At 41.4% G+C, this 61,107-nt stretch overlaps 6 protein-coding genes across 6 annotated transcripts; 5 read left to right on the top strand and 1 right to left on the bottom strand.

Annotated features, from left to right (window-relative positions):
* Positions 1–301: 301 nt before the first annotated feature.
* On the top strand, positions 302–3,657 carry LOC134221484 (uncharacterized). The gene is made up of 4 exons (XM_062700677.1): positions 302–581; positions 657–1,672; positions 1,720–3,133; positions 3,245–3,657. The coding sequence occupies exons 1-4, from the start codon at positions 302–304 to the stop codon at positions 3,655–3,657; spliced, it is 3,123 nt and encodes a 1,040-aa protein (XP_062556661.1).
* Positions 3,658–5,826: 2,169 nt separating this feature from the next.
* LOC134220166 (uncharacterized) lies at positions 5,827–6,376 on the top strand. The gene has a single exon (XM_062699156.1). It carries the CDS (start codon positions 5,917–5,919, stop codon positions 6,286–6,288), a length of 372 nt encoding a protein of 123 aa, XP_062555140.1. The 5' UTR covers positions 5,827–5,916; the 3' UTR covers positions 6,289–6,376.
* Positions 6,377–9,053: 2,677 nt separating this feature from the next.
* On the bottom strand, positions 9,054–9,727 carry LOC134223306 (uncharacterized). Its single transcript, XM_062702455.1, has one exon. The coding sequence runs from the start codon at positions 9,656–9,658 to the stop codon at positions 9,287–9,289; it is 372 nt and encodes a 123-aa protein (XP_062558439.1). The 5' UTR covers positions 9,659–9,727; the 3' UTR covers positions 9,054–9,286.
* Positions 9,728–12,496: 2,769 nt separating this feature from the next.
* LOC134221485 (glycine, alanine and asparagine-rich protein-like) lies at positions 12,497–15,454 on the top strand. Its single transcript, XM_062700678.1, has 3 exons — positions 12,497–12,815; positions 15,042–15,094; positions 15,237–15,454. Exons 1-3 carry the CDS (start codon positions 12,574–12,576, stop codon positions 15,413–15,415), a joined length of 474 nt encoding a protein of 157 aa, XP_062556662.1. The 5' UTR covers positions 12,497–12,573; the 3' UTR covers positions 15,416–15,454.
* A 4,623-nt stretch (positions 15,455–20,077) lies between these two features.
* LOC134220132 (keratin, type I cytoskeletal 10-like) lies at positions 20,078–20,613 on the top strand. The gene has a single exon (XM_062699126.1). It carries the CDS (start codon positions 20,171–20,173, stop codon positions 20,504–20,506), a length of 336 nt encoding a protein of 111 aa, XP_062555110.1. The 5' UTR covers positions 20,078–20,170; the 3' UTR covers positions 20,507–20,613.
* Positions 20,614–36,226: 15,613 nt separating this feature from the next.
* LOC134219411 (procollagen-lysine,2-oxoglutarate 5-dioxygenase) lies at positions 36,227–49,098 on the top strand. The gene is made up of 5 exons (XM_062698135.1): positions 36,227–36,706; positions 46,376–46,464; positions 46,637–48,355; positions 48,476–48,627; positions 48,692–49,098. The coding sequence occupies exons 1-5, from the start codon at positions 36,631–36,633 to the stop codon at positions 48,822–48,824; spliced, it is 2,169 nt and encodes a 722-aa protein (XP_062554119.1). The 5' UTR covers positions 36,227–36,630; the 3' UTR covers positions 48,825–49,098.
* Positions 49,099–61,107: the final 12,009 nt, after the last annotated feature.

Below are 61,107 nucleotides of genomic sequence, written 5' to 3' on the forward strand. Positions count from 1 at the left end.
CTGTCAGGGAGTTGCTGCTGCCGCGGCAAACCTTAGATTTCACTTAACTGAAGAAAAAGTACCGTTACTTGGAAGGATTGCCTATCTCCTCGTACCACGATGCACGTCCTCGCATCCTGATAGGAACGAAGCATGCGCAACTCGGTTTAACTCTCAAGAGTCGAGAGGGAAAATTCGGAGAACCAATTGCCACCAAAACACGCCTTGGCTGGACCGTTTGTGGCAATCTGAGATCCGGAAACGCGCCGAGCATGTTCCACTACAGTTTCCATGTCTGTCCGACGATGAACTGCATCAAGCGATGAAAGACTTCTTTTCGATTGACAGCTTGGGAGTCATAAGTCCGACAAAGCCACTTTTATCAGCTGAAGATGGGCGAGCAGAGACACTGCTGAAATCTCTCACACACTTCTCAGGTGACCGCTACGAGACCGGTTTACTGTGGCGCTATGACAACGTCCATCTGCCCGATAGCCGAACAATGGCCCTGCGCCGTCACCGATGCCTGGAGAAACGCATGGAGAATGATCCTCAGCTCGCGGAAGTATTGCATCAGAAGATAGTCGATTACACCGAAAAAAGTTACATTCGAAAACTGTCCAAAGAAGAAATTCAGCATCAATCTACCAACCATTGATTCCTGCCTGTCTTCCCAGTAACCAACCCGAATAAGTCCGGGAAAGTCCGAATAGTATGGGATGCAGCTGCAAAGGCCCATGGGATTTCCCTGAATTCAGTTCTCTTGAAAGGGCCCGATTTGCTACGTTCGCTGCTGAATATTCTGCTACGATTCCGACTACATCCGGTGGCGGTGACTGGAGATATTCGCGAGATGTTCCACCAGGTGAAAATCCCCCAAGAGGACCAGCAATACCAGTGCTTCTACTGGACGGGCAAGAATAGAGAGCTTGAGGTTTATGCCATGACCGTGATGACGTTCGGGGCGTGCTGCTCTCCTAGCAGTGCACAATTCGCAAAAAATATCAACGCGGAGCGGTTCAAGAGTAAATATCCAGCGGCGTGTGAAGCGATCACTGACTCGCATTATGTCGATGACATGCTGCTTAGCGTAGCCACGGAGGAAGAAGCTATTCAGGTAGCCAAAGACGTTCGCCACGTACATGCACAAGGGTGCTTCGAAATCCGCAACTGGATCAGCAATTCAAGGAATGTCGTAGAGGCGCTGCAAGAAGAGAACGTGGATGAGGAGAAGAGTCTGGACCTGACAACGGAATTGGCCACCGAGAAGGTCTTAGGCATGTGGTGGAATACGGCAGCTGATGCTTTCACCTACAAAATCGGATGGAATCGCTACGAGGCCGAACTACTCAAGGGCAACCGTCATCCCACGAAGCGGGAAGTACTGCGTGTTCTCATGACCATATTCGACCCGCTCGGGCTCATCGCTCACTTCCTTGCCGATTTGAAGTTCTTGCTACAGAACATCTGGCGATCTAGTGTCACCTGGGACGAAGAAATCGGGGACGAGGAGTACGATAAGTGGAAGATTTGGCTGAGCGCCTTGCCGCAGGTTGAAAAACTCCAAATACCTAGATGCTTCTGGCCTGACTACTCCATCAACCAAGTCGACGAAGTGCAGCTCCATTCGTTCGTAGATGCTGGCAAGAATGGAATGGCCGCCGTGTGCTATCTACGGTTCAGGAAGAACGAAGTGATCCATTGTTCAATAGTCGCAGCAAAAGAGTATCTCCGCTAAAGTTGACATCGATCCCTCGACTGGAATTACAAGCGGCGATAATTGAAACACGACTTTCTAAAACCGTGTGTGATACGCTGTCGATCCGCAATGTGAAGAAGTTCTACTGGTCAGACTCCCGAGATGTCCTATGCTGGATAAACTCCGATCACCGACGCCACAGCCAGTTCGTTGGATTCCACGTCACCGAGATTCTCGAATCCACCGAAGCTCACGAATGGCGATATGTACCTAGCAAGCTGAACGTAGCCGACGACGGTACCAAATGGAAAGAAAGTTCCGATCTGTCCGCAGGAAACAGATGGTTCCGAGGTCCTAGCTTTCTCAAAGAAAATGAGGAAGCTTGGCCGCAATCTTCTACCCGCGGCAAACCAACAGACACCGAACTGCTGCAAAATCTGCAAGTTAACTACACTCCTCCAGAACCAGTCATTCGTGTACAAAACTTTTCAAGCTGGAAGAGACTGCAACGCGTTTTGGCGCTGGTGCAACGGTTCATAAAGAATTGTCGCCTGAAGACGGAACAGAAGCCTATCGAAGTAGGACCTCTGAACGCAGCCGAACTCCGTACAGTCGAAGCGCATCTAATCCGTATAGCGCAGCAGGAAGGCTTCCCGGAAGAACTATGTACTCTACGAAACGCAGCTCAACATCCGGAGGAAACTACGAAGCCTCTTCCCAAATCCAGTTCGCTGTACAAGCTACTTCCATGGATCGACGCCCGTGGCATAATGCGTATGAAGACCCGTATCGCAGCGTGCCAGTATGCCACCGACGACGCGAAGAATCCCATCATCCTTCCAAGATATCACCACATTACCACACTAATAATTCACCACTACCACAACCGATACCATCACCAAAATCACGAGACAGTGATAAACGAAATACGCCAAAAGTATCAAATCTCGCGCTTACGTTCATGCTACAGTCAAGTTCGCCGTGATTGTCAACGGTGCAAGAATGATCATTCAGTACCAAACACTCCGATTATGGCTAACCTACCACCCGGTCGCCTAGCAGCGTTTTGTCTACCGTTTACTCACGTGGGCATCGACTACTTTGGGCCCATTGAAGTTGCTGTAGGAAGAAGGCGTGAGAAGCGCTGGGGAATGTTTGCAACGTGCTTGACCGTTCGTGCAGTACATATCGAGCTTGTCAATTCCCTTAGCACCGATTCTTGTATAATGGCTATCCGTAACTTCATCGCTCGTCGTGGTCAACCCCGGAAGATCTACAGCGACCGTGGCACCAACTTCGTCGGCGCCAATGTAGAGTTGAAGAAGCTATTGACAATTATCAATCATGATGCCATGATGAGGGAGTTCACGACCACAGAGACCGAGTGGGTATTTAACCCACCGTTGGCACCACACATGGGCGGTAGTTGGGAGCGGCTCATACGAACCATCAAAGGTAATCTGATGGCTGTTTGCACCACCAAAACCCTCTCGGATGAAGTGTTATGAAATCTACTGATTGAGATCGAGAGCGTCGTCAACTCTCGGCCCTTAACACACGTTCCAGTAGATGACGATTCTGGTCCAGCGCTAACTCCAAATCATTTTCTGGTTGGCTCATCCAATGGCTCGAAACCTTTAATCAGCATCGACGACACCGGCATCGCCCTCAGGCAGAACATGTGTACTTCGCAAATTCTGGCGAACTGCTACTGGAAACGCTGGCGAACAGACTATCTTCCGGAGATTACCCGCCGGTCTAAGTGGTTCCAGTCTGTCAAACCCATCGAGACCGGAGATATTGTAGTGATTGTTGACTCGAAGTTACCGCGCAACTGTTGGCCAAAAGGTAGAGTCATCGCTACGACTACTAGCCGAGACGGGCAAACGCGATCAGCCACAGTGCAGACATCCGTCGGAGTATACGAGCGCCCCGTTGTGAAGCTGGCGGTCCTAGACGTTCAACGCGTGGAGCAGTAAGCCAACCGGAAGTCGTCGTACCCTGGGGGACTGTTGGCCTACCCCATTAGGCCAGCGCGCACACCTATGACTGTGGTTCCTATATTGCTCCTGCAAGCAAGACGCGGCCATGACGGAACGGATGACAAGCCTTCGGCCTGTCACCGGGTGAGTGGACAAAACAGGGAAACAAAACAGGGAAAATCTTTGATATAGCTGACGAACGAAAACGCAGTATTAATTATATCCTAAAAAGCCTTAAAAATTGTGTAAAATTATCTAAAATTGAACTTAAGTCTAGTGAACTAGAATATTAAATTAGTGCCTACTATTTACATGCTGGATTGGTGAGAATATTTACATAAAACTATAATATTTGGTGTAAAAAACTATCCTTATATACTAAGTAACCTCAATCTCGCCACGTCTCTCTTGAACTATTAGCAAAATACGGACTACCACTATGTAGTGCTCTACTGATACGAACACAACACAAACGGGAACTAAACGTGAGTAGATTAAATGTTCGATTTCACTATTAAAAACTAATAGAAGCAATATGCGTACATGGCTTCAGGGGTTCACCAAACCCATCTCGCGGAGCATTGCAAATTATGTACATATAGTTACAAAATTGTTTAAGAATTATGAAACTAAGAAGTTTAAGAATTATGAATTTATAATGTTATTATTATATATTCCCGATAGGAAAATTATATTCTCCCTCAAACAACGGATCAATTGTTTGTCATTTCCGCGTCGGAGAATCATAATTACGTCCTTTAGCTAGAACTCCACTATAACAAAACGTATCTCCTGAGCTTACGATTTGATACGGATGAGTTTGTCAAAAAAGTTTCTCTTCTATTGGTTTTCGAGACTATGACGAAAAGACGAAAATGCCTGCATTAACCCTATCAAATTGCGAAAGACTTTTTTTCGCAAGCTGTCATGATAAATCACTGATTCGTGGGGCTATATCCCATGATACATTTATTTTTAAAAGCTCCGATCGGGGGGCGCAGGTTCTGTTTATGCATTTCAATTTGCTGTACTTGCTTAATGACTGTAGGTTCTTAATCTTTATGACTTTCTTTCAGCCTTGTCAGTATGTAAAAGCAGCAAGAACGAGTTTGGCTTTACATCCAACGGTTTAGGTTAATATTAAACCTTTTTCAAAAAATAGATGCTCGTTTTTTAGTAACCTCAATCTCGCCACGTCTCTCTTGAACTATTAGCAAAATACGGACTACCACTATTTAGCGCTCTACTGATACGAACACAACACAAACGGGAACTAAACGTGAGTAGATTAAATGTTCGATTTCACTATTAAAAACTAATAGAAGCAATATGCGTACATGGCTTCAGGGGTTCACCAAACCCATCTCGCGGAGCATTGCAAATTATGTACATATAGTTACAAAATTGTTTAAGAATTATGAAACTAAGAAGTTTAAGAATTATGAATTTATAATGTTATTATTATATATTCCCGATAGGAAAATTATATTCTCCCTCAAACAACGGATCAAGTGTTTGTCATTTCCGCGTCGGAGAATCATAATTACGGAAATATTCCCCCCGTTGGATATAATCCAACAGGAACCAGTTCTTTTTTTGCCCCAGATTCAAACTCGAATACCTAATGTTAGAATGTTAGAACATTTGCCTTGAAACTGAATCACTACTCTTAGTGTCCAAACTAACTGGCACACTATGAATGATTGACCAATTCCAGTCATTCATTCAGTTGATATATTGTGTTATTCCACTAATTCTTGTCAATCACGGAGTAGCAACAATACATATTAAAAAAAACTAAACGAAACTAATATTTATAGATTAACCCCAAGTCTTAGTCTGGAGCTACGGGCACCACCTTCGAATTTTGTGAATTACTCAACTGTGTGTGTTTATTATTTACTGATGTGATTTCTTACAGATTAGTATGAGGATAGCGCGAATTATCAGTATATGTTGTTATATTGCAAGTTGTTTATGATTCGTTTCCCCATCAATCTGGAATTTCAATATTCGTTTACTATATGTGTCGTCGACATAACTGATAACAGATTCGCACGAAAATATAAACATCAAGGCTGGAAATCCTCACCTGAATAAAAACTCAATGGAGGTAAACCCCTAGTGAAGCTGCAATATTCGAGTATAAAATCGTTTTTCATTTCTACGAGAGCATCAGACTCAATCGAAGTTTTATACAGTCTACACCTACAATTACCATCAGAAATTATTTCATAATTGTAATCGTTCAAAAAAATGAAGCTGTACGTTAGTTTTGCCTTTCTCGCCGCCATCATTGCCGCCGTGAGCTGCGCACCACAATTTGGATTTGGATCGTCCGGAGCTGGAGCCAACGCGGCATCCCAAGGAATGGGCATGGGTGGTGGATTTCCCGGCATGGGTGGTGGAATGAGCTCCTCGAACGCGAACGCTGGTGCCCAAGGCTTCGGAATGGGCGGTGGATTTCCCGGAATGGGTGGAGGCATGGGTTCCTCTTCGGCAAATGCAGGCGCTGGTTCTCAAGGAGTCGGAATGGGCGGAGGCTTTCCCGGAATGGGAGGCGGCATGAGTGCATCGAATGCAAACGCTGGAGCACAAGGAATGGGATTCGGCGGATTTGGTGGATAAACTATCGGGATTACGGTGAAAGCGATACGCATTGATGTTCATATTTATGTGTCAAATAATTTACATGAATCGTACGGAAAAGTATTAATATATATTTAAAAAAAAATCTTAAGTAATTATTTGTTCCAATGAAAGATGACAATATCCTTTATGCAAAATATTATGCATTATGAGCAAACCATGAAAAAAGAGGGTTTAGAAACGAAGAATTATGCATACCGTTCTGATTCATTTCTTGAGCCCCTAAGGCCTGCTTAGCACATGAATTTAAATAAATTTATAGATAAAATGGTTTAAAAAAACTGTTTGATTGAATCCAAAAGATAATAACGATATGTAGGGACACGGCAGGTATTTCCGTCCATCGTCATAGGGGCTAAAACCATCGAAAGGAACGTCCTTTAGCTAGAACTCCACTATAACAAAACGTATCTCCTGAGCTTACGATTTGATACGGATGAGTTTGTCAAAAAAGTTTCTCTTCTATTGGTTTTCGAGACTATGACGAAAAGACGAAAATACCTGCATTAACCCTATCAAATTGCGAAAGAGTTTTTTTTCGCAAGCTGTCATGATGAATCACTGATTCGTGGGGCTATATCCCATGATACATTTATTTTTAAAAGCTCCGATCGCGGGGGCGCAGGTTCTGTTTATGCATTTCAATTTGCTGTACTTGCTTAATGACTGTAGGTTCTTAATCTTTAGGACTTTCTTTCAGCCTTGTCAGTATGTAAAAGCAGCAAAACCGAGTTTGCCTTTACATCCGACGGTTTCGGATTTATAATGAACCTTTTTCAAGAAATAGAGGCTCGTTTTTTTTACAGCCTCTATTCCTTGAAAAAGGTTTAATATAAAACCGAAACCGTCGGATGTAGAGGCAAACTCGTTTTTGCTGCTTTTACAGACTGCCAAGGCTGAATAAAATTTCCTAAAGCCATTTCAATTTGTTTTACAAAGCTGGACGAAAAGGCGGTGGGGCCCGCCTTTCCTATTTTGTTTTCTTGCACTTGTATACAAGTTTGATAAACTTTTTTCATGGCTTGTAATAATCCGAAACAGTTTTTGCCTCTCTTTTATCGTTGTTCGTTATCTAATGAAAGCGATTTCTGCAAACCCTGATTAGGGCACTAAACTTTATTTCAAATATTGAACTTTGTCTCAAATATTCAAATTCCAAAACAAACCAAATTGCATAATTTCAACGAGTTTTCAGTGTGAGACTACAGAGAACAGATGTTGAAATTGTACTCGCTATGTTGTGATGATTAATAAAAGTTTTGAAATAACTTTGGAATGTCGCGGTCTTCCCGCGTCATTAAAAAATGCAACTGTGCGCTAGTGTCGTTTTGCATGCAGGGTTGTCAAAATGATATTGTGAGTTGCAATGTCGTCGTCGATGGCGTTGATTGTTTTCACATGATTTGTAAGAAATTTTGTTCGAGTCCCCATGTCTGGTCTCTGTGATTAGACTGATTAAATGACATCGAATTAAAGACCTATTGATAAATTTCACGTTTTACCAATATCAATTCATCATTGTGCAGAAACTTTTTGAAGCATTTCAATGAAATATTTTTCACAAATCTCTACATAAAATAAATGTTTGAAATAAGAGTATTTTCGGAATAACAACCAAATCAAATTTGATTTATTTAAATCTGTACTTGATTTTCGTTTCCGAGTTACAACCAATTTAGTGTTAAATGTTCAGATTTGCCGATTTATACAGCACTACTGGATTGTTTTGCTTTAACGATAAACCGTTCCTGGGTTGTAATTTTAGAATTGTCTGACTTTTGGACAGTTTTGCCTTTCTCGTACACCAAGGTGTAACGAAAGGGCTATATATTCACTTCCAAGACGATTTTGTTATAGAAGGTCCGGAGACCCATAGTGTTATATACCAATCGATTCAGCTTGACGAATTGAGATGATCCCTGTCTGTGTGTATGTGTGTGCGTGTGTGTATGTATGTGCGCAAAATAAAACTCACTTATCTTTAAGGCACTTATCTTGATCCGATTTGTTTGCAATAAGTTGCATTCGACGGGGAATCCTGTCCCATTGTTTCCTATTGAAAATTGACCAGATCGGATACTTGTAAAAGAATCTGACAATTTCGCATATGCTTAATTCTTATAGGTTTTGGTAGCTTCTTATACATAATTGTTAGAAAATCTAACATCCGCCGGTTGGGTGTAGGCAACCCAGATTTTTTGTTTTGGTTCATATATCAACATATCCTGCATTTGTATGAAAATCTAAGAATCTTGGGTCAATATCCAAAATCACAGGGCATATAGTCGCAGCAACTGGCCCTGCATCAAAAGCGCCCCATAGAAAATTGACCCGACTAAATCGGGTGCGAATCGGCCGATTGTTGCATCGTCGCTTATGGGAATTTAACACAGGCATTGGCCGATTAATCACTATATTTAGTCGGTTGTCCCGATTTTTATCGATCAAATCGGTTGATTCGTCATTCGTTTAAATTGATGTGCATGAAATTCCACTATTAAACAAGCTATTTCGTCGGAATCATATTAAATAGGGTGATTAATTGACCCACGCCTGTGTTAAAATCTCATAAGCGTAGGTTGCAACAATCGGCCGATTTCTCCCGACGAAATCGGTCGATTCCAGCTGTCAAATTTTCTACGGGGCGGCAGTGATTCGAACGTCCACGACAGAAGAAAAAGAAGAAGAAGAAGAAGGGTCAATACCCGTACATGGTAATAAATAATCCCCATTAGACATTCGACTTCTTTAATCGTATCTGGAAAGTTGAGTTTCATTTATTACAAATTTGAAATCAGTATACTACATGGGATCAATGTGTCATCGGCTATTAATACATCTTATTCAGCATCGTTAATTATTATATGTTATATATATTCCAAACATAAAATGTTTCTCAACGGTAATGATGACTAGAGTGGAAGTTTTAAAATAATAAACTAATATGAGTGTCGCGTTTACTATACACATCTATCGTTTATCCACCAAATCCGCCAAATCCCATTCCTTGTGCTCCAGCGTTTGCATTCGATGCACTCATGCCACCTCCCATTCCGGGGAAGCCTCCACCCATTCCGATTCCTTGAGAACCAGCGCCAGCATTTGCCGAAGAGGAACCCATGCCTCCACCCATTCCGGGAAATCCACCGCCCATTCCGAAGCCTTGGGCACCAGCGTTCGCGTTCGAGGAGCTCATTCCACCACCCATGCCGGGAAATCCACCTCCCATGCCCATGCCTTGGGATGCCGCGTTGGCTCCAGCTCCGGACGATCCAAATCCAAACTGTGGGGCACTGCTTACCGTGGCAATGATGACTACAAAAACGGCGCACGCAATGAAGGATTTCATTTTTGAATTTTGACAACAAACTGAGCGTATCGAATTCAAAATGCAATTGACTGATGATGTCAGGATTAAACTCTGATTGACTCTGGTGATTGAGTGAGATTGAAATGCTATTTTATACTCTTGAATGAATACATATGATGTATTGCAATTAGTTGCAATAAGAGATTCCCATGTTTAAATATTTGGATTGATTGTGCTGATAAGCGATGGGCGCAGAAGTACAAGGCTCATATGCGTGCACACCTAGAGAAGCAAAATACCTTATTATAGGGAAAGCACATTTAATTCCTATGTTAAGGAGCATGAACAAGAACATTAAATGACCACACAAATCGATCGTATGCGGATGCTGCTTCACGATTCTGGACTTCACGAACTAAAATTTGCCGAATTGGACAAAGATGCAAGTTGATGGGACTTGAAATTGAAGTATTTGTTTTAGAAACAACATAAGTGCCATTCAATTTGAAAACAAAATTACGCCATATTTTTTCATAACATTTATAGGCACAGGTCAATATTCAATAACACAATCAAAAAATGCAATCGATGCTTCATAATTGAAAATGCGTGTACTATAGTGGCAACTTTTTTGGAAACTCAATCATGTTCAGTAAAAAACCTGACGGCATATAGGAAGAGAAAATTCTTAGCTCGTCTTTAGTTGCTACTAAAAACCGATAATTTTTCTTCTTATTTTTCGTATTGGCATTACATGCCCCACTGCGACATTGCCGCCTTGCAGCTTAGTGTTCATCAGGCACTTCCACAGTTGTTAACTGCGAGGTTTATATGCCGAGTTACCATTTTTGCATTCGTATATCGTGAGGCTAACACGATGATACATTTATGCCCAGGGAAGGCGAAAAAAATTCCCATCCGAAAGTTTCCTACACTGAACCGGGAATCAAACCCAGCCACCTTCAGCATGGTCTTGCTTTGTAGCCGCGCATCTTACCGCACGGCTATGGAACCCCCCCTCCTTTTAAAAAAGATCCAATCCAAATTCATAATTTTTTTTTTTAAATATCCAGAGTGCACCAGGATTTATAGTGCATTTGTTTTACTTATTTTACATACACTCCCTGCCAAAGTTTAGGTTCACCCTCGAAAAATATAGGCAAAAGTTTTTGTCCGTATTTTTGCTGTCTTACATCCGATTTCAGGTATTGTTAGCTCAGTGAATGGATTATGAGTAGATCTTGAGTCGTAGGTGTACAATTTTGAATTTTTTATCTACTAAAATATTATCTACCTTAAAATACACATTTTTCTTAAATTTATGTTGTTCCGTTGTTTCGAAATTCAAGCCATGTGGTGAGTTTCAAATTCATTACACGGGTTTTTACTCCTATTATCAAAAGCTCAAATCTAGTGTAATTATTTGCATACAATGCTGAAATAGTCGATTGTTTAGCATAAGTAAGCAAACGATCTACGGATGTTTCATCCCCATGGGCATTGTGGTTCTCTCAATTCGTGCTCTTGAAAAATCACTAGAAAAAGCACGTGGTTTCCAAGATGGCCGATTTGTGGCTTTGTTGTATAACCACTTTAAACCCAATTTTAATCATCATTGAGAGGCAGTGATTGAATTTCTGCGGAAAATTTTTGTTTTATTTAAAAAAATCAAAATGATTACTCCAGTGCATGTTACTATATGGTGAACCGGTCATAAGTTTGGGACCACTCTCCTGATATATGTTTTAATTCAATTTAAGCCTCACTTTCTTGTATTATTTTGCATGAATTTAAAATGTTTTTAAGATGTTATATCAAGATTAACCTTCCCATAGTACCCAAAAACTCACTCTTAGGAAGTTCGGGTCATATTAACTCGAATTCGACATAGCAATATTTTGTTTATATATTGCGTTTATTTGACAGACTCAGGCGTGTATAAGACTTAACGGAGCCGAGACTCTTTATAATATTTACAATCGAGATCATCTTATTATCAACAATTAGTAAGGGGAAAGGGGCACAGACCAATATACTCATGGCGACTCAAGGTTAGATTGCGTAATTTCAGGACGGACGAGGTTGGGATTTAGTAAAGAAAAAAATCTGGCAGATGCAAAAAAATAGTTCCATTGTTTTCGAGCCACATTGCACAGCTCGATAAAACATAAATCGTTGGCTGAACCTGTCCATGGAAGTTTTTTAAGTCATGTACAGAGAACTATTCCATTTATAGCGCGAATCAGAGAAAACAGCATTCGAACACTCAGCTAGACTAATTGTGAAAAATGTAGTCATCTAATTGTTGCAATTCCTGATCATAATACCTGGTTTTACAGTTCATGTTTGAGTTGAAAAACCGGCTACTTTTCCATACCAACGAAATGGATGCTTTAATGACCTGCATAATTGTTATGCAACTCAAATGGGTTGCATAATAGTAGTTCGTGCAACACCTCGATTTTTTCAGCACTCGTAGTACTTATCCAACTCGACAACCCTCGTTGGATAAACGTACCACTCGTGCTGAAAAAAATCATTTTTTTGCAACGAGTTGCACACGCTATTTTTTGATAACGAAAAATGGGCTTAATTTCAATTTTTCACCCAGAATTGACTTGGTTCGTGGCAAGGGCCACATATCGAAAAGAAATGAAAGGTAACAACGCGTAGAAATAAAACTTTCCCTGTCATCAGGGATTTCACTACTCTAGGTATGTAATGTGCAGGCGGCATGAGATATTTTATTTTACGCGCATCCCTTATCAGGACAATCAATCCAAACAATCACGGGAATTCCTGACCACATACAGTACCTACATCATGTACACTCATTAATATAAAATAGCAGTTCAATCTCACAAGAGCACCAAAGTCAATCGAAGCCTCATCCAGGTACCATCTGTCTACAACATTTTCAAATTGAAGCCAGAACTTCGTTGTCACAAACCAAAATGAAATCATTCATTGGTTGCGCCATTTTTGCTGTCATCATCGCCGCGGTAGCCTGTGCCCCGCAGTTTGGATTTGGATCGTCTGGAGCTGGAGCCAACGCAGCATCCCAAGGGATGGGCATGGGTGGTGGATTTCCCGGCATGGGCGGCGGAATGAGCTCCTCAAACGCGAACGCTGGTGCCTGTAGGGTACAGTGTTATAGTATAGAAACTGAGGTGATTGGCGTTAATGCATCTAGAAAGTTATAGGAAACACATCGTAGCTTGGGCGATATCAATAGTATTATTTATTATATATTCAAAATGTTTGACAATACTCTAGCGTGTTGGGCTCAGAGAGGCATCTTGTGAGAAAAATAAAAAGAGAAGAAAGAAGAGCCGAGGCTGGTTGAAAGAGAAAACATAGCAGGCAGTTTTGTGACGATTGTTCTAGATATCGGTCGTGAAGGAAAGTGTGAAGGGAGAACGAAAAGAGGAATAATTTGAAAAAAATACAAACATAATTATTTAAAAGTAAAATTAGTGTTTTCCATTTGAAATTGAAGAAAACCCGACAATGGCCAAGTCGGTTAAGTGAATTTACGCTCCCAATTTGTGATGTATTTTTGTATGAAATAGTGATTGTGTGTTGTTTTTTCGACTGACGCTCCGGCAAAAGTGGTTTTGCTGTTGGATCATTCCGCATCATTCTTGTAAGTTTTTTCTTCTTATTTTCTAACGGGAATATGTTTGTGATGAGACAATTGATTGCCTTGAACTGGTGCCGGGGCTGCAGACGTTGTGCCTGCAGGTTTGTTGAAGAATTATGACAACAGCACAGGGCTGTTGAAGAATGTTATTACCATAAACAAAAATAAATAATTAGCATAAAAACAAAATAAATAAAAATTTTAACATTATTTATGAAATAAATTTGTGAATACATTCACTGGACGGCGCTAGTGTATACAAAAACATCATTTTCATAAGATATCTCGGAATTGGTGAGATTTTGAAAGTTGGCATGTATAGAAAAGTTGTTCGATTGGTCGAAAACGTTATATTGGAGATTAGTTTGGTTTGGAATTCAGCCACTTGGCGGCGCTAGTGTATTCGGAAACATCATTTGTATAAGATATCTCGGAATTTGTGAGATTTTGAAAGTTGACATGTACAGAAAAGTTGTTCGGTTGGTCATAAACGTTATATGGGAGATTAGTTTGGTTTGGAATTCTGCTACTTGGCGGCGCTAGTGTATTCGGAAACATCATTTGTATAAGAAATCTAGGAATTTGTGAGATTTTGAAAGGTGGCATGTATAGACAATTTGTTCGATTGGTCGAAAACGTTATATTGGAGATAAGCTTGGTTTGGAATTCAGCCACTTGGCGGCGCTAGTGTATTCGGAAACATCATTTGTATAAGATATCTCGGAATTTGTGAGATTTTGAAAGGTGGCATGTATAGAAAAGTTGTTGGGTTGGTCGAAAATGTTATATTGGAGGTTAGTTTGGTTTGGAATTAAGCCACTTGACGGCGCTAGTGTATACAGAAACATTATTTGTATAAGATATCTTGGAATTTATGAGGTTTTGAATCGGGTGGATCTATTGAAAGTAAATTCAATCCAATACGTCTGCAATGTCTTCTAAACGCGATCCGGGTGGATCAGTTGAAAATAAATCCAATCTACGAGCAGGTTGGTACGTCTCCGATGTCTTCTACATGCGAGCAGACGTTCGATCCGGGTGGATCAGTTGAAAATAAATCCAATCTTCGAGCAGGTTGGTACGTCTCCGATGTCTTCTACAAGCAAGCAGACGTTCGATCCGGGTGGATCTATTGAAAGCAAATCCAATCGACGAGAAGGTTGGTACGTCTCTGATGACTCCTACAAGCGAGTATGTGTTTGACCCAAGTGGATTAGTTGAAAGTAAATCCAATCTTTGTGTTGGTTGGTACGTCTCCGATGTCTACATGCGAGTAGATGTTCGATCCGGGTGGATCAGTTGAAAATAAATCCAATCTTCGAGCAGGTTGGTACGTCTTCGATGTCTTATACATGCGAGTAGATGTTCGATCCGGGTGGATCAGTTGAAAATAAATCCAATCTACGAGCAGGTTGGTACGTCTCCGATGTCTTCTACATGCGAGTAGATGTTCGATCCGGGTGGATCAGTTGAAAATAAATCCAATCTTCGAGCAGGTTGGTACGTCTCCAATGTCTTCCACATGCGAGTAGATGTTCGATCCGGGTGGATCAGTTAAAAATAAATCCAATCTTCGAGCAGGTTGGTAATGTCTTCCACGTGCGAGTAGATGTTCGATCCGGGTGGATCAGTTGAAAATAAATCCAATCTTCGAGCAGGTTGGTACGTCTCCGATGTCTTCTACATGCGAGTAGATGTTCGATCCGGGTGGATCAGTTGAAAATAAATCCAATCTTCGAGCAGGCTGGTATGTCTCCGACGTCTTCTACATACGAGTAGATGTTCGATCCGGGTGGATCAGTTGAACGTAAATCCAATCTTCGAGCAGGTTGGTACGTCTCCAATGTCTTCCACATGCGAGTAGATGTTCGATCCGGGTGGATCAGTTAAAAATAAATCCAATCTTCGAGCAGGTTGGTAATGTCTTCCACGTGCGAGTAGATGTTCGATCCGGGTGGATCAGTTGAAAATAAGGCTTTGGAATGGGCGGTGGATTTCCCGGAATGGGTGGCGGCATGGGTTCCTCTTCAGCAAATGCTGGCGCTGGTTCTCAAGGAATGGGTGGCGGATTTCCCGGTATGGGAGGTGGAATGAGTGCATCGAACGCAAACGCTGGAGCACAAGGCATGGGATTCGGCGGATTCGGTGGATAAACGATATTTATCGAACGAGATTTTCGTACTGTTTTTCACTCAAATATTTTGCATTCTAGTCATTTGTATGAAAAAAAAATGTTAAATACGAAAATAAATGTAATAATGTAAATCAACTATACCAAATACGAAGTACGAGTTTTAATTGAGATTGTAGTTTCACTATGCTAATTCTTATAGCTACATTCATCATTTGTAAAGGGTTAAATGTTTACGTTTATTCGTTCACTGTAGATGATATTATTTCAAACGATAATTTCATGGTTAGTTACATAGCCAAAGTATTATAAATGGTACTGTTTTGTGACCCTGGCCTGTTTTGGGACCCTCCGTAGACTGCGTGGTTGGCGACGTGTAACCATGGACCGAGCTAGTTTGAATAAATAACAATAATAACCACCATTGGGTGTTATCCCAAGCCGTCGTTTTCTTTATTCCTCGTTGGGTATTGCCGTCGTTGCGTACATTTTTGACCCTTCCTTCGGAAGTGTCTATAATTTCACTTTGTATGCGTTATGCAGGTGTGTTACGTATTAAGATAGCAAATGTGAGCATTAGGGTGGTTGAAAATTGGTTTTGCTCCACAGCGCTCATCTGATGCTTTACCATGTTCTGAGTATCCTCTGAAAATTTGAGCTCATTTGGATTAAAACTGATTTAGCACAAGCCGTTTCAAGTTTGCATGCAAATTAGTATGGGGAAGTTTATTTTTCCATTATACTGTTAATGACGCTTCCCCATCAAGCGCAGGTCAAAAGAAAACCTTTATAGCCAAAAGGAATACTCAACAGCTTTCAGTCAGTGAAAACCGCATGTAAATTAATCGTTCCAATAAGTGCTAAATCATTTTTAATCCAAATGAGCTCAAATTTTCACAGGACACTCAGAACGTGGTAAAGAATCAGATGAGCACTGTGGAGCAAAATCGATTTTTTGAACCACCCTAGTGAGCATGTTTTGAGAGAATTCTGAAATTTACTACCATAAAAATCTCGCACACAAAAAGATCCGTAAAACTCGAAATAATCACAAAAATATAGAAGTTTCCTTTTCTTGAGTCAAAAATTTAAAACGTCGTTTCTGAAAACTTGCAGATTTTAATTTGCGCCTGTATTGCACGAAACTGTTGATATGTACAGTCGACTCTCTACATCTCGATGTTTTATATCTGTCGATTGTTTTCTCGGTCCCTTCAATCTACATACATTTTGGCTTTCTACATCTCGATATCCTCCTTATCTCGATATGTCTTTATCTCGATGTGTTCTGATCAGTGTTGTAAAATGTCATTTGCATTCTTTTTCATAATTTTCCCTGAACTTTTTTCAGTAGTTAGCTATCAACTATCAAGTATGGCAAACTTATAGCGCTTAAGTGTGGCTACAACTTTGTCTAACAAGACATTGCTGTAAATATGTAATCTGGGGCGTGGGAGGCAAAATGTCATTCAAATGACATTATGTCAAATGACACGTGACATTTTGGAGAGACTTCACTCTCTAGCCTCAGATGTTATATTTAGAGCAATGTACCTTTGGACAAAAATATAGTACTACTCAAGCGTTATGCGTGCATCTAAAATTTTGAAGTAAATTTGGCTTCCGAAGAAAGTTATGAACAAATTAGTCAAATGACATGCAGATGACATTTTACAAGCCTGGTTCTGATCATATTTTATTCAGGATTCACTCTCCTTATGCCGATTTGTTCAAATTTTAAGGCTACTAAACCAAATACATCAACAGTAAGAAATGACATTTGTTTTGTTGTCGCTTTTCATCAACGAGCTTTTCTGAATTTATTACTTATTTCAATTTTCCTTCGATTCCTCGATCTCTCCCTATTTCGATGGTCCCTTCAATACTGAGATGCGGAGAGGCAAATATTGCAACAAGATATTCTTTGTTTTTTTTCCTTTCTCGTACACTAAGTGTACTGAAAGGGCGTATGATGGACCCATAGTCATAGTGTCATATACCAATTAACTCAGTTCAACGAATTGAGGTGATGTCTGTGTGTGCGTGTGGGTGTATGTGTGTATATGTCTGTGCGGAAAACCCGTGCAAAAAACTCACTCACTTTTTGGTCACTTACCCTTAACCGATTTGAAACCTGTTTGAACGAACGAGAAATGCATCATCGCCGCTAGGTGGATTGGATATATTTGGGTTTTGCCTTTCGCGTATACTATGTATACGTAAAGGCTATACGATCACTCCAAAACCTAACTTTTGATAGAAGGCTCAGAGACCCATAGTGTTATATACAAATCGACTCAGCTCGATGTCTGTTTGTGTGTATCTTTATCTTCTTTAACTTTATTGTTGTTGCATCAACAGGCTACATTTGGCCCCAATGATGTAGAGTATTTGAAAAAAAGTGAACCCCAAAATTTGGTGTCAAGGGATAATACAAAATAGGTATAAAACATTTAAACAAGCATAGTCATTGTCTTCGTCTGTTTATGTCTGCGAAGAACGACGAAAATCTTCGGCGTAACATGCTCCGTGTGGCGTGAAAAAGGAAGAGTGATGCGACTCTGTTGAAGACACGCTGTAGGCCACATATAGCTCCATGCATGCCATAATTTGTACGACGAAAGGGCAGCCTTAACATGTGGCTGCTACAGAGCATGCGTGGCTGGACGTTTAGGTCTATTTGTTCCAACATAGCTCCACAGTCGATTCGTCCGTGCAGGGGATCGGCGATCATAATGGCTTTGTCGACATCACTCCTTGAGCGAAGTAGCTCCAAATTGATGAACTGACATCGGCTTTCGTAACTGGGTAGGCGAAACGGATCCAGCCAAGGTAGCCTATGAAGCGCGAATCGAAGGAAACGGCGTTGAACAGATTCGATTCTCTCAGCACCATTGTTGTAAGACGGACTCCAGACAACAGAACAGTACTTTAGAGTCGAGCGCACCAGGGAGCAATAGAGAGCTTTTAAATAGTATATGTCGGTGAAATTCTTCGCAACTCTGAAGATGAATCCCATAGTTGATGAATGAGATGTGTTGCTTGAATACTAGTTGCGAGTCTAAGATCACGCCGAGGTCCTTCACATGGCTCACTCGCTCTATTTCTGTACCAAGAAGGCTGTAGTTGCAAACGATGGGCTGTTTTTTCCGTGAAAACGTTATGACAGAACACTTGGCCGGGTTTATCACCATTCGGTTTAGAGAGCACCAATCCACGAAGCGATCTAGTTGACGTTGTAAGAGCTGACAATCGGCGATACTACCCGAGTAGACGAAAATAGCTCAATAATATCAAATGTTTATAAGATAGCAAAATGAGATGTGGACATGATTGATATAAGAGATAAAAGATCAGACGACAATATCAATATTTTGCACTAAAATATCATGAGGAAATCAAGATATGTTATTTGTAATAAGTGATCGATATCAAGTGCCATTAGTTTGTTCTTATCCATAGCATATCTTAATATTCAAATGATATTTCGGTGCAAATTACTGATATTGTTGCCTGTTCTTTTATCTCTTATATCAATCAAGTCCATATCATGTTTTGTTATTCTGTTCATGGCTTCTGCCCGGGTGTGTATTTCCAAAAAGATTTTAAGGTCATCTGTGTAAGCCAACCGAGAACATTTGATAACGGGGTGTTCATCGTTGAAAAATATCAGAAAGATCAGTGGTCCTAGATGACTCCCTTGTGGTATACCGGATGGTGCATGAAAACTTTTAGAGGTGCATTCCCCAATAGCTACGGTCAGATAGCGGTCAGAAAGATATGAATGAAACCAGTTCAGCAGACTGCCGCTGACTCCGTATGTATGTATGTGTGTGTGTATGTGTGTATGTGTACAAAATTTTGTAGACACACTTTTTGGAACTTAGTATTGGCCAAATTTCTCGCAAAAAGTTCCATTCGACGGAAAAACCTGTCTCATTGCTATTGAAAATTGGCCAGATTGGACTATGGGATCATAAGTTAAAGCCAAAATACTACTCACTCATATTTTTTTAGTATTTTTGTACGACAAAGGCCCCAACACCGCTAGGTGAATTAATCAGGGGTTTTTTAATATAAAATTTCAGCAATAGATACCGTGGATTACGTAGAGGCCAATTAGTTTATAACATCTTTTATTTATGTTATCTTCATCACTGTTGGACTGCAATCGCCTTTTTATTCATATGCGTGACATTTTAGTCACCATGATTGTTTATTTCCTCCGTTTTACAAAATCTACCCCTGGAATGCAGCCCGAAGTCCGTAACAAAATGACCTACCCCACCACATTTCTATGCGACCCATTCTCCTGTCAGTGCTATTTTTTACATTTGGGCATTTTTTAAGCTTTTATAATGTTTGCTCTAACGCTACTTATTTGAATAATCATATATCGTTTATTTCACTTCTATCTACACATTGTCTTAACAAAATTCAATATATTTCAAATGGGTCTGAGTGATGTTACGACCTCACGGTTCTTCCATGTTGTTCATCACAGTAAGTCAAAAAAAACATTGCTTTCAGTTGGCTAACCCACAGGGACCAAATTGCGATCCTACGACAGCCGGTAACATAGACTGATTACAGCCGTTTAAACCGTTAGAAATCACCGGCTGGCGATAATAAATTGAAGTAAGAGCATGCACGAGTATAAAAGATTGCTCCTACTATAACTGAAGCATCAGATTCAGTTCGGCTTTTAACAGAATAAAACCGCCAAGTGTTCAAGTTACCTCTAATCAGTCAACCAAAAAAAAAAAAAAGAAAAAAAATGAAGGTCCTCGCCGTTACCGTTTTGATCGCCTGCTTCATTGCCGCCATTAGCTGTGCTCCCCAGTTTGGATTCGGAATGTCCGGTTCGGCTGCCAATGCTGGCTCCCAGAGTTTTAACCAGGGTGGACCATTTGGAGGAATGAGCGGATCGGCTTCTAACGCCGGGGCTCAGAGTTTCACTCAGGGTGGACCATACGGCGGAATGAGTGGATCGTCTGCCAATGCCGCCTCCCAGAGCTTCAGCCAGGGCGGTGGATTCCCTCACCAATTCGGAGGTGGTATGTCTGGATCGGGAGCCAACGCCGGTGCCCAAGGGTTTGGATTTGGTGGATAAGTGAATTTGCATTAAATACAATATGTTCAAAGCTGGTCGACAGAAATCTCGAAATGTTAAAATTTAAAGGCTAGGACCAATAAAAGTATTTTCAAGACAAGGGTAAACACCATTTTTTGTTTTACTTTTCAACTACCCTGCGAACGATAAGAGTTCAAATACACAATTGTTATCCCCAATATATGACGCACGATGTACGAGAGAGTTGATGGAAGTCTCTCAAAACAGTCAAAACTCATCAGCATTGGACTGATAGGTTCACCAAAAAGTTACGCAATAATTGATAAGGTCATTGCAAATACTAAAAATAAATGTCCTAGTGCTCTTCGAGCATTCGAAAGGTGGGAAATAACAAAGTAAAGAAACTCATCGGCTTGTGAAAGTAAATACAAGAAAGGTAAACATGATCCGGTAACTAACTTTTTTTTTCATCAAGCTTTAAAGAAGGCTAAATGTATTTGCCATCTGTATTTGCCGAATGATAATGTAATTGCATGTGACTATGTTAACTGTGTGGTTGTTATCTTTACCAATTGACGAATTCGAGCTTCACAAATAATAAGAATGGTGTTTAGTTTTCGAAATGCTGCTAGGTGAGATAAAGCTCCTGTTTTGTTCAGCCCAGTCCTGTTCTAAGTAGCTCTGACTTGATCAAATTTTCTGTCAACAATGCCAGTTCCCATTTATCGCCATTGTTAATTTTACAGTTTAAGGTTGTGTCTCCATATTGAAGAAATGTGTGCTGTATTTGCCATTGCAACATAATAGTTATTCATGCACGTAGTTGATTAGCACGAGTAGCATGTCATTAGATGAGTGCTGGAAAATCGAGTTACATGCACTATTTTTTTATACGTTTTTTTGTCGTACGGCCGAGTTGCCGAATAATACACGCAAAAAAAGGCGTTCCCGAATTCGTGAACCAGAAAAAACACACCGTGATTTAATTCATGGACTCGGGAACACCAGTCACGTTTTCCAGAACGTTCCAGAAAACATGACTGTATTCCCGAATCCGTGACTGTTGTTCACGAAAAAATACACCGTGAACTCGTTGGTTCACGAATTCATGAACGCTTTTTTTTGCGTGTATGCAATTAATCACTTTTTTTTTCAATGCAGAAACATTGCCTTCAATTTGATTAATTTGGATCAAAACGTTCATCTATGATTTGCTGTACATGATCGTTCCTGCAAATAATCTTCTTCTTCTTCTTCAAAGGCTCTACATTGGCCTGCTTTTCAAACTAGTATTCTATTAGCATTTCCTCAGTTATTAATTGAAAGCTTTTCTATGGCCCCATTGCATGAATATGTATCTTGTGTGGCAAGTACAATGGATGTCAAGAATGTTTCCAACCAAAAAAGGTGAAGCTTTCTTTGAATGACCGCATTCGGTCGATATAACACAAAATGAGGAAATAATGCCTTCTTGAAATGGTCACGTTTTATCGATATAAAGAAAAGAAAAGAAGGTAGTCCTTTCTATGAATTAACGCATCTGCCCGGTATAAAGCAAAAGGGAAAGATAATGCCTTCTATGAAGTTATTCCCTTCATTTTATATGGCCCGTCTGCCAAACATAATAAAGGATTCGTTAAGAAAATTATTTTGAGCTTTTTAGTGGAATGTTTTCACCTGTCATAAGACGAGTTTGAACAATCCCATTGAATTCCACCACTTAATTGTATCCTGACAGATACGTATTTCGACCTCAACAGTAAGGCCGTCTTCAGTGTCTTGTACTTGACTCGACTTCAAGTACAAGACACTGAAGACGGCCTTACTGTTGAGGTCGAAATACGTATCTGTCAGGATACAATTAAGTGGTGGAATTCAATGGGATTGTTCAAACTCGTCTTATGACAGGGGAAAGGATTCGTATTAAGTGGCAATTGAAATTTCTAAAAAAAATTCTATTTTTTACGAAAACTTTTTCGAAAACATATTCTGGGAGACCTTTTTAGCCATGTGGGATTCCTCCTTCCGGCGAAGGAAGAAGAAAAAATTAAAAAGGAAAAGGGAAGAAGCAAGTAAGAAGGAAGAAGGAAGAAGGCAGACGTACGAAGAAAGAAAGAAGAAGAAGGAAGACAGAATAAGGAATAAGAAAGATGGAAGATGTATGAAGGAAGAAGGACGAAGAATGAAAGAAGAAAGAATATGTAGGAAGGAATAAAAAAGAAAGAAGAACGAAGGAAGAAGAAAAAAATAAGAAGGAAGAAAGAAGGAAGAAAGAAAAAAAAAGAAGGAAGAAATAAGAAAGAAGAGGGAAGAAAGAAGAAAGAAGGAGGATGAAGGAAGAAGTTCTCTGTTCTCAGTTCTCAGTTCTCCGCTCTCAATTCACTTTTTTTCACTTCTCACACGCTTAAAATCAATAACACAGAGATGTGTTTGCTTCACTCAAAACGGACCTAATGCAGAACATCACCTAGATGAGCGACAGTTACACAGGCGCAAAAATGCCTCGTTCGGTCGTGATAACGGTTCTTTCTAAGATGTAAACGTTTGTACAGATTCCTTGTTTCATGACGAACCAAATACTGTTGAAAATATTGAAATCCAAGCTTCAATAAAACCACACGAGCTATTTTTGTGACTGTGTAACTGTCGCTCATCTAGGTGTTGTTCTGCATTAGGTCCGTTTTGTGTGAAGCAAACATATCTCTGTGTTATTGATTTTAAGCGTGCACTTACTTTTTCTCATTTCTCTCTGTTTACTACTCATAATCTGAGGTCATAATCCTTTTTAACTATTAGACCAAACGGCATTCGGCCAAACGCCATTCGGCAAAATGGCTTTTCATCGTTTTATTGACTATTGAGTAATAAAATAGTGTGAACTAGGGATCCTATAATGAGAGATATGCGAAAGCGGCCATTGTAAGCCAATCGAGCATTGAGAAATGTCAAAACGTGAGCCAAATTGCAGATTGAGACGAGGCTGAGAGGTATTGAGATAGATTTTAAGAAAAGTTTTATCGAATAAACAATTTGTTTTACTTTCGCGAGTTGAAGTAATCTAGTTTATGTATCGTGTTTCAACTATTTGTATTCCATTTTTTAGTGAAAATGCTTATTTAAAAGCTGTTAGTGGACAGACAAACATATTCCAAATTGTTATCAAATGCAAAATCATACACAAGCTTCAACATTTTGCGCTGCGGCAAGTGCTGGAAGCGTTTGCTAACAAAAATAACAGCGTTGCTAAATCATCTGGAAAAGTATTTGCATATCTCTTATTATAGGATCCCTAGTGTGAACTTTGTGAATTAGTTTAGGTCGAACTAGCGGACGTCTTTTCTACTACAAGTGAAGTCAATCGAGACATTTTCGGTGAAAGAGTTGTGCTAATTTTCCGATCTTTGGCGGTCAATATTCGGTCAGTGCGGTCAGGACCCGTTTCAAACCGCGAATCGATCCGACCACAGGATCCGGAAATAAGGCCGGTTTTCTTTTTTCTCTTCGGCCATTCAGGCCGGTTCTTCCTCTCGCAGAGAAGTGGAATTAAACTTACCTCGAAGCTATGTACAATTTTTTTTTTTTAATTTTTAATATGTTTTGATCAAAGAAGAGAAACAAATTAGCAGCGTTAAATACTAATATAAGGATTTTTTTTTGTTGAATAGTTATTTCATTTTATTTATTTTGTTATATTTTTCAGTTACTTATTTATTTGATATAATAATTATGGTCTATTCCCAGGAGTTCCTTAAAAAAATCATCCCTGGATTCCACTAGAGATTCAATCAGGAGTTCCATCTAAGATTCCTCTAAGACGTCTTACTGGAATTCCAGAAGAAGTTTATTCTGGAACATCAGTTTCTCCCAAGGGATATTCAATCAAGACCTGTGTGCTGATTAAAATTATATCGGCGGTCGCGTGCCAGATCATTTTCATCCAGCAGCGGTGACGTGGCGGCGTCATGCGGCTCGTGATTTACACGGCGTGAATCAATTTCGTGCATTAGAAAATTTTTCGGAACTTATCCGGATTTCCTCCAGGAATTCCTCCGTAAGTTTCTTCAGGAATTTCTCCGCAAATTCCTCCAGGAGTTCCTCCGGAATTTCACCTAGGAGTTCTTCCGCAAGTTCATCCAGGAATTCCTCAGCAAGTTTCTCCAGGAATCTTTCCACGCCTCATTTCCCAGAACTTCCACCAGAAAATCATTCAGAAATTTTCATGTAAACTCCTCCTGGCATTCTCTCTGAAGTTACTGCAGAAATTCCACCAAGATCTCTCCGTTTATTACTTCGAGGTCTTCCAGAAATTCCCTTTGAATTTATTCAGAAACTCATGTAGAAGCCCTCGATAGGCATCTCCCACTCACGCCCCGGGAATTTTTCCAAAAATTGCTCCAAGAACTGTCTTGAAAAATTGTTCATGATTTTTTTTTCTTCGGGAATTCTCACGGAAATTCCTTGAGAAATATGTCTGCAAATTCATCTGGCTATTTTTCCAGATATTCTTCCAAAAATTTCGTTTAAACTCGTTTGGAGCTACCTATTTATACGACCTCCTTTTGACCCCGCAACCATAGAACACGATTTCATAATGAAACCCGCAACAACCCCCGTCGTTACCAGTTTGGGTTTCAAAACTCAACTACCCTTCTACTCTTCAACGGCAAGCCCCTTCTCGCCTTTAATCCCAACGCCAAACTCTATTTTCCCATTCCGTTTTCGATTTGCCGATCTCTTGCCCATTCAGCCACCCTATTTTGCTGCTCAATCTCCTGCGTTTGTTTTTTAATTGACCGTTGGCGCAGTACTTAATTTAATAACAATCCCCATGATTCCAAATTTAAAAGTACTCGTTGCAAAGCGTCGCAGCATGCGTGAAATAATAAAAATGACAATTGTGCATTGCTTCCGTATTGAGTGGTGTGCCCTTGAAAACGCGAGTAAATTCGGATTCCGTGGGGATTGTCTTTAATATTTATTTCTTTGAATTCCCGAAATCATGATTTTAAATACACACAATGTTACCCGCTGGTAACAACCTTCACAAATTCCCCTTGAAATTCCTCTGGAAATCTCGCTTGACTTTTCAAAAAGACCTAAGTAACATTTTTTTCATGAAATAATTTGACTACTGCAATCAACAGCCCAATATGAAAGCTTTTGATTGCAGTACTCAAATTAATTCATGAAAAAAAAATCTTACTTATGTCCTTTTGAAAAGTTAGGCGAGAAATCATTTAAGGAATTCTCCCGGAAGAACCAGCCGGAATTCTTAAAAATTCTGCGGGTACTTTCTCTAAAATGTCTACAAAAATACATCCAAAAATCCCTTCATGGTTTTCCGAGTTTTTTTTCAGGAATTAACAGCAATATCTTAAAACAATAACACCGGAAATTCTTCTAAAAAATCACCCAAATTTTCTTCCAGTAATTACTCTACGAGTTATCTAAAAAATTCCCCGGAAATTACTTCAAGAATTTTTCCATAAATCCTTTTATAAGTTCCCCAGAAATTTTCTTCATTAACTCCCAGGAAATCGTTTCGAAATCCCCACAGAAATTTCTCAAGCTATTGTGCAGAGAATTCCTTCAAGAGCTACTCCGGGAAGTTTCTTTTTTAGGAAGAGTTTTAGAAGGAATTCTTATGGGAGTGATCCTGGAGAATTTTCTATAGTATGTCCTGAAGGAGGAGATCCCAGATGGATATATTTTTAATGGATTTGCCGATGAATGTCCTGGAGAACTTTTCGGAGGATTTCCTAGAAGAGTATCGGAAACAAATTAAGGAAGAATTCTAAAATAAGAAGTTTAATTCAAATAAAGTTCATAAGGAATTTTGAGAGGAAAATCTTTTTAAATTTCCAAGCAAATTGCAAATAAGATAATGAAATGATTTCAGACTGACATACGAAAAAAATTCTGGTGGGAATTTAAGGGGACGTTTTAGGAGCAATTCTTTAGTTTCCTGAAGAACAATTCCCACATTTTTAGAAAAAGTTTCTTTATGTTTGGCCGAGAATATGTTGAATAAAAAGAGATCTAGTGGCTATGAAATTTTCCCACGTTGCACTTTTTGGTCACAGATCAGCTAGATCAGCTCCACGCTAGTTGCAGTTGTGAGTAGATCGCCATCCAATGATTTAGATTTCAAGACTTTATTGACAGACATCACCTCAATTCGTCGAGCTGAGTTGATCGTGATACGGAAGTCGGCCCTCCGGGCCTCTTATAAAAACTTCGCCTTTTCGTTACACCTTGGTGTACGAGAAACGTAAACACGATTCTAAAGATTTAAAAAAAAACTTCGAATTTTATCCCGTTTTTATCTTAGAAATTTTTATACTCATCTCTGTGTTAAGTACCTATATAATTACGAATCATAATGATGGTTCCTCCAAACCAACGCGATGCGGCTGTTGCTATAGCTGGCAGTTTGTCGCTTTGGTAAGGAACCGTCAATGGAGTCAATAGAGTCGCAACGACAGTGATAGTTCAGGGCAACCTTAAAGCCATTGATTCCCATAAAATCTATAGGGGAAATCCATATAATACGTCACGTAACAATGTAGCGATCTATCAACCACCGCCAATCGTCGCTTTTTGAAGAAGCATGCATAGTTATGTACCATGTGTAACATATCTTAAAAATATTACTCCTGCAAATGTCACGTAATTTATGGATGTTCTGAAGCATTAAAATACAGTATTTCGTAAAAAAGCTCACCTGTACAAATACGATGATTTTGCTCCATGCTACATGTAGGCACCATTTCAAGAAAAATCTGGGTCCTGTTGGTCCCTTGTGTACTATATCAAATACAAATATGCTTAGAGTACAGAGCCTTCTATCGAAACTTTGACTTCCGGGTGGTTTTATGATCATTCTGCTATTCCTAAATAAACAAAAAGGCAAAAAAAATCCATAGGATTTTTTTTTTCTTCGATAGTACGTACACTAAAATTACGCAGGTGTACGTACTATCGAGGTATGCCTGTACCTCGTTTCCCATACATTTTATCGATTTCCAACTACCGTTTTGGCTCAAATCCCGAACATGACTCATATTCCGAACAATAGCGTTTTAGCACCCTGAAACTAAGAATTTCATCGTTTTTTCCATACGGAGGACCAAGAATGCAAAAGAATTCAAGATCCTATGGAGAACTACGCGAATAAAGTTCAAACGACCGTTTAAACGCGACTGTTCGGAATATGAGTCATGCTCGGAATTTGAGTCAAAACGGTATAATTCTTCCATGAGCTCATGGTGAAAATTTCAAAACAGAGAAGCAGGTTTTTACAAAACAGATAGAAACGCCGGTATCGCCACTCAGTGACGACTAGCGTAAATATGGTGCACGGAAGGTTGTTGTCAACACTTTTTACTGCTGCTGACAACTGGGAGTAAATTTCAGCGAAGTAAACAGTCGGTCCCTCATTGAGTTGGCTTCCAAAGTGCACTCCCTGCAGGAAGGCAAACGCTCGACCTCCAGCCAGTGAAGCGGTGTTGTTTTTTGCCACTGAAGAGGCCCAGTGACGTTGTTTTTTCAGCCATTCGGCCTGGAAAAAAAGTGGTGGAGACGCATAGTGTTTTTTCCCGTTCGGTCTGGTGGAGACGCATGTTGGTAGGAGACCTTGGTGGAGACGCATAGTGGCGGTTTCGTGAGTAAGGGCGAAGGGTGAAAACCACCCCATCGGCGTGGTGGGGACGCATAGTCAGTAGTGCGACCAACTAGTGACTTGCGCGAAGGGAATGAAACGAACCATCTCGTAAGAATGGTCGTCATTGTGACTTGCGCGGAGGGAGTGAGACGAACAAGGAGTATGGTGGAACCTCGTACGCTCTCAAGGTTCGCAACCCTAAACCATTTGACAAGCTGCTGCAGATAGATAAGAACACCCTTAACTGAACTCCGTCAGATGCGTGGTCTCGGACGTAGACGCCAACTGAGGAGCAAGGTTTGGAGGAGCTACACCGGATCAAAAAGCGACTCCCCGACGGTAAGTTGGCCAACACATCGACGATTATTCTGGCACAGTCATCCCGAGCCACCTTACCTTCGGCTGTTTCAGATGCCCAGCCAGAAATTACTCCCCCAATCCCATGAGGTGTTTCCGGTGTTGGAACTTCAGACACACCGGCAAGAGATGTGCAGACAGAAGTGTAGAACAATTGTGCGGCAACTGCTCGAAGCACCACCCCGCAGACGCCTCAATGGCAACCGACGAGCCCACGAACCGCCCACAATGCCTTGACTGATCCCTGTGCAAATTCTGCAAGAGCCACGAGCACCAAACCTCCAACAGAAGATGCCCGAAATATCTCAAGGATCCGCGTGGACCAAGGCATCCCATACGACCCAGCAAGGAAAATCTCCAAATCCCGCTACGACTCCGGACAACCCGGTTCCTTCATCGAAGCAATCAGTCAAAGCAAGGACCAGGAGATTTGCGGAAAATGGTCAAGGATCTGCAAGCGTCCAAGACCAAACATCGGGAATTGACAACCGTATGGAGGCCATCAAGCAAAACGGCACGAAAAGTGTCGGTGCTGACGGAATAAACCATCGGCAAGCTCCAAGGGAATCTCGAAGTTAAGGACAAAGTTATCGAGAAGCTGCGCGCCATTAACAAGTACACCAAGAAGACCAAGCAAGCCAGCAAAGCAAACACGAGCAAGGTGGACGCAACAAGCATCCAAAATCCGTACGACAATTTCAGCGACAGCGAAGAAATGGTCGTTACACCAACGCAAATCCCCAAGCGTGATCGCGCCCCAAGAGACTCCAGCGAGAGTAATTCCTCAACTGGAGCCCCACGAACGAAGCCAAGTTAGTAGTTTTATACGCACTGTTGCCTCTAATCGATCCTACAAGTCATTTACCTACCCAAACCCTCTCCCATCCTTTTCAATTCTCACTTTAAAACACAAACCTCTGACAATGTTGTGCAAGCCAAGCCTCCCAGACGAGTACTAGTTACTCAAACTACACCAATTACAAACCTACCACCACACGACAACAACACAAACAACAGTCAAGCCACGCGGAACACCCACACAGCAGACGGTCACACGGGTAGTCGGGGCCCTGCCAGTACGGACGTTACACCCCAACCGGAACTGGTGGACAACCCCCGGCGCTCGGGCACTATCCCTGCTAGCAAAGCTCAAACCTCTTCACCAAAGGACAACGTGGGAAGCTAGCTCTCAACATTACACACTAATGTCGTTTTCGTTTTTGAGGTGTAGCGACACCGTTTGGTGCAGCATTTTGCTCGGCAAAAACCTAGGATAGGATGTGACAATAGAATTGCAACTGCCTTTTTGTTTCCTCAGTCGATTGCTTCGACGAGGTGGTGGCCAGTGCTTCCAAATATTTTTTATGCAAAATCCGCCGTATAGTATATGTGAAAATATCATGTTTTCTCGTTCTCTTCTTCCATAATTCGTAATAAAGGATGCTACGTACCATCAGAAAAAAAAAATTTCGGGGAGATGTAAGAGTTTTACAGTGAAATGGGTAAAAAGTTGGTCAATAATGCTTCAAATCGAGTGTTTTAAATTAGCATAGCTCTTAAGAATCATGCATACATCATTTGCAGCCTAGCATAAATTAATTTTACCCAAAAAATGAAAAAAACAAACTTTTGAATTTTATCATTACATTCAATTTGATTATCCAGCAACACGGCCAAGGTAACAACAAGCTGCCCTTTTGAAAATGTGAAACCGCCGATCGAAGTAATCGATTGTCATTTTCACCCAATCAGCAACCGGTACGATTTTGACAGAAAATCGGTACGATTTTTAATGACTAATTGGCACATCCTATCCTAGGCAAAAACGAACGTTTTGAGTGCAGTTAGGCTTGTTTGTTATGGATACCTGTTGGATACCATAAAAAGAAAATAATAACAACGTGAGAAACTTGACAACAAACTACACTACACGGCACACTCTGATTTTTTCTGGTGCTACACTGCTTGTTTCAGTGCAAGAAAAATGCTACTCTGGTGTAGCACATTTTCGGTGCAAAAGTGTAGCACGAGTGTAGCTACACCGCAAAAACGAAAACGAAATAAGTGTTTCTTTCTCGAGCTCGGCAAAATTGGGCACCGCTGTAGCTCAACTGAACTTTGGCAGAAACTTTGGTTTATTACAGATTTTCAGCAAAATATTTACCGTATCTCAGCAACTGAAGCGTCACTTTAACTGAAATCTCGGCAAAAATCATGCTTGCTGAAACTCGGTGGTGCCCATCTCGGGAAAATAAACAAAAAAATGCCGAGATCTCGAAAATTGTGTAGATGTACTCGGGCCGCAAAGCCCACCCCCAACGGACGACGAGGGAAGTTAAGCGCAAACGGTTTTCCCTCCACGAGCGGAGTGGAGCGGATACTCTAACAGCCGACTAGTATGACGAGCTGCATTTACTAGATATAAAGTCTGACAAAGACACTAACAGGTCATTAATCGAACTAGCATTTGCGGGATCCAATGGAACATGATGCTTCAAATGGGCTTGAACCAGTGGAGAGTATTGAGATAGTTCTGATAAATATATTGGAAAATTATTCCAAAATTATAAAAAGCTTAAGTCCAAATAAAAAGGTAAAGGAATTTGTTCTGGAATTTACCACAGCTCTCGTGCATACAACCGTGCATGGACCCCCGGCGTGGTCAGGAAGCTGGCACTCTGCGGTATCTCCGGTAACCTCCTCATGTTCATTAAGAACTTCGTACTCGACCGCTCCTTCCGAGTACTACTCGGAAATCAAACATCGAAAACCGTGAAAGACGAAATTGGAGTTCCCCAGGCCTCAGTAGTTGCGGTCACATTATTTCTGGTCGCGATGGAGGAGGTATTCAGGGACCTTCCCAAAGACATACACATCATTGTATACGCCGACGAAATCCTCGTCATCGCCGTCGGCAATCATCCCAAGATATCCAGAGCAAAGCCCGAGCCGCCGTCAATAAAATCACTAAATGGTTTCAATCAGTGGGTTTCATCATGCCCGCTGATAAGTGCGTGAGGACCCACATCCGCCAACTTCCTAAAATCGCCGCCCTCCACCGCCTCGGCCCCAGGAGCTGGTCGTAAAACCACCAAAACTCGACCTAACGCAGAAGACACAGCTGCGTTAACTCCCAACAAAAAACAAGCTCAAAGTCTTTTCAGTAAACGAACCGGGGAGTGTTACCAAATAACATCGATCAGGTACACGGACGGCTCCAAGGCCAAAGGCAAAGTGGGTATCGGAATTGTTTCCAGCGAAGGCACATCCACCTCCCACCAACTACCAGACGTCTGCTCCGTCTTCTCGGCAGAAGCGGCAGCAATTTTCCAGGTAACTTTGTTTCATAGATCAACACATAGTAATATGTACAGTCGACTCTCTACATCTCGATGTTCTATATCTCGATATCTTTCCCTATGTCGATGGTTCCCTAAGTCCCTTCAATCTACATACATTTGGGCTTTCTACATCTCGATAACCTCTATTTTTATTAATGCTTACTACATAATCCTATTCTGAGTCGACTAATACGTATTTAGTTTTCTTCTATAAAACATTTTCAGTGTTTTGTTAGAAATGTCAGAAAACGAAATATATCTTCAACTGTTCTATCCTATTTTGTAAGTGATCCGGCTCAATATTTAAGACGTCAGGCTCAGAGTGTAAATGTAATCAGATATGAATCAGATCAGTATAACTTTGTCAAGATGCTGGGTCATTAGGCCGAAGGCCATTAGGCCGAATGGTCATTAGGCCGAATGGTCATTAGGCCGAACGGTCATTAGGCCGAAGGCCGTTAGGCAGAAGGTCATTAGGCCGAATGGTCATTAGGCCGAACGGTAATTAGGCCGAATGGTCATTAGGCCGAATGAGAACTGGGGAGTGAGAAGTGAGTAGTGCGCAATGAGGAAGAAGTAGAAAGGAAGAAAAACATAGGAAGAAGGAAGAAGGATGGAGTAAAAATGAAGAAGGAAGAAAGAAGAATGAAGAAGGAAGAAGGAAGAAAGAAGAAGGAAGAAGGGAGAAAGAAGAAAGAAGAATGGAGAAAGAAGAAAGAAGAAGGAAGAAGAAAGAAGGAATGAGGAAGGAAGAAGGAAGAAGAAAGGAGAAAGAAGGAAGAAAGAAGAAGGAAGAAGGAAGAAGGAAAAAAGAAAAAGGAAGAAAGAAGAAAGAAAAAAAGGAAGAAGGTAGAAGGAAGAAGGAATAAGAAAGAAGGAACAATGAAGAAGGAAGAAAGAAAAAAGAATAAGGAAGAAGGAAGAAAGAAGAAGGAAGAAGGAAGAAAGAAGAAGAGAGAAAAAAGAAATATGAAAGAAGAAGGAAGAAGGAAGAAAGAAAAAGTAAGAAGGAAGAAGGAAGAAAGAAAAAGTAAGAAGGAAGAAGGAAGAAAGAAGAAGGAAGAAAGAATAAGAAAGAAGGAAAAAGGAAGAAGGAACAAGGAAGAAGGATGAAGGAAGAAGGAAGAAGGAAGAAGGAAGAAGGAAGAAGGATGAAAGATGAAGGAAGAAGGAAGAAGGAAGAACGAGGAAGGAAGAAGGAAGAAGAAAGAAGGAATAAGAATGAAAGATGAAGGAAGAAGGAAGAAGGAAGAAGTAAACAGGAAGAAGGAAGAAGGAAAAAGGAAAAAGGAAGAAAAAAGAAAGAAGAAAGAAGAAAGAAGAAGGAAGGAAGAAGAAAGAAAAAGGAGGAAGAAGGAAGAATGAAGAAGGGAGAAGGAAGAAGGAAGGAGAAAGAAGGAAGAAGGTAGAAGGATGAAAGATGAAGGAAGAAAGAAGAAAAAAGAAAGAAGAAGGAAGAAGGAAGAAGGAAGAAAGAAGAAGGAAGAAGGAATAAGAAAGAAAGAAGAAGAAATAAGAAAGAAGGAAGAAAGAAGAAGGAAAAAGGAAGAAGGAAGAAGGAAGAAGAAAGAAGAAAGAAGGAAGAAGGAAGAAAGAAGAAGGAAGAGGGAAGAAAGAAGAAGGAAGAAGGATGTGGGAAGGAGGAGAAGGAAGAAGAAAGAAGGAAGAAGGCAGAAGAAAGAAAAAAGAAGGCAGAAGGAAGAAGAAAGAAAACGGAAGAAAGAAGGTAGAAGGAACAGGGAAAAAAAAGAAGGAAGAAGAAAGAAGGAAGAAGGAAAAAAGAAAAAGGAATAAGAAAGAACGAAGAAGGAAGAAAGAACTAGGAAGAAAGAAAAAGGAAGATTGAAGAAGGAAGAAGGAAGAAGGAAGAAGGAAGAAAGAAGAAGAAAGAAAGAAGAAGGAAGAAAGAAGAAGAAAGAAAGAAGAAGGAAGAACTTCTCATTTTTCACTTCTTGCTTCTTTTTGCTAATTCGGCCTAATGGCCGTTCGGCCTAATGACCTTCGGCCAAATGACCTAACGGCCTAACGGCCTTCGGCCTAATGGCCTGACACCCTTTGTCAAAGAGGCAAAGCTGTGACGTGGATTCCTAGCGCCCTTGTGAATTCTTCCAGAGCGCTTCTTTCTTATTACAGGCCGATTTCTTCACCTCCGCGTAGGCCTCAAACCAGCTTTAAGCGCATGGGAAAGCACCGCTTAAGATTTTAGAAGGCCCTACGGCAAACAAAACGCAACATTTTACGTTCAAACAACAATTTGAATCTTACCTAAAAGTAAGAATAAAAAGTTCAGAAGATTGAAGATACTCCACACAACAGTCAATACTCGGCGAATCATCGAAATACACATACTATTTGCACAATATGAGTGCGGAATCGATCGTGTTGCTGCTGGTCACGGGACGGCAGTTAGTACGGGAGAACGCGAAGTGGAAAAAAAATGGATTTTTCGTTTGATTGATTTGAAACACGGTTTTTGTCTTTTTCAAAATCACTTCGTTTACAATAATGAATATGTAGTCGCTTACTAAGGTGGGTTCCCCTGGATTGCCTTTTCAACTAACCAACGATTCCTTTCTTATTCTTATTCCTTAATTTTTCTCTACTAAGCCTAAATTGATTGTAAGGACGTGACCGGCTCATACAATCCATGGCAGCTGTTTCTTGCACTCAATTGAAGTCGGTTGAGGATGAAAATTTGGCAACAATTTTTGCATGCCTTATATACAAAAATACATATACAAGGACAAACATACAACATCTCGGTTCGTCGAGATTACCGACCCATTACCAACTACCACATCAACATACTTCAGTGTTACAGTTGCAAAGCTTCCACACTAATTACGTATGCATTTTTTCTGGGTTTTTCAACCCCCTCCCCCCATGTAAGATTTTACCCATACAAATCATTTTTTATTTTTATGGAACGTAAGAAAATGGTAGACTCCCCCTCCCCCCATAAGTGCTTACGTAATTAGTGTACGACCCCTTAACAATTCTTTATCTGCGTACAAGCCTGGCAGATGTGAATATAGATATGAGTATCCCACTAGATAAAAATAAACTCTATTCATTCTTTTTCTGGTTTTGAGTTAGCTCAATTCCATAAAACCACGCTGATAGAACAATATGAAGTATGCTTCAGCATAATCACATAATTCTTAAGTGAAACAAGGTTTTTAACAGAATTTGAATACGAATACAAAAAAATCCCACAATTTCTATATTTTCATATACTTGCTGAACTGATATAAAATTGATCAGATTCGGGAGCACACACTCCACACAGATAGAAAAAGTTGTTGAAATTTACACGAAAGTAATGCACATAAAGGGAATGCTAAAAAGAGCGTAAATTTAAACGATTTTATCATCTGAATGTATGCAATTTGTATTGCATTATGTCACTTTTTATACGAATAAGTGTCATAATGCTATGTAAATTGCATACATTTAGGAAAAAATTGTTGGAAAAGATTCGTGAACGCCCATAATAGTGTAATTTTCCACGTCTTAATTTTTCACACGCTGATTACTTTTCATTATTTTTTTCTGTGCATGATGAATTTCTTTGAAAGTGGCACAAATGTATATAAACGGGAACGCGGCGATTTATCAAGACTGCTTCTTCTGTTATCGGAAGTGGGGCTGGGTCGGCCACACTCTACGTAGGGGCGGAAACGAAATCTGTAAGCAAGCATTAGACTGGAACCCAGCGGGACATCGCAGCAGAGGCAGACCCAGAGGCTCATGGCGGCGAAGCCTCAATAAAGAAATAAAAGAAGTCGACCGAAATCTAACCTGGCAACAGGGTAAAGCGATAGCCGGGCATCGCTCAGGATGGGGATCTTTCAAGTCGGCCCTTTGCACCACCGGAGGTGCACAGGATCCATAAGTAAAAAAAAAGCTTCTTCTGTTACTATAACACTATTGATCGCAAAGCAGTTATTTGGCTTTGAAAAAATGAAATCATAATAGCGTACAAAAAAAAACTCGTTTCGTTTCGTAAAATTTCGAATTAAATGGACCTTGAGTTCGTATCGTTTCGAAGTTTGAAATTTTGTTTCGTTTAGTTTCGTTAGGAAAAAGTATTTAATCGCATTCGCTAGTAGTATTACTTTCATAATATTTCTCAATAAAAATTGAAAAAGACAAAAGTTTGAATGATTAATTAAAATTATTTGAATATTTTTGTAGCTGCAACTCACTCGTACATTCACCACACAAAATATTGCGCCTCAAGCAGCGAACACTCGTGTTCAACATAGCATACAACGCCACCACTGCTTCATTAGGAACGTGACAGAAACTGAACTTCACGGCGCATGACATGGAGTACAAAAACGTCATTCACTCCATGTTGAATATTTGGATGCAATCATTCTGTTTTTGTCGTCCTTTGCTATAACTCTACCATTCGTAATCTCGCCGTTCCTCATATGTTTCATACAGACTAGCAGAATTTCATTGAGTACTACATTGGTACGACATACGCACTAGCAAACATTCCCTGATTTGATGTCGGCACATTTAGTTTGTATAAGTCATGTCGATGTGCAGTGCCATAGCTGAGGCGTGCAGTTTTAATTAGTATTACAGAAAACGAGCCGCGTCTGGCGATTCAATTGAGTGAGCACATTCTGGAACGCAGTCTTCTTCGCAGCGGAAGGATTCAAATTCTTTCCCGTCGCAGAGATAAAGCAGAACAGTCGCGTTGTGCGTCAGAGGAAATCTGGGAGTCGTTTAGTTGGAAAATTTGCGAATAAATGTCGTGGCATTGCTAACATACCTAGTAAGATAGAATGTGTTCCAGGATAGTTTTAGTGCAGTTGTTGGCGGTGATCGTAATCGCGTTAAGTCATCGATGCGTGGGCGAAGGTAAGTCGGAAATGATCAAATGTACAGTGATGTTTCGATTTTAGATAGACACTGCTACATACATGTTCAATTATGAGAAGAACAATTTTCAATTAGATAATTAAAGATAACAAAAAACCTTTTTTTTTAAATGAGATAATATTGAACAATGATCGACTGTAAAATAGTACACCTAGGTGTTTTTTACGCGATATTATTTTGGCCGATTATGGCCTTATGCTGCAAAATTAATTGACACCACTCCAAAAGCAAATTTGATTCAATGTGAGGAGTTGTCCAATTGGCTACTATTAAAAATTACTCGGATAAATGCCTATAGGCTAAAACTATGTGTCAGCATTGTCGCGACCATCCGTATTCTCGACAGTCCATTGTAGATTGTCCAGTGCATATCAATTATATTCAGTGCGTTTTATTATTATTTGCATTATCTTTTATTATTTCTTCTGAATAGGCAACGATTTATACAAAATAGCAACAATGTTTCTGGAACTCATAGCAAGAAAATACTAATAAATAGTCCACTGATTAGAGTGTCCCAAATATCAACTAATGGTCATTCTATGGTTAGCACAATCTAAAAACCAGATAAGCGATACTTCATTTACACGTTTGATCAAATATATGACTTTTTTTAGTTCTGAAGGCATAGAAACATTGGTGAAAAGGCGAAACGTTTCCTCTTTCCCCCTACACACGGGTGCTGAAAGCAGTAAAATAAACATCTACATTCTCTTCTACTGATGTATGAACTCACTAGCGTGAGCCATTCTAAATAAGAACACATAAAGAATGACCTATGCCAAGACGTTATTTTTTTATATATAACACTTAACCAGCTGATGGCATATTTTAATACAATTCTGCATAAGAACCTTACAGAAACTGTATAATAATTGGGCATATACAATTTCGGAAGATTTTAATACAATTGTTGTATTGAAAACTTACAAATTTGTATTATTTTAATACAATATCTGTATAAAAAGCATACAGATTTTACAGATATCTGTTTAAAAAGCCAAGATTTTATACAATAATTGTCAGAATTGTTTCTTGGGTGTATGTATTGAAAATTTTCTTATACATGACTATGAAAGAATCTTTTTTGCAATCGATCCGATTATAGGATGAGCAATGAAAAAGTAGCATATAAAAAAATCGTCACACATCATAAAAAGTAGACCAAATCTTTAATTCTGAGATTCCCTTAAATGCTAATTTGGACTACAAAAACACGCATAGGAATGAGCACAAGATGCGGAAGTTCAATAATAAAGCTCTATAATAAATCGTTGATTGGCAATTTGTTTTCAAAACTTTTGATTATCTGATTTGATTTGATAAATATAATTTTATTTTATTGGCTGAAATATATTGCAAATAAAAATGAATAGCAAGTCTGCACTGTTTTCTGGTCATATACTAAAACAAATCAAATACAGAAAAAATCCCCTAAATAGACAAAACATTTTTTATCATGTAAAATGTAAAAAGGAATATGGGATTAGAACCCATAAACATTAACGCCCATGATTTCATAATTGACATAACAACCATTCAAAACTCCCGCGCATTCAACTTACTTATCGTTCATTAGAGTAATTCAACCAATGTGTTTTCGATAAATTGCAAGATTTAAATCACATTTAAGTGTATGCGGGTTGAAATGTTTTAAATCTGCGAAGTTTGTCCTTAAATCGTTCCAAATACATACGAAAGTGCAATGGTTGTTACGTCAATTATGAAATCAAGGGCAGATTAACATCACTGGCTATCAATCGTATGTGCACAAATTTCGAGCTTAACATGTTCTAGGAATAAACCGTCATGCTGGAGGAAGTAAGCCAAATCACGAAGCACGTAGGCCACACGCTCTTTAACTACATACACACATGTTGCCGCCATATGTTACCGCTCTTGTTGCTACGGATTCTGTGATCTGGTGTAATGTAATCACAAGCTACTTTCGGGAACTATGCGTGGTATATGTGCGCATTGGGCTTGATTAAAATTTACCCTCTCTTCGTTGCAAAGCATGAAGAAAAATCATTCCTTTTCTACAGTTGGTGAAAAAGTGTATTCACTCCCAAGCAAGAATTCAGTATTTGATATTTGATGTTACAAAATACATTATTAGTTATACTTGGTAAATAATACGAGAAAAGCAAAAAGGTTCAAACTATGTAACAATAATTACGGGTTCTTATTCTCTTTTTCCCTTTATATATTACCTGACAGTTAGTTAAGATGACTTATATTCAAAAATAGCATCAATGGTCGCTCCGAAAGACCATTGAAAAAAATTAAAACGCTCTCTTTATAAATAGCTACAGCGCAGCCCAAACCCCGAACTTTTAAAGAACAAGTCAACCCGAAATGGAAGAAAGCTATTTATCGTAGTCAGGATTTGCATCGGAATTCAGAGCAATGAATCACCTGCTTTGAGCGTGCTTACAGCGGCACACGAGGAGTTAACTTTCTGAAATTAGTAAAGGCGAAAGGCATCTAAGGCTCGATTTCTCAAAATCAAGCACCTTCATCGAAAAAATATTTGGTAGGCGTAGTAGCGGACACCTTCCATCATAACCGGTACCAAATAGTTTTTCATGAAAAGTTTCTAAATTTGAGAAAACCCGCGTTAGATGTCTTTCGCCATACAAATTTCTGGCGGTTAACATTCATTGTTAACCATTGGTAATTCATTGTTATACCTACATAATATTGAGTAGGTGGCATCGTAAATCATGGTTATGGATGTTCAGAAATTTGTTTCAGCACGCTCACTCTGTTCTGGCAATAGAGGTAATAAACCATAAAGGAAGATTGTCGCTGCGGTTCCCTTTGTTATCAACCCCAAACATGCGGGGTACATAATTGTCAAAACATGTTGTTTTTTTTTGTTCACAATCAGTCCTATCAATCCTATCCTCGCCAACAAAATATGTTTCGCCAGTATCGTCGGCGCCATTCACCATGGCGCTGCCAAGTATTGAACGCAGTATTCTTCGCTCAACCGCTCCAAGAATTCGATAGTCTGCATCTTCAATCGTCCCTGCCCCAAGGACGAATCTATGATGTGTCCGAGCAGGTTATGTCCGTGGCCCTAAGCTGCGAGACTTCAGCTGGCAACGCAAACCTTAGAAAGTCCATCTTTCAGCAACGGCACGTTTTTTCACCTCGCGGCTAACGTCATTATCACATGTAATGAGTGTTCCAAGCTATATGAATTCGTCGACAACTTCAAATCACATCCCACTCACTTGCACCTTGGAATCAACAAGGTTTGGACTGTCCGCTTCTCTGTCACTCGTCAGGTTTTGTCATAGTTTTGACAGAGTGTATGATCAGCCCTATTCTTTCAGTCTTCCGTTTGAAGGCACGAAAGCTTCTTCCAATGCTCCGCTATCTACACCAATGATGTCGATGTCATCCGCAAAACCAAGGAGCATGTAAGACTTTCTAATGTTGCTTCCGTTCCCTTGCACTTCAAATTTTCGAGTTGCACCTTGAATAACAGATTAGAGCACGCTAAAAATGAACTACTCAAAATTGAGTCGAATCCGACTCATTTTCATTAAAAACGGGACAACTCAAAATTTGAGTAAAAGATACTACTTCAATAAAATGATGATTGCACTTAAACTAGGAGTCTGTTTGTCGTAAAATGCACTTAGATAGATAGATAAACTTGATTCGCATCTGTCGTATTAAAAATTGATGGAAGGCCAAGCTTAACTTTCGCGAAATCATCATTTTATTGAAGTAGTATCTTTTACTCAAATTTTGAGTTGTCCCGTTTTTAATGAAAATGAGTCGGATTCGACTCAATTTTGAGTAGTTCATTTTTAGCGTGAGAGCGCATCGCTTGACATCAATTCATCCAACTACACGAACGAATCGGATGTCTCACAAGATATTCTGACGCTCGATTCGGATCCATCTAGCATCACACGAATCAGCAAAACAGTTTTGCCGGAAAGCCATGTACTAACATGATATGCCACAGTTCGTTCCGTTTCACTAAGTCGTACGCTGCCCTAAAATCCACCATTAGAAGATGAGTCCGCACGTTGTATTCCTGTTGTATGTATCAAAGATTTGTCACAGAGCAAACATCTGATCCGCTGTTGATCGTCCTTCTCGAAAACCGCTTTGATATTCGCCGGTAAAAGTCTCCGAAAACGGGGGCAGGCTGTTAATATAATTCGGTATTAAGGAGGGGTTAGTGATAAAAGGTCGAAAGACAAAAGGTCGAAAGGACAAAAAGTTGAAAGACAAAAGGTCGAAGGGACAAATGGTCGAAAAGGACAAAAGGTCGAAAGGGACAAAAGGACAAAACGTCGAACGTGACAAAAGGTCGAAAGAGACAAAAGGTCGAAAAAAACAAAAGGTCGAAAGAAACAAAAGGTCGAAATAAACAAGAAACTGAAACAGAGAGAATCAATCTCGCACAATACAAGTTTAATTTATTTCTTAAATTAATAATCTTTTCATCTCTAACAGTACTATCTAGATATTCAAAAAAATTGTTTCATAGTAATTACTTTTTCTTTGAAAAATGCTCATTCTACAATTTCGATTGATGAAATAAGTGTATTAACTCCGCTTGAAGTTAAATGCATTTCACAAATTCCCTTGAAATACACTTTACTTGTTATCAACTTGTTCTTGATCGATCTTTTGTCCCTTTCGACCTTTTGTACTTTTCGACCTTTAATCCTTTTCGACCTTTGGCCCCATTCGACCTTTCGTCTCTTTCAACCTTTTGTCCCTTTCTACCTTTTGTGCTTTCGACCTTCTGTCCATTTCGACCCTTTCGACCTTTTGTAATTTCGACCTTTTGTCCCTTCGACCTTTTGTCATACATTCATTGAGAAGTGTTATATGTACCTCGATAGTTAGCACAATCGAGTGTATGCCGTTATATGAAGCCATCAAGCCAGCTCGAAAGCATTTCTTCTCTCTCCCAAATCATTTCAAACACTTGAGGATTTTTTGGTTCCGCCGATCACTCCCACATTTTACAAGCTCGGCCGGACTTCCGTCCTTTCCAGCGGCCTAATCGTTCATTAGCTCTATCCACAATCTTAATTTCGGTCCGATTGACAATTTAAAAATAATTCAAAGTGCTCCTTCCACCTAGCAGCTATCCCTGCTCGGTCGGTAGATTTCCGGATCTGTCATTGATCATGAGTGGCGCCGGAGCGCTTTTCTTGCGCATGTTGTTTATCGTTTTATAGAACTTCCGCGCGTCGCTTCTGATCTTTGTACGTGTTTGTGGCCGCCACGAGCATGCAGGTCTTGCCCTGGTTTTCTCACCTGTCACTCGCACTCCACATCAAACCACCCTTGTGTAGTTCCAAGTACCTCTGTGGCTGTTGTATTTACCGTCTCGGGGACTTGCTACCACAATACGTTTCTTCCTCTTGTCCTTCGATTCTTTGGTCGGGCTTATGAGCGATTTGCAACGGAACGCCCCCGCCCGACAGTCACATGGTACTCTCACGTCAAGAACCGGTGACGCTGGACAGCCTTGCGCGAATCTTACATACCACCAGATAGTTGCCATAGTCAATATTGGAAGTTTCTCACATCTATGACATCTGAGAAATGCCGACCGTCCACCAAAACATGATTGATTTGAGAACACATATCGCCATTTGGATGTCTACAATATACAATATATTCTTGGGTACAAAATAAGTGCTACAAATAGCCATTTCTCTGCCTGTGGCAAATTGACAAGTTTCAGGCCGTTGTCATTGGTAATAATGCGTGAAGGCTCTCCTTTCCAGTGACTGAGCGAAAGAACACTTCCCTTCTGACCTGTGCATTTGCATCACCAATTATGAACTTCAAGTCGTGTGTTGGTTATTCTCCGTAGGTCTTGTCTAGATGCACTAGATGCGTCACATCATCGGTTTGGCGTTGGTGACTGCATGCATATGCATAGATCAAGTTGTAGTTGAAGAACTTGCCCTTAACTCTCAACACGATCACATTCCGGCCTCCGGCCTCTAAAGATTCGACGCGACTGCTTACCAAGCACTATGAAAGCAACTCGCCGCCACAGTAGTGATACATGAATGAGGTACCTTCAATTGGGTCAACTGTGCGGAATTCCCGTACTCCTGTTCCTCACCATCCTGAAGTGCTTCAAGTGCTTCCCCCACCTCCAGGACTATGCGTCTGGTTCTTACGGAATAGTGTATCAATTGTTGTAAAACCATCCCCCTGGACCAGTCTAGCTTATCCCGACGAGTGGTGGCGATCTCTAAAAACAGTATCTCCTCCGGCGACACTGCTGCCTACCGGCCTATGTCGCTGACCCTCTGTGTATCAAAGGTCATCGAGAAGTTGGTGAACCGTAGGCAGCGTGAAAAGCTTAGGGCTGACGGATGATTTGGTTTCCGTCTACACGCCATTCCCCCGGGGTATGGGGCAAGTTCGTACTTCCCCGGATCAGGGGACGTACACTAGAGCGCTTTTGACCAAGAGAAAAACGTAGATCTAATTTCTCCAAAGATTACGAAGGCGTTTCACCGCAATTCGACCCCACTAGGGCTGAAGCAGCTGTTGGACTGTGGTTGCATCGGTGGATCTTGTTGGTTGACTGCACCATGTAGGTCGGGAAATTGCGTCACCGTTCCCTCGGGTCTAGTCTGATGGGCAGCCGATCCCAAACCGGAAACTTGTCATGGTCCTCGGAGTTTCCATCGGCCGAGGACTGACCATCGTCTCTTATTTCCAAGCGGTTAAAGTCGGCTGCAGATCGAGGATTAACCTTGCTGAAACCTCATCAAGACCGCATAGGACAAATAACAGGACCACTCGGTATCGTATCGTTTAGGTGTTGACCGTTCGGAGAATGACAAATTTTAAAAATCCTATGAAATTTTCTCGCAAGATTCTGAATTTGGTTTTGAGTTTTTGGTTATCTAAGATGCCTATTGTTGCGAAGAATAACAAAAGAAATTTGAGTCAAGACGAAGTTTCTTCATATTACAAAACATTATCTCTTGGTATCTGTATATCCGAGCGACGTTCGCCGATGGGTGGTAGCTGTAGATAGTTTCCACTGAGGTAGCGTCCTCATCGATTTTATACAGCAATCATTTTATACAAAAGAAGGTTGATCCGACTATGTATTCGAAATGAACTTTCTTCAAAGTGCAAAACTCAATCGTAACTAGCGAATTTGATGGCGCGTTGGAGGGAGATGATGCAATCAATTTCAATGGGTGGAATCACTAACAGCAACTAAGCTACCACGCCAAACCCGATGCCACCAGAACAGTATATTTTCGCAATTAACTCTTTCTTTCTTTCTTTCTGGTCCTGAGAAGAACCAATTTTCTTTTCCCAATGCACCTTTTTAATAACTAACTGCATTCAAACGCTTGCCGCCAACTTGTGTTGAAATTGTCCGACCGGCACTCGAAGATTTTTTGCTAAGCCTCCACCGTTTGATTTTCAGCATTGCCACTGCTACCCACGCCTTCGTGCTGCTGTGTCCACTCCGCTGCATCAAATTTTGTCGAACCACTCTTTGCAAAATGGATCACGCGCCACGGAAAGCAGCTTTCTTATATTCAATAAATTAAGCTCGTTAGCCCCGCCCGTTTGTGATTTGATATGGGTGCAAATATAATGTGCATTCATAACGATTAATAAAGGGTCGGGACTAATGGAATTACTTCATTAGATATACGAAAGCCGCTTTCCGGCGCGCGCGAGTAATTTTGATCGGGTTTCCACAGACAACGGGCCGTTCGGAGAATTTTATGAATGCAAGGCAACGGGAGCGGGAGAAAAGGCAACAACAAAAATAAATAAAAGACTTTAAAAAATTAGATTTTACGTAAAACAAATCAAAACAAGGCACGTTGCATTTTTTAGCGAAGAGTCCTAGTTGGATACGCATTATAAGTAAATTTTTTTTCGCACTTTTTTCCAAAGCAATTTCTTCAAAAATCTAAAACACAAATATACAAGAAAGGCTAAGCATGTTTCACGTCAATCACGCCATAATCTAACACATGAGATTCAAAATAATTATTACCAATGGTATAAATGGTATAAAAAAGTATATCTTTGACGTTTTTTTTTCAACGATTTATAACTGAAAATCCTTCTTCCACTCGAAACTTACGATCTGTAAATTTGAATGGATGATATCACTAACAGAAACCAAGCTTCCACGCCAAACGCCGATGTCACCGAAACAGTTCACTTTCGCAATTAAACTTTACTTTTCAGAAAATGTTGGTCCTGAGAAGAACCAATTTTTTCCCCCAACGCTCCTTTCCAATTACTAACTGACACCATTATTTGTAATAAATTTTCAGCCATTGGCGGCACAGGATTACAACAGTGCTATTTTTGTAGTCAACCCTTCCATTATATAAAATGCTGATTCGTTGAGGTTGATTTGGATTCCCGTTGAAAATGTTAGCAGCGCCTCCGTGATGCAGTGCCCACTTCGCTGCGATCGCTTTGAAGCGGCCGCTCTGCGTGAAATCTTGTTTAAACTGAGGATTAGATCCAAACCCGCATGTTGCTTGATTTTGATGTCTGTGCTAGTGATGCATGTACGTGATTGGTTGGTTTATCTATTTCTAAACTTTTTATCAATTATCGATAATAAATAGTTAAAAATCAATATTTTCATATAAATTCAAAGACTCGTTGACCCATCCTTGATCGAATGGTCCAAAAAAAAATGGAAATCCATCGAGAAACGGCTGAGATATTAAAGTTTAAAGTCTATCATATTTTCGTGACGGTCCCCGATTTTTTTGTAGACATCGTAAAGTGTACCCCAATATAGATAAGATAGACGTAGTCCTAGGTCAAAAGATCATCAGCATGGATTGGTAGAACCAATGAGCAACTTTTAGGACCAGGCAGCTACAGAAGATCGAAGAATCCACAGCTAGAAGGACATGCCCAGTCTCAAGGACTCAACTCCCGTGCAGCGGGAATACGAAAACGGTCGCCTTCACGTTCTGCGATATTGTTTTTCTTTTGTTTAACTGCGATCTGAATATTGTCGTCGCTTAACTGACGAACGTTCCCTATCAATTATTTGCAGTGTGGTAAATAAAAGTCTTCTCCATTCAAATCAATCTATAGCTGCACATTGCAAATCGTCTTCCACCTTGCTCGCTGGGCACCTCGCCTTCTTGTGCCCGTAGGATCACTTTCGAGAACCATTTTCATCGGGATATTGTCCGCGATTCTGGCTACGTGCTCCGCTCACTACAGTCTTCCGATTTTTGCGGTGTGTACAATGGATGGTTCTCCTAATAGATGTTGCAACTCGTGGTTCATTCGGAAGAAGCGGAGAACCAATGAAAATATTACTCAATGTGTTTTACTTTTGTGAGTCCCGGACGGTTATGAAGAATATTGTGAAGATTTCATAACAGAAAGAATTTCAAATAGAAAGAATGTTGAAAATTTGTTTGTATATTAGTATTTCAAATGCATATTCTGCATATCGCGTATAAAAACATATAAAATATGTAAGTCACAGTAATGTAAAAATATGTAAATATACAGTCCGAAATGCCCTCGATGCTGTCAGAACAGAAACACTAGAAAAGATCCATCGATATATAAAACAGCATTGATTAAACGTCACTCGTTTGTTTCTTTTTCCAGATAAATCTCCCCTCGTTTTTACAGTAGCGAGTAATGAAACTGAAGGATATGTACGATATATCCGTTCCGCCAAGCATTATGGAATTGAGGTAAGGTGTTGTAATGTCGTATAATGTTCATTATAGCACTTCGTCAACCACGTAACTCATTGTAGAATTCGATTTTTATGACACTTAATACCATCCAAAAATTCGTCTTCTTTTCTTGCAACTCGTTGCACAAATAACTTTATTCTCTCTTTCTATTAATCATTCCTTCCAGGTAACGACGCTTGGTCTGGGAAAGCCATGGCTCGGAGGTGATATGACTCGACTAGGTGGTGGCTACAAAATAAACCTTTTACGAGATGCTCTAAAACCCTACAAAGCGGATGACGGTCGGATCGTATTATTTACCGACAGCTACGATGTTCTGTTCCTGGCATCCATGGACAAAATCATCGAAAAATTTAGAACGTTTGACGCATCTGTTTTATTCGGATCCGAAAGCTACTGCTGGCCAGATGAAGAACTGAAGTCTAAGTATCCAGTGCTGGAGGGCCGAGGCAATCGGTTTTTAAATTCGGGATTGTTCATGGGTTACGCATCGAAGTTGTACCGATTGCTGAAGACTCCGTTGAAAGATACGGATGACGATCAGTTATACTATACTAAAGCATATTTGGACGAAAAACTGCGTAACGAACTCAACATTAAACTTGATCACACGGCTTCATTGTTCCAAAATTTGAACGGTGTTGAAGAACAAGTTGTGCTAGCTCTGGATGAGACTAGTAAGGAGGCATATCTGAAGAATACGGAATACTCGACTACACCTTACGTAGTACATGGCAACGGCCCGAGTAAGCTTGTGCTAAACGGTTACGGAAATTATCTGGCGGGAGCTTTCGTTGATGGCGAGTGTAAATCAATCAACGAAAACCTCATTGAGTTAGAGGAAGGAAATTTACCAACAGTGATGATGGCATTATTCATTGAAAGAGCAACTCCTTTCATCGAGGAATGGTTCGAAGCAATCGCAAATATAAATTATCCACTCAAGAATATAGATCTTTTCATCCATAACAATGTCGATTATCATAAGCCAACGATCGACGATTTTTTGGAGAAGTACGGGAAAATGTATCGATCATTCCGTAAGGCAGACTACACTGACGATTATGAAGAGCTTGCAGGTCGATCGCTAGCTGTCCAGCAGTGCCTCACAAAGAAATGCGATTATTTGTTTGTTGTCGATTCGGATGGTCATATTGACAATCCGGATATTCTTCGTAAATTAGTTAGGCAGAATAAGAACATAATTGGTCCTATGCTAAACCGCCCGGAAAAAGTTTGGAGCAATTTCTGGGGGGCGTTGAGCAGTCAGGGCTTCTATGCTCGATCCAATGACTACATGGATATTGTGTGGAGAAAAATTGTAGGTCAGTGGAACGTGCCTTTCATTTCTACCATCTATTTGGTGAAAGCATCGATATTGCCCCTCGTGGATTACAAACTACAAGGCACGGATCCTGATATGGCATTCTGTTGGCATATGCGATCGAAGGGAATATTTATGTACGTAATCAACGTGGAACAGTACGGTCATTTGATTGATACAGACTATTATGATACGACAAAAACACATCCTGATTTCTACCAGCTTTTTAATAACAAGTACGATTGGGAAAAGAAGTATATTTCGCCAGAATATTACAAACAGCTGGAAAAAGACTACGTTCAGACGCAGCCCTGCCCCGATGTGTATTGGCTTGCTATTGCAACTGAAAAGTTTTGCGATCACCTAAGAGAAATTGTTGAAGCTTTTGGAAAATGGTCAGATGGAACGCACTCTGATAAACGCTTACAAGGAGGTTATGAAGCGGTCCCAACCAGAGATATTCACATGAATCAGGTTGGCTTGGAGCAGGTGTGGTTGAAGTTTTTACAACTCTTCGTCAAACCACTACAAGAGAAAATCTTCATCGGATATTTCCATGATGTAAGTATTATGTGTGCCCATGTCAATTCGCTCACCCTGTCATAAAAAATGGCCCTTTTGATACCATTGCTTATAGTTTGAAAAGTCACATTAACAAATAACTGCAATCCTATTTCGCAGCCTCCACGATCGCTGATGAATTTCGTCGTGCGATATCGGCCTGATGAACAGCCTTCCTTGAGACCACATCATGATTCCTCTACCTACACAATCAATATTGCCTTGAACAGAGCAGGAACCGATTACGAGGGAGGTGGCTGCCATTTCTTAAGGTAAAATTCTACAAAGATCTGTTTTCTCGCAATAGGTGGAAAAACTAAATAATCTCTAACGCAGGTACAACTGTTCGGTAACCGATACTCGCAAAGGATGGATGTTGATGCATCCGGGTCGCCTGACTCATTTCCACGAAGGACTGAAGACGATCAGCGGAACACGCTATATTATGGTTTCGTTCATTGATCCGTGAATTTCAGTGGGTTATCTGATAACGATAACGTTTTATGAGCGCACAATTTAGATGAAATCATGATTTTTTTCCATTTCATCAATGACATCCTGCTATAGAAGACTTAAAGGAATGCTCCATGTGAATGAGATCTGCGTTTTAGTTTGAATATATTAAATGTGCCATTATGTTTTATAAGTATTTTCCAGTGAATGAAATTTAAATGTAAAGGTTGTCTTTATTTATAAAAGAAAGACGATATTTGTCTTGACCATGCAATACATCCTAAAAATTATTATTATTTCAGTGATGAAAAAGAAATCCCCTGTCTTCAATAGAAATAGATTGTGAAATAAGATATATTCAGAATTAAATTAGAAATACGATGTCATATTTAAATTGTTTGAACACAACAAATTGAAATTGTTGCTTTGAAGAGAACCGATTAATTTTCAATAATGTAACTAACAGCAACAAAACCAAAATTTCAATCTCGAGCAAAAATTCTCTTGACTGTTACTTACGCTAACGTCAGCCAATCGATGATTTGCCACTGAGACGCAAGGCTCAGTAAAATATCGTCAAGGGCGACAAGCAACCGAAGCAGAGACCACGGAGGAAGGAAAGCTATGCCATCTACATTTATAAGGTGTTGAAGCATGTGCAGCATCATGAACAGCTTCGTAAATGGCTTCTTCGAGTGTATCGCGGCTAAGGCCTCTCGTCTGGCGCTCAACAATGAACGATTCAGACCACCATCCGCCTCCTGCTGCCAAGCACGCCGTCTCGGATGGAACCAAAGCCGTCACCAAGTTATAAAAATCGGCGGAAAATAGTTTTATTTTCTGAAGACATTTTTAGCGTATATAATTAAATTTCGGTGAAATATTCGATTTGCTGGGTCACTTGCCCAGCTTAACTCCGCCAGTAACCAAGTACACCAGCTCCAAGTAAACGAGGACGTAGCTCCACCCAGCTCCAGCCGCGCTTACAGAATAAAAGAGTTTTCGTATCGCGCACACAGAAAATCAGAATTTTGAAAGAAAATTCCACTTCACTGCTACTGACGACAACGTCAATCATTCGATAATTTACCGCTGAAACACGATAGAAGCCATTCATGCGAATACATTTTTTGCAGCGTCTCTCTCCGACGAGTTCTTGCTCTGCTAACGATGGAGAATTTCTGCCATCGTCAAGCGATCATGATTTGCACTTCGTAGAAAATTTGTCTCGGCCAACACTCAATCCACATTGCATTCTAATCAATCAATCAATTTCACTTGACTGCTGCTGTCCGACTGCACTCGAGAAATTTTCCGCTAAGACGCCACCATTTAGAATATACCCATTTTCAGTACCGCAACAGATACCCCGAGACCGCAACCGACGCCATTTTTGTAACCCTTTTCCTCTCATAAATTGTTGCTCCTGAAAAGTACCGATTTTATTTTCATAATCGCTAGCAGCAACCAAACAATGGCCCGTACATTGCGTGGAAATTTTACTTGTACTGATGCTGTCGGCGATAGCCACTCGATGATTTACTTTCTGCTGAGTGCTGTCAATCGATGAATCTTGTCACAGCTGCTGTGCGGCCAATGTGTCCAATCTTCTTGAAGCCTTGATTGAGTTGAGGGTTAGATTAGAGCCCAGCACGTAAGTTGCACGATTTTGATGTCTGCGCTTGCGATGCACGTACGGGATTGATTGGTTTATCGATTTTTAGCAGTGCTTGACGAAATTCAATTTTTCAATAGTTTAGCACCTCTAATTTATTGTTGTTAATAGTTGGGTAAATTCTCTGATATCAAAATCTCCAAAAACGGTTGGACGGTCCATACTTCCTGACCACTTTCCGTGACGGTCTTAAGTTTGAATCTGCAGAAGGGTATTGTTATAATATGTGTTACCTTGAATGTAATATTCTTGATTTACCTTGGTCGGTCCACCGCGCTCTCATGTCATTGACTGTGTATTTTAAGTGCTAAGCAATAAACTGTCATTCCAATGTAATTGATTCAAGTAACCACACGTGTACTCTGTTACTGGCCATCCGAAAATACAACAGTTGGCGACGATTATAGAACCAGTGAAGAAAAAAACATCGGCTGATGCCAACCGGAACAATTAGCGTTACGTCTTGGGGCCGACTCATCAGATTTTGCGATGAAAGTGACTTTACCTTCCGACGTGCTCTGTTGTTGTAAAGTGAGGTTATGACTACTACTGTGTAGACAACGCGTGTGCTCTGGCTTTGTTTACGACGTACCTGCTGCTGTTGACGTTCATTCGGGAATTCTGTGTTATCTTGCTGTTGCTGGTTTGGAGTTTTTGGTGCGTTGCTGCTGCTGCTCTTGGATGTGGTGTGAGAAATGGTGGATGTTGATGATCTTGCTGCTGCTGTTGCAGCTATTGCAGCCGGCAACGTCGGTGCGGGAGTACCACCAACATTCACGTTCGAGCCGTTCGATAAAACAAAAACCAAATGGTGCCGTTGGGTAAAACGACTAGAAGGTGCAATGCGGCTGTTCGGCGTGAAAGAAGATGATAAGCAAAGTGTACTACTGCATTATATGGGATCCGAAACGTACAACATCCTTGCTGATAATTTGTCCCCCGTTGAACCTGAAGACCAAACCTATCAGCAAATCGTTACCGTCCTGGGAAGCTATTATGACCCGGAACCCTTAGAAATGGTAGAGCTGTGGAAGTTTAGATCTCGTACGCAGATCGAAGGAGAATCGATTGCTGAATTCGTCACGGCGTTACAACGCGAAGCAAAGTACTGTAAGTTCGGAGACTACCTACAAAAGGCACTGCGGAATCAGCTGGTGTTCGGCCTTCGCAACCAGCGTATTCGATCGCGTCTCATCGAAGAGAGAGCCCTGACGTTCGAGAAGGCGAAAGAAATTTCACTCGCGATGGAGGCTTCTGGAGAGGGTGCAGAGGTACTCAACAGGAAGCTACACGAACTGAACATGGTGGACAGTCCTACTCAACATAATGAATCGTCGGTGAATAAGGTAACTAACATTACTAACAAAGCCTGCTACCGGTGTGGAAGTGAGTCGCATCTCGCAAATGTATGTCGGCACCGTGATACTGTGTGTGGATATTGTAAAAAGAAAGGACATTTACAACGTGTTTGCCTCAGTTTGCCACAACTGAATAAATCAAGGAAAGGTGATACTCAGAAGAAGTTCAAAACACATTTGGTAGAAGAAGAAGGGGGTTCAGATGTTGATTCTGGGGATGAGGTTGACGAAATTTGCGTCATTGATGTATGTAACTGTAATGTTAGTCACGAGAATAAAGCTTTGTCTAAAATTTACATACGGCTTAAAGTTAATGAATCGCTAATTAAATTTGAGGTGGACAGCGGTTCACCCGTGTCGTTGGTAAGTGCTACTGACAGAGAGACATATTTGAAAAATCTACCTCTTCATAAGACCGATGTAAAGCTGCGTAGTTACTGTGGCGGTCATATAACAGTGTTTGGTACAGTTGACGTGCAAGTGTACTACAAGGATAAGGTACATGTTTTGCGATTATTCGTTGTTGATTCCAAGCGTCATCCTTTATTAGGGAGAGAGTGGATGCGTGCATTACAGCTTAATTGGAATCAAGCTATGGAGAGTTCTACATCTACCGTCGATAAAATTTCATTACGAACACCTTTGTCTGAATCTGTGAAATCTCTTATCGAACAATTCCCTTCCCTTTTTGATGATTCCGTTGGAGAAATGACTAAGATACAAGCTGCTTTAACCCTCAAATCTGATTTCAGGCCAGTTTTTCTTAAATCTTGTACGTTACCTTTCGCTATTCGTGAGATTGTTGAAAAAGAGATCAATGAAATGGTTAAAAATGGGATTTTGATCAAAGTTAACAACAGTGAGTGGGGTACCCCAGTTGTACCCGTGATGAAATCTGACAATAAAGTCCGCCTTTGTGGTGATTATAAGTTGACTGTAAATAAGCATTTATTAATCGATGAGTATCCGTTGCCTACAGTGGATGAGCTTTTTGCTAACATGGCTGGTGGAAAGAAGTTTTCCAAACTGGATTTAGCGCAAGCATACTTGCAGATGGGTGTACGACCTGATCATCAGAGTATACTAACACTGAATACCCATCTTGGTTTGTTCCAACCTACTAGATTGATGTACGGTGTCGCTTCAGCTCCCGCCATATTTCAGAGGGAGATTTCCCAAATTTTACATGGCATACCTGGGGTCTCTGTGTTCTTGGACGACGTTGAAGTTACGGGACCAGACGACGAAACTCACTTGGCTCGATTGAAAGAAGTTCTGAAAAGATTCGCTGAGAACGGACTAAGGGTTAATGTTTCAAAATGCGATTTTTTTGCGGATAGTATCGAATATTGTGGGTACGGTATTGATTCCGATGGCATACACAAGACTAAAGAAAAAATCTCCGCCATACAACAAATGCCCAGACCACAAAATCGTGAACAGGTCAGAGCATTCTTAGGTCTTGTCAATTACTATGGGCGGTTTCTTTGTGACCTTAGCAGCAAAATTTATCCTATTAATAACCTATTGAAGGAAAAGGTTCCATTTATTTGGGATCGTGCTTGTGATAGAGCTTTCGAATGGATCAAGTCTGAAATACAATCTGATCGCGTACTAGTTCACTACGACACGAACTTGCCTCTGGTGCTTGCTGTAGACGCCTCACCCTACGGAGTGGGAGCGGTTCTTAGTCATTTGTATCCCGACGGAACCGAACGCCCAATACAATATGCATCGCAAACATTAAATTTGACCCAACAGAACTATACACAGGTAGATAAGGAAGCATACGCAATCGTGTACGGAGTCAAAAGGTTTCATCAATATCTTTTTGGACGGAAATTCGTACTTGTGACTGATAACAAGCCTGTTGCACAGATATTTTCGCCAGTGAAAGGACTGCCCACGCTTTCCGCCTTGCGTATGCAGCATTATGCAGTATTTTTGCAGTCTTTCCAGTTCGATATCCGTTATCGACCCTCAAAGGATCACGCTAACGCTGATGGAATGTCTAGATTGCCAGTCCCAGATATTGTCAACAAGAAGCGCATCGAAGAAGTGGATGTTATTGAGTTGGACCAGATCCGCACACTGCCTGTTTCGGTGGAAGAACTTGAAGAGAGTACCAGTAAAGATACATCCGTAAGAAATCTGATCCAAGGATTGAAGACCGGTCGTCGTGTAGAGGGGCGTGATCGATTTGGAGTTGATCAAAGCGAGTTTAGTTTGCAAAGCGGTTGCTTGATGAAAGGTATTCGTGTTTATATTCCTGTACCATTACGTCGAAGAGTTTTGGACGAGTTGCATTCAGGGCATTTTGGAATTTCTCGAATGAAATCTCTTGCAAGATCGTATTGCTGGTGGGAATCGATAGACCGGGACATCACCGAAATGACACGTGATTGTATAAGCTGCGCGAGAACTAGAAGTGATCCTCCGACGGTACAAATACATTGTTGGGAAAGACCGGCTGAGCCTTTCCAGCGCATTCACGCTGATTTCGCGGGTCCTTTCATGGGATTGTATTTCCTAATAATAGTAGATGCGTACAGTAAGTGGCCCGAGGTTAAAGTAATTTCCGATATGACAACCGAAACAACTATTGACAAATTGCGTGACTTTTTCGCCACATTTGGTCTTCCAGCGGTGCTGGTCACAGATCGGGGAAGCCAATTCACTTCTGTACAATTCCAAGAGTTCATGAAAAAGAATGGTATCGTTCACAAAATGGGGGCTCCTTATCATCCGGCTACAAACGGCCAAGCCGAACGATATGTGCAAACATTCAAGGAAAAAATAAAGTCCCTACAATGCTCACGGTCTGAAATTCCAAAAGAACTGCACAACATTCTCATGGCATACAGAAGAACAATTCATCCAGTGACGGGAAAGAGTCCTTCAATGATGGTTTTCGGTAGGCAGATGAGGTCTCGCATTGATTTAATGGTACCCAAGAGAGAACAAGATCGTTCTGGTAGAGGCGAGGATAAAAAGGTCCGTTCGTTTGAGGAAAATGATAGGGTTGCAGCAAGGGACTACTTATCGCATACGGAGAAATGGAGGTTCGGGGTTATCACTGAAAAGATGGGGAAGTTGCACTATATGGTAGAACTCGACGATGGTAGGGTGTGGAAACGTCACATTGACCAGCTAAGACCGGGTCCATTGAATTACGAATCTCTTCCTCAGTTGCCTCACATTCAGAGGGTGCGTTCGTTCGCAGCACCGTTGCCGCCACCAGAAGAGTGCGTACCTAATGTACCAAATACTACATCTGAATCTAATCGATCAATTGAGTCATGTGTCTCCTATCCTGTCAGTAGCGCTCATCAAGACTCTGCGATGCGTCAAGAATTGGCCCAATCGGGGACGGTACATCCTACGGACCCTAGTACAGTTAGCGATGGTAACTTAAGAAGATCTAATAGAATCAGGAAGCCACCAAATAGACTTGACCTTTGAGAATATGTGTTAACTAACCAATTAACATTTCGTGTAGTACTCAGTACATTGTTAAGGGAGGAGAAATGTTATAATATGTGTTACCTTGAATGTAATATTCTTGATTTACCTTGGTCGGTCCACCGCGCTCTCATGTCATTGACTGTGTATTTTAAGTGCTAAGCAATAAACTGTCATTCCAATGTAATTGATTCAAGTAACCACACGTGTACTCTGTTACTGGCCATCCGAAAATACAACAGGTATACCCCCTAAGACATAATTGACGTTAGGTATAACCGACGATAGGCATAATGTACGTTAGACATAATGGGCTATAGGCATAAAATGACCCAAACAACAGCCTATGTCATAAAGAAGGCAGAATCATGCCAAACGTCCATTATGCCTAGAGTACGTTATGTCTAACATCCATTATGCCTAACGTACTTATGCCTAACGTCGGTTATGCCTAAGTACGCTAGGACGAAATCCTACGTCAAAAAGTTCCATATTCCTAAACAGAAAGTGGCGTTCTTATACAGTCCACTGAAAAAATAACAAAACCCAAGTGAGAATGCGGCATATTTCATAAAACATTCGCACATCGAGCGTGATCATGGCTGCTTGGCTTCACTTCCCGACTAGAAGGTCATATCAAAATTATATCATCCTATGTTATTATGTTATACTAAATTTTTATAACAATATTTGCTAGAAACATGGTGCAGGATGATGTTAAAATATCTAAATTTCTATCAAAAACTACACTACTGGAAACAAAAAACTATCAAATTTTGTTACAATTTTATCATGAAAATAACATATTTTGTTAGAAATTTATAACAGAATCAGATACAAAATATATTGTTTCTGTGGAGTTGGAATTTTTACAGGTCGTGATAGGTCTCCAGATTGTGATAAACAATCATAATTTTTTGTTTGAACAAGAATATTTTTCGAGCACATGAAATTAACAACACACTTAACTCATTTCACCGTATTCGGTAAATTTTACCGAAATCTCAACAGCAGAACTGTTCGGTAATTCATTTTACAGATTTTTTGTAATTTTTTCCATTGCTCAACTGTCACAATCACCGAAAATCAGTTAAATGATTTACCGAACAGTTCTGCTGTTGAGATTTCGGTAAAATTTTACCGAATTCGGCGATTTATTTTAAGTGTGAACATTACAAATAAGGCAACCTTCTCAAATTATATCAGAGTTGTGATATCTATGGCTGGGAGACTTTGCTACATCTATTTTAATTGCCTACTGTTGGGCAATTCGGTGCTAAGCATTTTTCAAATCATATTATGATATAATCCTGTTACAACATTTGAAAGACAATGGCTACTGAGAACAAAATTGTATCAAAATAAGTTATATCACAATATGTGAAAATTGTGGTCAATTTTTGTTATGCTCTTCTAGTCGGGTTGTCATAAGACGAGTTTGTACAATCCCATTGAATTCCACCACTTAATTGTATCTTGACAGATACGTATTTCGACCTCAACAGTAAGGCCGTCTTCAGTGTCTCGTACTTGACTCGACTTGCTTGGCTTGTGAATAAGTTAAAGGCGAAAGTATAGTACCGTTAGGATACGGCAGGCATGAAGAATCATTGCACAACGGGAAGGTACCCCGTTCAAGAGGTTGTACACTCCTCCGCGGAGGGTGTCGCGATAGCCAAGATCAACGGAGTGTTCTATTGTAGCTGCTACGCCCCACCAAGGTGGCCAATGGAACAGTTCAACCAGATGATCGACAGGCTATCGGCCGACCTAGTAGGTCGGAGCCCGTTCGTTATAGCGGGAGACTTTAATGCTTGGGCAGTGGAATGGGGCAGCCGCTGCACCAATCAGAGGGGACAAGCGTTACTCGAGGCACTTGCAAAACTCGACGCAGTGCTTGTCAATGACGGAGCCAGTAGCACATTCCGTAGGAATGGGGTCGAATCATGGATAGATGTAACGTTTGTCAGCCCTAGTCTGGTCTCGGACCTGGACTGGAGGGTAGACGAGGGCTACACCCATAGTGATCACCTAGCAATTCGCTTCAAGATCAATTATGGTGTGCAGCGTCCGAGGGCGGGTGATCCCTGTCAGGTCCGTGGGTGGAAGACGAATCACTTCGACAGCGAAGTTTTCACCGCGGCCCTGGGACTGGAGGCCAACACCGACAGTCTAAGCGGGGATGCGCTGATAGCTGTCCTATCACGCGCGTGCGACGCTACTATGCCGAGGAAAGCCCTGCCAAGAAATGGCAGACGCCCGGTATACTGGTGGAGTGCCGAAATTGCAGCCCTACGATCAGCCTGCCTCAAGGCCAGACGTAGGACGCAACGAGCCCGCACCGAGGAGGAAAGAGCGGTCCGCCGGGAAGTGTTTCAAGCTGCAAGACTGGCCCTTAACAAGGCCATAAAGAGCAGCAAGAGAGCGTGCTTCGACAACCTGTGCGAGGGTGCCAATGCGAATCCGTGGGGTGACGCCTATAGGATCGTGATGGCCAAGACCAAAGGGGGCTCTTCACCCCCCGAACGGTCACCGGACCGGTTGGCGAGGATTATCGAAGTACTCTTCCCGTCCCGAGCCACAAGTCCCTGGCCTCCTCCTGCGCTGCAAGGCGCTGGGAGTGTGGCCGAAATGGTGGCTCCGGTGACGAACGAAGAGTTACTCGCAGTGGCTAACACCCTTGCGATGAACAAAGCTCCAGGCCCCGATGGAGTTCCAAACAGTGCACTTAAGGCAGCGATCATAGCGAACCCGAACATGTTCAGGCTAGCTATGCAGAGATGCCTGGATGAGTGTTGTTTCCCTGAGAGATGGAAAAGGCAGAAGTTGGTACTGCTGCCGAAGGCCGAGAAGCCTCCGGGTGACCCATCGGCGTACAGACCAATTTGCCTGATCGACACGACGGGTAAACTGCTCGAGAGGATCATCCTCAACAGGCTCACCCCGTACGCAGAGGGTACGGATGGCCTGTCGAGTAACCAGTTTGGTTTTCGGAAGGGTAAGGCCACGGTGGACGCTATCAATTCAGTCCTCAAGACTGCAGAGGTAGCGATCCAACGGAAAAGGCGAGGAATTCGATACTGTGCGTTGGTGACACTGGACGTGAAGAACGCATTCAACAGCGCAAGCTGGGATGCCATCGCGCTCTCGTTACACCGGCTTAGCCTGCCGGTGGGACTGTACCGGATCTTGGAATGCTACTTCCAGAACCGTGTGCTGCTATACGAGACCGATGCCGGTCAGAAAAGTGTTCCTATTACCGCAGGAGTCCCGCAAGGGTCAATCCTGGGTCCGGTACTATGGAACCTGATGTATGACGGGGTTCTGAAGCTAAAGTTCCCTCCTGGTGTGAAGATCGTCGGCTTTGCTGACGATGTAACCCTAGAGGTCTACGGGAGTCAATCCCCGAAGTAGAGCTAACCGCAGAACACGCGATCAGCACTGTGGCGGACTGGATGAGTGCGAGAGGCCTTGAGCTCGCTCAACATAAGACGGAGGTGGTTATCGTCAGCAACCGTAAGTCGGCACAACATGCAGTTGTACACGTGGGAGACGTCGCGATCACTTCAAAGCGGAGTCTGAAGATTCTTGGGGTCATCATAGACGACAAGCTTACCTTCGGTAGCCATGTCGAATATGCGTGCAAGAAGGCTTCGACTGCTGTGGCGGCATTATCGAGGATGATGTCCAACAGCTCCAAGGTGTGCGCCAGTAGACGTAGGCTACTGGCAGGCGTTGCCGCATCTATTCTTAGGTACGGCGGCCCGTCCTGGGCAAAAGCACTGGGGGTAACCAGTTACCTGCAGAAACTGGAGAGCACCTACCGCTTGATGTATCTCAGGGTGATATCGGCCTATCGCACGATATCGCGCGACGCATCCTGCGTGAAAGCGAGTATGATGCCAGTCGGGCTGGTCATCCGGGAGGACGAGGAGTGTTTTGACCTACGTGGCACCAGAGGAGCCCGCGAGCGTACCAGGGTGACTTCGGTTGCCAGATGGCAGCGCGAGTGGGATAACTCCTCGAAAGGTAGGTGGACCCACCGGCTGATTCCTAACATATCAAGCTGGGTGGGGAGACCCCATGGGGAGGTTCACTTCCATCTGACACAATTCCTGTCAGGCCATGGCTGTTTCCGACAGTACCACCACAGGTTTGGGCACGCGGAGGTCTCCGTCTGCCCTGACTGCCCAGGTGTTGACGAAACTGCAGAGCACATACTGTTCGTATGTCCTCGTTTCGACGTCGAAAGAAGAGCAATGCTAGACGTTTGCGGCCGGGACACAACTCCGGATAATCTTATCCAAAGGATGTGTCAAGCGGTGGAGAAGTGGAACGCAGTCTCGACTGCAACCACTCAGATTGCCTGCAGCTTGCAGAGAATCTGGCGCGCCGAGCAACAATCGACAGGCATGACTAACTTGTGATTGGTAAGTTAGAGCGAAAGTGCCGAACGCGAAGAAGTGTGTGAATGGTCTGCCCATGCAGAGGTAATGGCGCAGCGGGTGGCAACCGAGATCGTCACCTCGAAGCATGGCAGAAGGGTGAATGAATAGGTGTATGTATGGACTGCACACGCCGCGCTGGGAGTAGCGCAGGAATGTTGGTTCCTACGACTACTGATACCCCGCGGCGTGGCAGAGGAGTGTGGTGGAGCATCCAAGTCAGTCTCACATGGTACGAAAGGAATGAGTTGAGTCGTGTTGAGCTAGTCTCATATGGCATGAATGAGGTGAGTCAGACTCACATGGTATGTCAGAAGTGGGAACCTAATCGAAGAGTCCCACAAGGGATGCCAGAGGGAGTGTTAGGTCGAATGACTCGAGTAGTATGTGTCAGCGCGAACCGAATGAAAGAGGTGAGCAGTCTCACAGGGTACGATAAAGGTGGGCATAGAATTAGTCCCACACGGCATGAGAAGGGTGGGCACAAAAGTTAGTCCCGCACGGCATGAGAAGGGTGGGCACACAAGCCAGACCCATAGGAGCGTTAGCGTGTGTGCAAGCATGGAGTGTATGAGCATGAATCAAGGGTTTGGGTGGGCATACAAGTTAGACCCACATGGCATGAGAAGGGTGGGCACACAAGTTAGACCCTCACGGCATGACAGAGGTGCAACAGAGTATGTAGGGTGTGTTTGAGGGTGCGATAGAGCGAGCACCCAAGTCAGTCTCGCACGGGACGGGTGCCTGTGTGAGCGAGAACGAGCGAGTACGTTTAGTACTGCCATCCCCCAGAAGTAGTACTGAGAGGTAGTTCCTGGGGGAAACGATGGTGGAGCCCAAGGGAGTTTAGTCGGTATTACCGGTATGGTCGAGTCCGATACTTCAGTACACTCCCGTGTGGTAGTTTGGCAACTACAATGCACGTGTTCTGGGTTAGTGTGTAAATGCATTCTCCCTTGTAAAAAAAAAAAAAAAAAAAAAAGGCATGAAGAATCTCGAGCTCGTTCAGTAGCCGCTAGGTTACCAAGGCCGACGGAGGTCCTTCGTAGCTTAGTTGGTTAAAGCACCAGTCTAGCGTACTGTAGGGTCATGGGTTCGAGTCCCATCGAAGGGAAAGTGGTTACCTCCAATACATTTTCCAAATCAATATCTTCCACATAACGTACACATAGCAGTATGTGTGTCGCATGCAGTATAATCTTCGCCGTCATCCCAAGGGATTCTGGTCGTTCGTCAATACAAAGAGGAAAGAAAACGGACTACCGTCAAGAGTGTTTGTTGACAATGATGTTGCCTTGAATGCCGAGGACAAATGTAATCTCTTCGCCAAACACTTTTCGACCGTCTTTTCTAATGCTT

This window comes from Armigeres subalbatus, chromosome 3 (genome assembly GCF_024139115.2).
Source record: "Armigeres subalbatus isolate Guangzhou_Male chromosome 3, GZ_Asu_2, whole genome shotgun sequence".
In the NCBI taxonomy this organism is placed as follows: domain Eukaryota; kingdom Metazoa; phylum Arthropoda; class Insecta; order Diptera; family Culicidae; genus Armigeres; species Armigeres subalbatus.

What these genes read in the sequence shown, in the direction of transcription:
- LOC134221484 (XM_062700677.1), top strand. Translation starts at nt 302, where the DNA reads ATGAAAGACTTCTTTTCGATTGACAGCTTGGGAGTCATAAGTCCGACA. An exon ending in AGTCGATTACACCGAAAAAA is followed by an intron (nt 582 to 656) that starts GTTACATTCGAA and finishes CTGTCTTCCCAG; the next exon opens with TAACCAACCCGAATAAGTCC. An exon ending in GCTCATACGAACCATCAAAG is followed by an intron (nt 3,134 to 3,244) that starts GTAATCTGATGG and finishes CACACGTTCCAG; the next exon opens with TAGATGACGATTCTGGTCCA.
- LOC134220166 (XM_062699156.1), top strand. Translation starts at nt 5,917, where the DNA reads ATGAAGCTGTACGTTAGTTTTGCCTTTCTCGCCGCCATCATTGCCGCC.
- LOC134223306 (XM_062702455.1), bottom strand. Translation starts at nt 9,658, where the DNA reads ATGAAATCCTTCATTGCGTGCGCCGTTTTTGTAGTCATCATTGCCACG.
- LOC134221485 (XM_062700678.1), top strand. Translation starts at nt 12,574, where the DNA reads ATGAAATCATTCATTGGTTGCGCCATTTTTGCTGTCATCATCGCCGCG. An exon ending in GGCGTTAATGCATCTAGAAA is followed by an intron (nt 12,816 to 15,041) that starts GTTATAGGAAAC and finishes ACATACGAGTAG; the next exon opens with ATGTTCGATCCGGGTGGATC. An exon ending in TCCAATCTTCGAGCAGGTTG is followed by an intron (nt 15,095 to 15,236) that starts GTACGTCTCCAA and finishes GTTGAAAATAAG; the next exon opens with GCTTTGGAATGGGCGGTGGA.
- LOC134220132 (XM_062699126.1), top strand. Translation starts at nt 20,171, where the DNA reads ATGAAGGTCCTCGCCGTTACCGTTTTGATCGCCTGCTTCATTGCCGCC.
- LOC134219411 (XM_062698135.1), top strand. Translation starts at nt 36,631, where the DNA reads ATGTGTTCCAGGATAGTTTTAGTGCAGTTGTTGGCGGTGATCGTAATC. An exon ending in TCATCGGATATTTCCATGAT is followed by an intron (nt 48,356 to 48,475) that starts GTAAGTATTATG and finishes CCTATTTCGCAG; the next exon opens with CCTCCACGATCGCTGATGAA. An exon ending in GGTGGCTGCCATTTCTTAAG is followed by an intron (nt 48,628 to 48,691) that starts GTAAAATTCTAC and finishes TCTCTAACGCAG; the next exon opens with GTACAACTGTTCGGTAACCG.